General features: G+C 47.2%; 1 protein-coding gene across 1 annotated transcript; it reads left to right on the forward strand.

Moving 5' to 3' along the window:
* Positions 1-15,145: 15,145 nt before the first annotated feature.
* Positions 15,146-59,035, forward strand: cdon (cell adhesion associated, oncogene regulated). The gene is made up of 22 exons (XM_061216916.1): positions 15,146-15,480; positions 34,284-34,497; positions 34,836-34,982; positions 35,648-35,791; positions 36,438-36,728; positions 37,325-37,570; positions 39,177-39,316; positions 40,296-40,470; positions 41,684-41,859; positions 42,639-42,813; positions 43,609-43,892; positions 44,659-44,833; positions 45,318-45,434; positions 46,784-46,990; positions 48,041-48,222; positions 49,910-50,015; positions 51,235-51,357; positions 51,943-52,134; positions 52,592-52,875; positions 53,344-53,423; positions 56,304-56,575; positions 57,290-59,035. The coding sequence occupies exons 2-22, from the start codon at positions 34,356-34,358 to the stop codon at positions 57,445-57,447; spliced, it is 3,816 nt and encodes a 1,271-aa protein (XP_061072900.1). The 5' UTR covers positions 15,146-15,480; positions 34,284-34,355; the 3' UTR covers positions 57,448-59,035.
* The last annotated feature ends 13,054 nt before the right edge of the window (positions 59,036-72,089 follow it).

Here is a 72,089-nt window from a genome sequence, read left to right on the forward strand (position 1 = left end):
GGGTCACTGCCTCTCCATCACAAACTCTAATTAGGTAAATTGGAGCTGACATGTGACCAGGAGATGAAAGGGGGGAGAGATGGGAAATGGGTAATGCGGGGGGGGGGGGGGGGGGGATAACGGGCGGGACGGGGGATGGTTTCACACCCATTAAGCACCTGCTGTTAGCAAGGTAACCCCCCTCCGCCCCAAGGTGATGCCGATCGCCCGACACATCTGGCCCCTGCCAGGAGTCTGGGCTGGGGGGTGGGGGGCATCCCCGATCGCTCGCCTGACGATGATCCGGAAGGACGTGGGAACATGCTTCCCAGGCTTCCCAGGTCCTGGAGCTACACTGCCAGAACCAGAAAAGTCCATCTCAACAATTACTTTAGTCTTATGTTCACACTTAAAATCTTATTTATGTACCTTACTTATTTTGCTATATAAGTGAAAAATGTGGCAGCCTTGTAGCATACTGGCTAAGGTACATCGCTGGGACCCAGAAGGTTGGTGGTTGAAGCCCCAGTGTAGCCACGATAAGATCCGCACAGCCGTTGGGCCCTTCAGCGAGACCCTTAACCCCACATTGCTCCAGAGGGGGATTTTCCCCTGCTTCGTCTAATGAACTGTACGTTTCTTTGGATAAAAAGTTTTACCCCATTGGCAAATCTTGAAATGAGTAAAACTCACTCACTAAATTGGCAACCAGTTTGCTTTTTTAGCAATATTTCAGTTTTTGCAGTGCAAATCACCCAGGTAAGATGCCCAGCTGTGTAACAATGGGTCTGTTGGAACGTAATCAGTATGAGTCACCCCTGATATGGGCCTCTGTGAAATGAAATATATATTATTAATGAAACGTGATCTCACAATCTGGCTAATATGTAGCAACAGCAAGCTTGTCTTTCAGCAAGTTTTTTTCTCTCTCCATTTTTGACTCCAATGATTTTTTTATTTTAAACTCTAATCAAAAAAATAAAAATGAAAAATGAGAGAGTGGCAAATGCAAAAAAGGGGAAATTTTCTGAAGGCAAGAGAGCGTGTTGACATATTTCAGTGGTGCGTAATCCGCTCCTGGCCTGCTGTCTGTGTAACTCATCCCTGTGCGGGCTCTGAGTGTACCACTGGGCCCAGAGCCACTCTCCCTCTCTCCCTCTCTATTTCCCTTGCTCCCAACCTCCCTCTCTCTTCCTCTTTCTCCCTCTCTCTCCCTCTCTTTCTCTTTCCCTCCCTCTCTCCATCCAGATATTTCCTCTCGGATTGTGTTCATTGAGGCAGGGCTGTTGTGAGCTGTGAGACATGCTTTGAGAGCCGTGTTATTAGTTTATTGGACCTCGCAGACCAAAGTCCCTGTGTGTCTGTCTGCTAGCTTGTCTGTCAGTATATCTGCTTGTCTGTTTGTCTGAATATCTGTCTGTCTGCCAGCTTGTCTGTATGTCTGTCTTTCTGTATATCTGTCTGTCTGCCTGCTTGTCTGTCTGTCTGTATATCAGTCTGTCTGTCTGCACTTTCAGAAATACACAGGAAGTACAGGAATGTTCTCTTTGGGTACAAATTAGTTTGTTTTCCAAGCAAAAAAGGTAAACATTAATTAAATATATATTGCTGGCTAGGGATACTATTTTATGTACCTATAGGGTACCGCCCCAACGACAAGCATTTGTACCTTTTTAGGCACTTTCCCTACCTTTATTTCTGATAGTGTCTGCCTCCCCGTCTGTCTATCATTCTGTATAAATTATCTTCATCCTTGTGCTGAACTACTGCAAGTGTACTGATGGCTTTGGTGGGTCTCTCGCACCCCTCATAAAGACTGTAGGGAAGCCATCAGGTGTTGAAGGAAACAGGATTGTTGTTTTAAAAAAATCATTTGGCGGGGTGAGTGGGTTCAGAAAGGTTTAGTAAACATACATTTGTACATCCTCACAGAGGAACAGGCAGGTTAGGATACACTGCAAAATGTTCAGTGTGAACTCTGAGGGAGTTACTCTAAACTGTTCCAGATTAAGCGTGATCCCTAAGGGCTGACTCTTACCTCATGTCTGTTCGAGTAGATTTGACACAGAGAATTTTCTTGTATATTGAGACGGCCATTTTACTTTCATGGAATTATTTATAGTTTGGCTGGGTTTGGTGGGGCGGGGTGGGGTTGGGTTTTGGGGAACGGTTATTACCCCATGCGGGGGTCTAAGATATCAAAGACGGAAGGGTGTGTGTGTGAAGGGTGTGTGTGTGTGTGTGAGGGGGGGTTTGGGACGGGAGGGGGGAATGGAGAGGGGGGGGGGTTGAGCAGGCAGCCTTTGTTCACTGCCCATCCCAGAATTCCATGAAAAGATCACCAAGCAGTCTGATTTGTCATGCCTCTGGGTTCTCCTCTCTGATTGGTTCCGGCGAGCAGGCAGATGTTCCGGCTGCAGCAGGGGGTTTTACAGAGTCCACCACCTCCAGTCTCACACCACAGGATACTCTCACAGCCTATCTCTCCCTCTCTCTCTCTCTCTCTCTCTCTCTCTCTCTTTCTCTCTCTCCCTCTCTCTCTCTTTCTCTGTCTCACTTTCTTTCTGGTCACCTCTCTCTCACACTCTCTGTATCTCGCTCTGTTCCTCTCTCTCTATTGCCCTCTCTTTCTCTGTCTCTCTGACTATTTCCCTGTCTCTGTCACACACACACACACACACACACACACACACACACACACACATGAAAGCACAACAATTGTGTTTCATCTTTTCTTTTCTTGTTGCTATTACTGGCAAGAATTCTCAAAGACCCTCCCAGCGTTCTCTCACATGAGCCTTCAGTGTTCCCCAAAGTTTGGGAAAGCAACACTTCCATAGCCAGTGGGGTGAGGTTAAATGCTCTCCCTGCATGATTCAGTGCTTATTCTAAAGCAAGAGTCTGAAAATCCAGCGCAGGTCAGTCCATAGTAGTCCTGGAGAGCCACAGCATCTGCTGGATTTTGGTGTGTTTCAGCACTATACTGGTTATTAAGTCATTGAGTCCTCACACTTTCCCCAGCCCTGATCAATGGGAATTTTCACAGACACAGATGAAGCCCAGTCCTGGACTAAATCAATTTTGAGTGGAGATTCGCCATACAAAACTCTGTGAAATCCAGTACAGATTAATCTGTGTCTGTGTCTGTGAAACCGGCCTGGTGCTATGGTGACTGCACCATAGCACCAGGTGATAGGGTTCTTCTTCAGGTGATTTCCTACCTGGCTGTCTGTAAGGTTTGGTTCCTGATCCTCCGTGTTAATGGTGTTCCTGGGGCTTCAGTGTGTAGCTTAGCATGGTCTGCCATCCTCTGACACAAAGCCAACCAATAGGGATCTTTCCCTTCCCTATATTAAGTCATGTGACAGAATGCCCTCATCCTCCTTATGCAAAGTTATCCTTTGTAAAAAAATGTTGTTTCTGAAAAGTGCAGATACATTTATTGATTGTATATATCTCCTCTTACTCCAGTACTGTTGACTGTTGAAGCCTGTATTGATTTATTTTTTATATAATCACAGGTTTAAACCATGGGAAACCATTTTGCACAATCCCAGCTGTAGTTGAGGTTTCTCAGCATGTGCTGTTTCTTATGTGCACAAAATGGCTGCATTTTGTGGAACAGCATCGTAACATTGTCCTGGGACAAAAGGTCAAAGTGTGAGACGTCAGCAAGTTCAGGTCCTCTGTCTCCGAAGCAGTACCCCAAATTTTTAAAGATTAAAAACCTTTACAAAAATCTTCTCATTTCCTTTTGGGGTGGGGATGTTCCCTTGCATTCCTTAAAATAGGGGTTGGGGGGTGATGTTCAGAGTGGGAGAGAGAAAGGGAGAGAGATGAGAGAAGGTTTTTTTTTTGTTGGGATGGAAGATGTTTCTGGTTGTGTTTATCAGGCTCCGTCCTCTGGCGGACGCACACACAGAGGGGTGTGTGCGTTTGGGAGATAACAGCCCCCTCAGAGAAAAGTCAGGGGGGGGGGTTCACCTTGTCGTCATGGCGCCCGATCAGACCGGGGGTCACATACATTTGAAGTCTGCGCCAGGAGTGCGCATCTGGGACTTATTTTATCAGAGTTCAATTTTCAGCCGATCATGATCACAGGCTCTATCTATTCAAATTCCACCCCGAAACCCCATCTACTCCTCCTCCTCCCCCATGTGTGCAGGCACGATGTACAGAAGATGGAGAACACCAGAGCTTATGTGGGATGGAATTCTGGTCGAGGCCCCTGGGGCCAGGCGACAGGATTTATTTAAAATGGTGGAAAGAAATCAGGGGAGACTTACAGTCTGAGGAGGATATTAAAAAATATACTCGGGGGGGTTGGGAGGGCGGGGAGAGAAGTTTCCCTCTGGCAAATTGGCCTTTCTATATTGGCATAAGAGGAAGAATAAGACGAAAAAGCAGACAGGAACAATTCCATACCTTTTCTTTTTTGGAAGAGAGGAAGTGGATTGTGCTCTCGGGGAGAACAGGTCGTTCTCCATCACGAGAGGCTGCAGTCCTGCGTGGGTTGAGGTGCTAATGAGAACCACCTGCCAACCCGTCTACCACGATAAACGGACACACCTCCTCCCCCACCTGCCCCCATAAACCCTGCACCAATTCACCCCACTGTATTCCCTCCATCTCCCTCCCTTTGTTCTTCTTTTATTTGATTTATAAAAAAATTTGGGGGTGGGGGGAAGAAAATGCACTTCTACTATGTTACCCATTTTCAAAATTATTCTTACAATGATTCATAACTTTGAGAATGTTGTGTACCAGGCCTGGCTCCATTGCTCATATCAGTCAGGTGACGGTGTTTATGTTCTCATTCTGTAGAGTCACTCTAAAACATCTGCTGAATGAGTGTAATGCAATTATATATGTGTTCAGAGACGAGAGCACAGAGTGTATTCACGCACACCAGGTTGGGTTTGCTTAAGAGCCCAGAGAAAGAGTTTAAAAAAAAAAGTTAAAGGAAAGGTGAAGTGCCTGAGGAGGGTCTTGTAACCGAACGATAACGTGCAGCAGATGCTTAATTAACCTGCAGCTGAGACCCGGCCTTCCTCTCCACAGGAAGCTGTTGACCGGCTGATTGACAAACAGGAAATAGCATGCGCGCACGCGAGGCGGCGGATCACGCAGATGTGCGATATTGAACGCACGCTCTTCCACAGAACACTGACCTGATGAAGTGATTCAAATACAGTAAAATGTAAGTGTGCTCTTTGGGTTGCAGTGTGGAGCAATGGGGTAAGGAACTGGGCTTGTCGCCTACCGGTTGCAGGTTCATGTAGGACACTGCCATTGCTACCTTAAGCAAGGTCCTGAACCAGGGGCCTGTATCATGAAGCAGGATTATTGAGTTAGAGCCAGATACACTGCATAAAACCCGGCGCCCTCCCAAATCTGGAACATGGACTAAAAAGAGCTGTTCTGGGTTTTACTCATCACTGTTTTCCAGTGAACTCAGTAATCCTGCTTCGTGAAATGCACCCTTGAATTTCCTCGGTATGTATAGTATATCAAGTTGTACAAAAGGAAGCTGTGTAGAGCATGAAAAAAAAGTTGTGCAAGTTGCTGTGGACAAGAATATCTCCTAAAATTTCTGGTGTGTAATAATAATATTTACAGATTTATTGTTACAGGGACAGCGCACATGAATCAACATTACCGTAGATCAACTGCAGTCGCTGAAATATGAAAAAGCCATGGCAATATTCTTCGTAATGCACCTGTTAATCGTGTGTTTGAATCTTCACTTCCTTTCGGGGCCTCCGGGCCCAATCAGGCTCGATCTGCCCTAAAGTCCCGAGGCCTGTTTACTTTCTCTGCATGTTCCATATCCTCAGCTCGTCCTCTTCCCAAATATCAAGAGAGTTCAGTCGTGGAAACAAGGCCCCCCTCCATCCGCCCCCCCCATTACACGCAGCTCCATCTCCGCTCGTGTCCTGCCAAGACAAACACCATTACATCTACTTTTTGGGAGATTGTGTTTCATTTTCCGGCAGCACAAAGACTCAGGACTTGATGAGCCGCAGGGCTAGGGGTTGTGAATGAAGCTGGGAAGCCAGGCGCTCACCAGCTCTGCCGTTTTAACAGGGAAAGTACCGGTATCTCTACGGTCCGGTGCCAGAACAATCCAAGTCTTCTGAAAATTCATTCACTGCATCGCTATAGATGAGGATGCTCTCTACTAGTGGTTCCAAACCCTGTTCCTGGAGATTGATCGACCATACTGTAGGTTTTCACTCTAACCCTAACAAAGTGCGCCTCATTCAACAGCTGGAGGTCTTGTTCTGCTGCTAATTAGTAGAATCAGATGTACTGCATTACAGTTGAAATGAAAACCTACAGGATGGTATATATCCAGGAATAGGGTTGGGCAGCCCTGCTCTAGCTGTTGAATGAGATGTGCTTTGTTAGATTTGGAGTGAAAACCTACAGGACAGTAGATCTCCAGGAACAGGATTGGGCAGCCCTGCTCCAGCTGTGCTTTGTAAGGGATGGAGTGAAGTCTCCTCCACGGTGAATGTGGCTTTTCTGAGGAACAGGTCCGTACCCCGGGACCCCTCAAGTGGCTATGAGGAGATAAGGACCCTGAAGAAAGGGCTCTTTCACACTGCTGTGTGGGTCAGTAATCCCACCTCAGATCCAGCTCTCACAGAGCCAAACCCAATATTAGCATTCCTGCAGCCGGCTAATGAATGCCAATATGTGTGTGTGTGTGTGTGTGTGTGTGTGTGTGAGGTACTTTAGGGTTGTGTTCTTGTTTTCAAGGGAGTCCAACTCTCCAAAATGGAGTTCCTTTTTTTTCCACTGCAAAGTCTGTTACTGTTACTTTCGCCCTTTCTCTCTCCCTTAATAGTTCATCACCTCTTTATCTCTTCCACCAACTCTATCTCTCGCCTCTATCTCTGTCTCTTTGCATCACTCTCCGTTATCTCTCTTCCTCAAACTCCTCCTCCTTCTCCCTTTCACTGTCCATCACTCTTTTAACACCCACCAGATTCTTCAGACCTAGGCCTCTCTCTCATTAGAAGGCTTGGTCCGTACATCTCTGAGAACATGGTGCTTTCAGTCCCTGTTCTTTGTACTTCTTCAACAAGTGATTTACAGACCTGTGGTGGAGATCAGAGACTGAGGCCTCTGAAGCCTGGGGCTTTCCTGACTCCCCAGCCTGCCCCACAGGAGGCACAGCTGGGCTGAGGTGTGCAGCCCTGCCCTTAATGAGCTGCTGGAGCAGGTGGAGCCCAGCAGGGGCCAGAACAGTCGGGAACAGCGGCTGGTTTTAATATCCATCAGTGAGATTAAACGAAAGAAGATCAAATCATTCTTCTGGTAATGAAGCACAGATATCTTCTTTTATTCCAGACAACTTAAAGGAATCTCAATATGCTTGCTTTACAATGTTTTAATGATGTAAGCGTCCCGTTAGGAAAACTAATAAAATATCTGATGCGATTTCTGAATTGGAAATTGATGCCAAAATATGTCAGGCAAATCTTAACATCACATTTTGTGAAGTGTGTTTTATTTTTGCAAAATATAAGTAAAGAAAAATGAGATATTTGCTGATATGAGATATAGACTGGAGAGTATTTTTTTAAATTCTTTTTTGTGTTGCAGTGAGTTGACAGATATTATTAGGTGGGGTTAGGGTGGGGGCTGTTTTGGCATTTGGAGTGTGTGTGTGTGTGTATGTGAAAAAAATGGACTAACTTCCAGCTCCTCAGGGTCTGAGCAATAGGAGGCGGGGGGATTGTCGATGATCATGGTGCCTAACCTGGTGACTCAGAGGTCATGACAAGGTCAAATATCAAACGACTATCCCAGGAGCCAATCGGGATCATCAGTCTTGCTCCAAACTCCTCTGAAGCCCTTTCGCCTGTGCGTCACGCCCCTCTCTCCATCCCCGCGGGGGACCGGCCCGTCCAGGTCGCTCCCGAACCTGAGCCTCTCAACGTGTTCCCTCCTGCACCATCAGTCTGCCCCATGCCAGGACCCAGACTAGGGCAGGATTCATTTCACCTGCCTCTGACCCTCTTCTGTCACCGATTTGTCCCGGGTGCTCAATTTCACCCATAATCGTCCCATGATTTTCACATGGAGTCCCCCCAGTGTCTGAAACACTGAACCCTCACTCTCTCCTGTGTCTCTTTCTCTGGGTGATTCATGACTAATGGCCCACCTTTCGATTTTTACATGATGTCCCTCCCAGTGTCCAAAACCCTGAACCCTCGCTCTCTAATTCTGCTGTGTCTGTCTCCCTCTCAAGGATTCATCACTATCCTTCTGGGACCCAGTCAAGCAACTTAGCCACTCGGTTGGCAATTGGTTATTGCATTGCCTACACTCTCCCTTTTTAGTTCTTCATGGAACCCTCTGTCAGATGTGTGAAGTGGGAAAACTCCTAGACAGAAACCCATTCTGCCCGAGTCTATGAAATCACAGGGTTCACTTTTGGAACCACTCTCTGAGTGTAGGGTTCCGTTGGTTAGGGGGTCCATGTCTCATCGCTCTCTCGATGAGACATGGACATGGCCCTTTGCGAGCAGAACGGCAGCCAGTGGTGTGGTAGGAAGCAGCTGGCAACACCACGAGTTTCATGGAGGAGAACATGGCAGATGTCTGCGTGGGGTTCATTGTAGTGAATATGGATGTGTTTGCAGAGCGCTGGACATTCAGAATCAGGGTGGGAACTGGACAGCTTCAGTGCAATGGAGTTGTAGAGCCCTGACTGTAGAACAAAAAAAGCATTCCAAAAAACCTCTTCACACAATCAAGTGATTTTACATTGTTTTTTTATTTTTTTATTATTTTGTTCATGACCGGTATTTAAACAGACAAGAAGACTCTGAGCTTGTCCAGACTGGGATGGGACTGGAGGACAGACTGGAGGACAGGGTGGGGGGGATTTTGGGGGCAGGATGGCGGATCACGTTGTTGGGTGGGCTCAGTAACAGGGGGAACAGACCGTGAAAGACCCGTCGCTGCAGAGCGGTCATGTTCCAGTTTAACGAGCCCGTAAAACTACTGTTCAGCACCTTGATCAGAAAACGACCGCCTTCTGACATGTTTGGGTGACAGAGAGCACCTACGGTACCGTTTCACGATGTCATTAACACATAACTCACTGTGGATGATTCGCTGTAAGGTACTCAGGTAGTAACTGTAAAATGTAATGTTATCTGATAAAAAGAGCGATCCTTACGGAAATGGAATATATTGTAAATTATTTTTGGAAAATGTAGAGAAATATATATTCTCACAGCAGTGTAAATATTTACAAAAATATTTTTTTAAAGTTAAAAAAGTGTTTACATATTTTTTGTTAGGGGATGTGTCAAGACATGAATGAATGATGTAAATATATGGTATATTGTTTCCCTTGTAAAGTCTGGGATCTGCAGCTGGACGCTGGGAAGGTGGGGGTGGGTCGAGAACTTGTTTTTGAAGGAATTGTCCAGCAGATCTAATGTGAAACAGGAGGAGCTGCAGTCCTCCTCTCTCTGTGGGAGAGGGAGGGAGAGAGAGAGAGTGTAAGAAAGAGAGAGCGAGAGTGTCTGTGAGAGAGAGAAAGAGAGTGAGAGAGAGACAGAGTAAGTGTGTGTGAGAGAGAGAGAGAGAGAGAGATGGAGGCTGTTATTAAGTCATCATCTCCCTCGCATCTGTCCACGGCTCCTCTGGTTCCTCCTGCTCCAGAATCAGGCCTCTGTTCCTCTCTCCTGTCCCCTGGGAGAGCAGGTCTGAGCTCTGATTAGATACAGCAGAAACATGCTCTGTGTGTGTGTAGATACAGCATAGACACTCTGTGTGTGTATGTAGATGCAGCAGGGACACTGTGTGTGTGTGTGTGTGTGTGTGTGTGTGTGTGTGTGTGTGTGTGTGTGTGTGTGTGTGTGTAAACACAGCATGGACACTTTCTGCATCTCCAAGGCCCAACAGCACTATAGACTACCTACACAGCACGGACATGTGTATGTGAGAGAGCGAGTGAGTAGTGTAGTTAAGGTGCATGATTGGGACCCGCAAGGTCGGTGGTTCGATCCCCGGTGTGGCCAAAATAAGATCCACACAGCCGTTGGTCCCTTGAGCAAGGCCCTTAAAATCACTTTGGATAAAAGTGTCAGCAAAATGACTGTAATGTAATGTGTGTGTGTGTGCATTGTGCAGTGCTTTAGTAGATCAGGAACCAGGCTCATACAGTAGCTCAGATTCAGCAGCTTTAGCTCCCTGGTTGGACTGTCTCTGTACTCCTGACCTCAGCTGCCTCAGTCAAGACCAGCTGTATAAATGAACAACAAACAAAACAGCACATACAGTGTGCAGACTGTACAGTTGGGGCACTCTTGTGCATTCCAGAACATATATCTGTACACAAGCACACAAATACTACACTTAGTATACAGTATATTCTGTTTGTTCAACCACACCCAAACACACCCTCTCTTCAGCATGCATACACACACACTCACACATGCACATGCATAATTAAGTGAACACAAATGCACTCACCCAAATCAAGTTTGTACAGCTGAAATAATTGTTTCAACTACAATCTTAAGGTCAGCACAACACTCCCACAGGCTGTGGGAACTACAACTTTTTCAAGAGATGCGTGGCTTGCTTGATGTATTACCTGTACTGATTTAAATTCTGTATTATTTCATGAACAGAATGTATTATTGAGCAAAAATATATTGAAATGCATTGTTATTATATCTGGAGTACCACCACATTCAAGTCTATGATTCAATGTCATAGTATATTTTTAGTCAATGGCCATATATTTTCATTGAGTAAGGGTCTCTCTCTTTCTCTCTCTCTCACATACCCTCTTGTGTTTGCTTTTGCAGTGGGTATCGGTGTAGCCATGGAAACAGGAAGCGTGACACAAGCTTTCAAGATGGCCGCCGGTTTGTGAATGGATGCATTCCTCAACTGCGAGGGCCTCCCGTGGGAGGAGGGCGGGGGGTGGGGTGGGGGGGGGTGGGGGGGTGAGAAAAGGAGAGTTTATTCCGAACGGGGACTATATAAATAGTAATGGCTGCTGTTTTAAGGACTTCCTGTCATTAGCTATTCCATAAAGCGGCAGTTAAACAAACAATCAGTGCCCCACTGGGGGCGGCCCTGTCTGGGCCTGGTGAGGCCTACACGTGTACCCTCATCCTGGGGCTCGCCTTGCAGCCCAGCCAGCACTGGAGGTGCAGCTGCGGGTCACCTCCCTCCCCTTTACCCCCCTTCCTCCCTTTCCAGCCTTCCCCCCACATCACCTGCTATCAAATGTGCAGAAAAGCACCATGGTGACGTAAGCCTGACCCCTATACCCTATTATCTGGCTTCCTTTATGCCTGGGTGTGATTGCGTGATTAGTCTTAGCATGTGTGCCCGGTTCCTTCGCGTTCTTCGTGTTTAATGCGGTGTTATATTTTCCCTTCTCTCTTCCTGAGGCACAACGCAGCCCATAGGGGCAGAGACAGATGCATAGAGGCCTGGGGTGATGAATTGGGAGACACTCTCAGCGATCAGGAATGCACCCAGGATGGTCTTAGAGGAGAGAGGAGAGGGGGAGAAGAAGAGAAAGTGATCTCTCTCTCTCTCTCTCTCTCTCTCTCTCTCAAATGATGTCCGCTATCTATCACATACACACACACACACACACACACACTTGCTCTCACTCTTTGTCTCACAGGCACTCTCTCTCTGCCTCACCCACTAAACACATTATGTTTCACATTTACATTGAGACACACATACACACACTTTTGCTTCCACACTGGCACTGCTGCTCTCTGCTCTGTCTCTTTCTCTCTCTCTCTCTCTCTCTCTCTCTCTCTCTCTCTCTCTCTCTCACACAAACACACACACACACACACTCATGCTTACACACTGGCTCTGCCCTTTCTATTTCTCTCTCTCACACACACACACACACACACCTGAAAGGGAAAGGCAGAGAGAAACGGATAAAACCATAAAGCTGTCAGCTCTGCTGAATGCAGGCTTTTGTCCACAACTCTACCATTGCAGTTTTTTTTCAGCACAAGGAATGCCACCAAGACTGGTAAAGTACCACACTCCAAAACAGCTTCTTAAACTCGGTAGCTCCTTAAAATTGTGAGTCATCATGACCACAGACGGTTGTGTGTATGCACTGCTATCTGCCTTTCGACTGTAAACATTTGCTACCATTTTCCCTTTTACTTGATTTCCATACTTTTTTTAAACTCCAAGTCAGCAAACTGTTCGAAAGGATGACGTGAGTCTTCAAGACAGGAAGTGAGAGAGTGAGAGAGGAGACCAGAGGGTGATGAAAAAAGCTTTAACATTTCACAGGAGAGCATAGTCTGATGAAACAGATCCACATTAAAGCAAAAATAGCTATACTTGAGTTTATCTTTCATATTTATTTGTAAAGAAATAACAGAAAGTGATCGAGCTTACCGACTCTCTGATTTGAATCAGACATAGTAAGACTCTTATACACATTTTTCCACAAGGGCGGAGACAAAAACAAGGAAGACATGATGCTTACAACCTAGGATTATTATTATTATATTGTTTCCAGATAAACTCCAGCCTTGCCCTTGCTGTAAGACCAGAATGTGCTAGCAGACAGAGAGAGACAGAGAAAGAGAAAGGCTCCTAGTAAGCACTTCATTCAGAAAGTGGTCTAATAGTAATAAGGATTATAATAAAAGGTTATTTTTAATCATGTGATTGTCTTTATGTTAACACACATTGTCAATTAAGAATAAATTAAGAAAATTACCCTTACAAGCGCTAAATAAAAATGGAGTGAGAGGCTGATGAACACGAAATGAGAAAGTGCTAAACAGGAAATGAGGTGGTGATAAAGCAGGAGGAAGTGTAGTTTTGTTTGGAGTGTGTCACAGCGAACGATGTCTGCTTTTGTTTTCTTTATCAGCTGATTTCCTCATACAGGGTGGACGTTGAACCTGAGACACTCCTAAGACAGGCAGCCAGCAGTGTCAACAGGGACATGGGCGAATGCTGGTCATAAACCCGGAGAATGGTGGCTACTGCTTTCAAACAGTCTGCGTTCCCTAACTTCACAAACCCGTGATGCCTTTCTATGTAAAACAGAGGTCTCAAAAGCCAGTCTCTGCAGGAATTTCTGATTTCCTTTCAAGCGGCAAATAATTCAAGGTGCGCAGACTCTTTAGCCAAACAATGGCTTACATTAAGCACTTAGGAGACACAGTGGCCCTTCAGGATCGGAGCTTAGAGGATGCAGAGGGAATCCAAAAAGGACAACAGAGCCATTCTGAGGGAAACCGGTGGAAACGACTCCTCCAAAGATGATTAGAAAACAGGGTGGGGAACAGAAAAGAACAGCTTCGTATTAAACACAAACACACACACAACTCATACTAGCAGCTTGTGAAGAGCATTTAGGACCCTGTTACTTATGAAAGATATGGACACATGAATGATAAGATGCATTCCAGGATGTGGAGTAAGTGGTATAGTTATGTCCTGTCTTTGGGGAAACATGGCGACTTTTCAAACAGTAAAAATTGATTAAATGAAAACACAATCGTATATCTCCTTTTCAGGGGTGCCATGGGGGATCTTGGGCCCCATGACCTAATATTTTTGAGGGCCACAGTCAGTCAGTCCTACTCCTTCTCCCTCCATTAAAAGCCTGCTCCAATTGTCATTACATATAAAACCCACACAAGCCAAAAGAGAAATCACACCGCCCTGTAGAGTTAACATAATTGCTGTAGCCAACATTTGTTTGTTTTTTTATTGGTTCACACTGGGAGAGGAGTGGTTCTCCACCATGGCGACCTGCTTAAAATATTGCACCAAGTCAGCAATTCTTAATCCCCCATTGCTCAGGAGAGAAGACAAGTAACTGAACTGACAAGAGGTGTCTTGCGAATGCTAGCGACTCCACCCAGCGCTCCGTCCAAGTATTCTCCACCCGTCAGAATCTTGGAGTCATGGGACCGCAGTGATTGTACTAGTGGCCGTGGGACGGTATTCAATCGCACCTTTCGCGTACAGGCACTGGCTATCCGAACGGTAAACAGCACCTGCGGAGTGACTCAATGTAGAGCCCCCCCGCCTTGTCATCAGCGGCTGGAGCCAAATATTACAGACGGAAAGATAATTGCAGTGTTTGCACAACCCCCACGCCCCTGAACGAGACGCTTGTTTCACACACCCCCCCTCCTCCCCCGCCCCCCGCTGCCCGTCATCCATTCCTCCCAACGCAAGTCTCACCCGGTGTTATGGAAACAGCTGAAACCAGCCAACATTTTATTCTGGTGCCAAAACTAGCCACGGGTGTTAAATGTTAAAACGCCCCCTTAACACATTGTTTCGTTTCGGTTTAATGGGGCCAAAAGACAAATAAATAAATAAACAAATAAATAAATAGCTTACATATGCACACGTTTGAACAAGTGTGCAGAGGCTATTACTGAACAAGATTATGCTAAATGACAAGGTTGTCCTGTTATTCCATCTGAAAATATAGCCTTCAGCATTTTGACCCGATGTCGTGATTTAAATATAACTTAAACCCATTTCAACCAATAAGCGCAATAATGTAGTGAGGTAGTCTATATCATTGCATCTTATATCTAAATATATAACAACTCACGTATAAATACCTATAAATGCCCGCATATAACCGCAAGATACAGTAAATCGATTTTTGTGTAAAGAGCAGATAAACGAATCTAATTAATGATTAAGGGAATACGAAAGAACAGCTGTAAAACTATTACGGTATTAGATGTGATAATAATAAGAAGATATAAAGTCTGATACAAAAGCAAAAAGGTTTATGCACACGCGTGTCAACACCGTAAGGATTCCTGGCTTTTGGTTATAGTTGCACTATCTTGTTCCTAAGGCCAATTCAACAAACATCTGGCTGAATTCTACTTTGTCCGTTATTTTTCCATCCTAACGCGACAGAATGGCCAAGGACATTCGCAGTTGTTCGGTCTTTTGCTCCAGGGAGACTGGTTAACACACCGGCCCCAGACTCAGGGCTGCCCCTCCTCCCCCTTTTACGCTTTTAACGTATGGGGCTGCGGGGCAGGAACATTCCTGGTTTGACGATCGGGCTCGTGGCTGCTTCCATGATTTGCTGAGCAATTCGATACTTGCTCCAAGGATGTGTGTGTGTCGGCTAGTGAGTGAGTGAGTAAGCGAGCGAGAGAGGGAGTAAATTGGAGAGTGCGTTACTGTCTCTCTTGTTCGCACTCAATCGGAATATCAGATTTACTTTCGTATCCTGCGAGTTCGTATGCTACGTCTGCGACCGCCAGGGTTTATAAGTCCAACTTTAAAAGTTTTGATCTGCAAACAGACGGGTTAAAAAATTAGTTTCTTTGTTATTTCATGACAGTACTCTGCACTCTTTTACGCCCGAGTCTAATGGAGGGGCCCGTGCGGATTTGCAACTGTAAAAATGCGTTTTTCGTGTAGTTCATCCGGCTGACCGAAGCTCGTACCCTCCAGTGAGAGGTAAGGACGGGGACTGGGAATGGCAATGGGGGGATATGCGGCTTGCTTTGCAAAAAGTCGCGATGGAACACTATAGCCTACGTTGGTTTGGAGGAGCAGGAGTGAAGAGTGACTAGATGTTTTGAACACGGGAACGCAAATACACATTTACCAAGTGATCAGTGATGCTACTCTGTTAACGTTTAACAGAGCTGTTGTAAATTCCACCCCAAACCGTAATCGATAGAAACTAAACACCACGCACGAGGTTTGTGTGCTGCAGTTTTCCTTCGAGGAAGAAAGACCACACGCGCAACCACAGGACACTATATTTTTTTACACTACACAATATGACATTGTGACATTTCACTTGACACCCGAGACTGTCTAATCCAACGTAATTCAGAGCGAAAGAGTCATTTTTTTTGTTTTCCGTTAGGTGAACCGTAGGACTGTAACACTTCATTAGGTGTAAAGGAAAACTTTTGATTTCACTTGCTTTGACCCGCGGTGTTTAATAGCAGTTTAATCTGTGGCAAACAGGCTGAACAGTCATATTTTAGATAACACATAATATGGAATTAGAAAAAATGCAGTGAGACACAGGCTGATCATGTTTACTATTGTTTCAAAATGAAGAAATGTTTTACTTAGTACATTCTTGTGCATATGAATAACGCGAGTAACGTTTATCATAATCAATGAATGTGACCGTCAATATTCCTGAATTGTTGTGGCTATATCATCGGATAGTAAGATAACTTCTGCAGCACACAATTAGCCTGCATGATGCGGTTTCAATACGACCAGAAGCTATCCTGTCTCAGTTATCAAATTGTGTATCCCCACACTTGGTAATAGCCAATTGTTTTTTTCTGTTGTTGTGACAACTCGAAGTGTCTGTTATTATAAGAATGTGAGACAAAGGACTACTTCGAGGGAACACTAAATTACTTACAAAGCTTGCAGGAAAAAAATGTTTCTGGGAAAGATGTCTTTCCTCTGCTATGATGCGGGGATATTGAGGGGATGTTGTACGTGATAACAGATCTCCGATGACTTTGAGATTGGATTGCATCTGAGGAACTCCGGTTTCCAGATCTGTGGCACTGCCTAAACATATTTTGAAAGCTATCGCTTTTTATTGGCGCCTTTTTCTATGACATAGTTTGCAGATACACATAATTGTGGGACGTGTTTAACATTAAAAGTGTTTTCTGTGCATCAATATCACTTTCAATAATTCCTACCTTGTAGTGGCCAGGCTTATGTATTTCATTATTTATAATTTTTAACAAAAAGTTTATCATGTCAGTGTATGTATTTTTTTGGAAAAAGCCGTTTTGCCTGGTGAAGTGTTCATCAGTCAGAAATTACCAGGGATGGAGAGGTACAGGGCAGCTATGGCATTATGCACCAGCTCTCCCTCATAACTGTCCGCACATCCCCATTCATTTTCAGTCAGTCATCTCTCCTACCAAACACTTAATTATTATATTATGCATATCCTCCATTCCGAAATTTAGGCTTGTACAATTGGTTTGTCTTTGTGGCGTTTGTTACTAGTCTTGTCAGTTTTTAGTACTTGCATCAGCATTTTAAGCCTTTGAGTATACATTTTACACCGTCTCCTGGTCCATGTCCTTGAGTGGAGGTGGAAAAGATGTGCAGGGTGTATGAGCAGACTGTCTGCCCCAGACAGCAGACTAGCGCTGGAGACATGACCGGCTGTGGATGTCAGTGCAGCTCGTGTGACTGTGTGCTACTGTCTTTACAGAGCCTTGCCTCACTGTCGCATGGCAAGGACCGGAAAAGATCGCAGCTGAAGAGCAATAAAATGTGTTCTTAAAACATAAGGACACAGAATACTGTGAGAAGAAGTGCATGTGTTCTGTTTCAATGACATCAGCCAAATTTACAGCAAAGTTTTGCGAAAGGACAGGCTTGCCATAGAAGATACATTTATATTTAAAAATAAAAACTTCCTCTGAGCCCACAGTCTGAATTTTTGCCTTTTGAGTAGTCCGCTTCATTTGGACAGTGTCTATTTTTATTTTTCCCAGACGCCTTTAGGTGAGGAGCCTCAAAGCAGCTTTTGTTACGTAGGGGTTGCATTTGATATGTTGAGGACATAGGTCTCCACCTGTATTTAGAATTCTGTGCTTTTTTAGCTTCTATCCTCTTCACTGTCCTACCTGTAAATATATTTCTATTTTGGTTATTCAAGCAGGTTATTGTGTTGATAATTGCCAAGTTTATATTTGGCCCTCCAAAAATACAGTTTTGTTGTTGACTTTTGGAAGCCTTTATTAAGAGAGATGAGAGTAAGTACTGTTAAGTAAACATTCAGTGTGCTTATTCCTGAGACCGGCTATTAGTGTGCATCACAGCAACACATGAAACTGGCTGACCACAATCAGCTGTGGGTCACCCCCAAAACCCGATTCCAAAATGTTTGCACCCTGAGGTTGTCTCAGAGCAAAAAAGAAAACAAAGTTTGGATCCAAGAATATACAATGTCAAAGAAAGTCCAAATGCTTATGTCTTTTATTAGTCTGGCTTTCAGAGTTTATTTTCTTTTGGGAAACCGGCGTGAGTTAACATAAGAAATATAGTCTATTGCATGTTTGTGAGATTTTGAAGGATATGTATTGTTGTTTAGCATTGAAGAACACACACTCTGTTTAATCAGTGATATATTGTCTATTGCTGTAGTATATCTCAAAGATGTTTAATTGCAAACAGCACAGGTAAATATGCATAAAAGGCATGCCTTGTAAGTAATTTGTGTCTGAGTGTGTGTATATACGTGTGTGTGTATACGTTGTAGGTACCACAAGTCAAATGGCAGTCCCTGATGTTGGGACTATATCTCTATATTTTCACAATGTGTGTGTATATACGTGTGTGTATGCAACATGGGCATTTATGGGGACCAGGGTCTTGACGGCATGCCCATTTGACTGCATCCAGTTTCACTTTTGAGTCTTTGACTGAAGCCCTTGATCAAGACTACTCATTTACATTTGACTGACATTTTATTGAATGTTTTGAAAAAGAGAAGAAGAAGTTTGAACTGCCTTATGGTACAATGGAAAGACACAGCTGAGGTCCACCCCCCGCTTTAAGTATCTGCTTCTATCAGTTTCTATTTTTATTTTTCCGAGACGCCTTTAGGTGATGTAGCCCCCATCCCGAACGCAGCTTCAAAGCGGCTTTTGTTACCGAAGGGGTCGCGTTTCAAATACGGAAGACTTGGGTTATGGAGAACAAAGTGCTGAATGCCTGACATGGAGCCAGGGGGACACACATGAACGGGCTCAAATAAAACACTTTCAAGTTTGGGGCGGCTGGTGACCGAGGCGCAGTCAGGTCTGCGGAGGATGCCGGCGGGGTCGGGCGGGCGTTCCACGGCCCGGTCTGGAGGGTCCCAGCCATCCCCAGGCGTTGTTCAGGCCCAGGGCACTCTCCTTCTTTCAGGCCGCAGGTTCTGCGCAGCCCACCAGAGATGATGTGTACACACTTCTGCACAGGCAGTTTTTATTTAAAGGGGCGACATGGTAAGAGCAGTCGGAGGGTTACCGGTTTGATCCTGCCCTGGGTGTGTCAAGTGTCCCTGAGAAAGATAGCTAACCCCCAAATGCTCCTGACGAGCTGGTTGGTGCCTTGCATGGCAGCCAATCACCGGTGTGTGAGTGTGTGTATGAATAGGTGAATGAGAAGCATCAATTGTACAGCGGTTTGGATAAAGGCGCTATATAAATGCCTACCATTTACCATTTAATGTATTTTTTTATCATATCTATCTGTACCTATGTAACTGAGCTAGCTAGTTTGCTAATCTGTTGCTATTAAGTGTTCTAGTTCTAAAAGCTGCTGCCTTCCAGGCCTCACTGAGGGAGGGAGGGTCCCTTGGGCATTCTTCAGAGAGGGACCTCCTTACTTCCCAACATGCCTCTGTTTGAAGTTCTTCTGGGGGAAGAGCTGTGAATTTGAATTGGTGAAATCCAACTTTACACTGGAAAATAACACTGCTGACACATTGCAGAAGTGACCTGTGAGACCGAGGGTTTACAGTGCCAGAAATCTCACTGCAGTCAGGTTTAAAACTGCTCCTGGAAGTAAAATCTGGAACATTCCTCCGCAGAAAGAGCGATGCTCGTTTTAGGTGTGCTTTTCCCTCTTGTGATTGGAGATTTTTATGAATGAATAAATTGATAAGATGCCTGCACCATTAAATGTAGCATGCTCATGCCAATTTGCCTAATGAAGCTAATTGGAAACGTGACCGTTGTGGAGAAGCATGTTACACGTGCCACATGTACGTAAATGTGTGTAATGAGGCATGTAATGGTATATATGTCATCCATGCACCTCTATTACGTGTTTGCATTAATGTTGACAACGCTTAATTACGTAAGTAACAGAGGAATTGCTGTGTTAAAGTTCCTGCTCATATTTTAACATTTTGCATGCTTGATTGATTGATTAAGATTCACAGTCTGAATTTCTCAATGCGCAGGACAGCAGAAGATCTTTATAGAATGGGTGGTGGTGGGGTGGGCAGAATCTTTGCGCAAGTGGCTGTATTTTTGAACGTTTTAATTTCTCCCTGTGTGGGTTGGGTGTATGTACAGTAAGACCACAAGGCTCTACAGTGCTCCCATTTTAAGAGCAGTTGCTCATGGAAATTGATGTGTGCCAACTGGAAAAAAAATTTAGAAGCGCATCTACAAAAATTTTCAACTTAGGAGCACAGTAATGTATCCCAATTAGCAGATGTGCCGAGAGCACGTGTGGAGTCTTGTGTGTCGCTGTGTGTGTCGCTGAGTCTCAGAGAGAGAGTGTGATGCGTTTCGGGGGCCCTTTCTTTGGCCCGGATGTGGGGCGGTGTGATGAAAGTGTGTGTAGTGATTTGATCCCGGTGCGGTTTGTGGGTTGCAGCTTTGTTTGGGGTTGGGCCGTGGTCTGCAGTGTTACTGCTTTCACAGGGTCAGCTGCTACCCACAATGCAATGCACATACTTAAGCACAGACACACACTGCATTGTGTGCAGCATCCAAAAATGGAAAGTTTGTGTTGTTCTAAATTGTTTTTCACTGGGGTGACCTAGGTTTATCTACCAGGCCCCTTCAGAAGTAGAGCTAGTAGCTGTTCATTTATGGGCAGTTAGGAGTCAGTTAGAAGTGGGCATGTTTACTGCCCTCTTAGCCTAATCCACAGTCTCCCACTGCTGCTGCTCTGATTCAGATCAAACAGCAGTCCTGATGTTTACTGCAGAGACACAGACCAGGGGTCTCTCACTGGCTTCTCCTGCCCCTTGTAAGTTTTTATTACAGTTTTATGGGAAATTGGAGAGTCAGGTGAGGTGAGGGTGATGCACCTCTTCACCATAGGGGAAATGGTGGAGACCTTATATATGTTGGGTTTGTAAGGGTAATTTTCTTAACTGATTCTTAATTGACAATGTTTGTTAACATAAAAACAATCACGTGATTAAGAATAACCGTTTATCATTTTTATTATAATTAGACCACTTTCTGATTTAAGAGTCTTTCTCTGTCTCTCCCAGCAGACAGACAGCCTGTGAGATTAATGTCTCTGCTTCTCCTAGAAGGGGATTGCTAGCACATTCCGGTCTTAAAGCAAGGTCAACAGGGGGTAATCAGAAGACAACATACTGATAAATGTTTGTGGCCAGCTTCATGTCTTTCTGTTTTGGTAAAGCCCCCCCTTCTACATCAGAGTACTGAAAACTGTACATAAGTCTTACTATGTCTGATTCAAATCAGAGAGCCTCTCTCACTTTCTGTTATTTCTTTGCAAATAAATTTGAAAGTTAAACTCAAGTATAGCTATTGTTGTTTTATCTATTTCATCGGATGACTCTCACCTGTGATATGTAAAAGGGCAATTTTCCTAACAAGTCATATAGTACCTCCTCTGTCCTCTCAAAAACCATCACTGCTGTTATTTACTGTTTTACTCTGTTATTCACTGAGTGTGATTACCTGCTTTTTAATGGTGGGCGGGGGACAGATCGCCAGTCAGCCGAGGTGGCGTGTGCAAGTTTGGGCGACCTTTGACAGGAAAGGCTGCCTACTCGACTACTCTGTCTACTCCTAAGCATTAAACATTGACTGCCCTGTCTCTGCTAAAACTTTTTAATTTTTTTATCCAGGCATGGCTCTCTGTCTTAGTGCAGTGTTGCTGTTCCACACAGGGATTTGTGGGATTAGCTTGGTTTCCCTCTTTCCCAAACGGATATTTGTGACTAGAGGATTAGGGTTAGGCTCCGGAAACTCGATCAACAAATATGATGAAATGACCACGCGACCCTGTTATCAGGCTCAGGAGGGAACCAAAGAAAGGTTTTCTGAGAGCGCATTCACCCCACTGTTGTGAAATGCCCCCTGGCTTAATAAAAAATAAAAAAAACACTTTTAGAAGAAGCAGGTGTTTTTATCGGAAAGCGTTTCTCAGAAATGGTAGTTTATGTGAAGCCGTTAGTCAGCCTACGGACAGGCTATCCGAGAATGTTAACATTTAAAATATCTTCCCCGTGCCAACTGAAGCGTGTGCCAGGTCTGGCCCTCTCCCTCAGGGGTTGAACTGGGGGAGATGAGGACCACCTGAGTTCTCCTCTGTCTTTTCTGGAATCCTCCGTAGAGTGCGTCTGTGTAGCCGACAAATCTCGGCAACGTTTTTTTTTGCTTTTGTGTCTGTAAGGCTGGCAGCTGTTGGGTGATTTAATGCTTCATCTCCCTTAAAAACTTACATTACATTACATTACATTTTATCTAGCAGACGATTTTATCCAAAACATTGCATACCAAGGTCATAGAACAAACAATCGAACACGCTAGATAAGTGGTTGTTAGGCCATGGACATAAGTCCAGTACTCTCGGTAGGCTTGAGCGTACAGATACTCCCATCCTGCCGACCGCACTTGATAGAAAAGAAAGGGTTGCTTTTTGTGGTTCAGATGTGTGAGGTGCTACGCCTCCTCTCTGGCTGGTCTGCCAGTGATACAGTGAGGAGGAACCTGTGTGCTACATTTTTACAGTTATATCAATCATATATAATAAGTATTTGGCAAAGAATTCACATGTTAGTATTTGCTATTACTATTAGTATTTGGTAATTAGACAATGGAATTATACAATGTTTCTTTAAAAAAAAAAGATAAATTGAGAAAAGTGTTTTAAGCTGGGAGCTAAGGTGCAAGATTGGGAACCGGAAGGTTGGTGGTTCAAGCCCCAGTTTAGCCACAATAAGATCAGTGCAGCTTTTGGGCCCTTGAGCAAGACCCTCAACCCCACATTGCTCCAATGGGGATTGGCCCCTGCTTAGTCTAATCAACTGTAAGTCGCTTTTGTCAGCTAAATAACTGTAATGTAATGCTTGAGTATGAAGGAACTGTTATTTTTTATTCAAGAGCACCAAAATGTTCCATGAATGTTGTGAAATGGAAATGCTGCAGATGAATCTAGAATGAAACAACAGTGACCATTTTACTGCGGCCAATTACACGCTTTCATTTGTCACAGTATAATACTTTAATCCACCGCCGACCGAGTGGAGCCAACATTCTCTCCCCCAGAACGCGCCATGACATGTGGAGGAGCAAACTTGTTCAAAACATAACAGCTGAATGAACCTGTAGTGTGGTTCTTTGTCTTCAACTTTGTTTAACTTAAAGGAAGTAACTAATTTAAAGTAAATAATAAACAAAACGCAGTATTTCTTAATAATTTCGGCTAAACCTGTGAAGGCGTTGTTCCAATTTGAAACGGTTGCTTAAGTTCCTTAAGCAGAGTTGAGTACAAAGTGGCGTAATTGTTAGATTGAATAACATCACTCATAGTCGACCGCAGGAATTTGATTAAAATACACAGACATGAAAAGGCTATAAAGCAGGCTTGTTATAGCAAAATCCTCCAAAACCACAGACATGTATTCTCATTCTCTGTCCTTAAGCACTCCTGGAGCTACTATAAAAACCTGAGCTTGGTTTAGTTCACTGAAGACATGTAATATCTCTACCAAGGTGGGTGTGTAAGGGGGCATAAACAAACCACCTGTACCCTTTATTTCCAAAATTTTATTTTCCAAAATTTGTGACGGAAATGTAGGCCTGTTTTGGATGTGTGTTTTCAGGGATTTTTATTGAACAATAGAAAAAAAATATGTGTGCTTACACGTGCTGTATGTTCTCTGTAAAATATGTCAACACTGGAAACCCCATGTCGCAGGAAACAAACATTCAGAGGCAGAGAACAGAAGTCAGAGTTCGTTGTGGAGTCATTTCATAACCTTGGGGACCTGCCGTTTGATAATGCCTGCTAGAAGATTAAGAAGTGGAATGAAAAGCGCTGAGGGGAAATTGTTAAAACAAACAAACAGTTTGTAAGCAGTGGAAACAGATGTCTCTCTGTGTGCCACTGAGCGTGTGGGGAGGGGTGCGGGATTGAGCTGCCACTTTCAATACCCTCACATATGAGGCGAAGCTCGTGTCTTACAGAATACAAGAGCACGTTTCTGAAAGGTGTCTTTTCATTGCATTCATGTAAACACACAATCAGTGAAAGACACAGTGGAAAATACATTTTTAAGAAGAAAATGTGTCTACATTTTCTGTGAAATACTAAATATTGGTCATTTTTGAAGCTCAATAGCTCAAAACTACTCAAACACAGATAGGACCCTCTAATTCTGAGCTCACATTCTTGTAGAATGTATGTACACTGCATATGTATGGTCATGAACGCAGGAAACCGAAATTGCGTTGGTGGTTCTTGGCCTGCGTGTCTGTATTCATGTAAAGTGCTTAAACTCTGATGGATTGGGAACTTTACAGGAGAAACAGAACGTCCGTAAAACGCCTCAGGAAGTTGCGGCAGGGAGGCATTTTAAGTTATTTTCTTCTCTTTCCCATCTTGTCCCTCGTGTTGCCGAGCGGTTGTTACCGAGTTGTTTTCCCAGTCTGTCCTCGTTTGACCACAGCTTTGAGCAGCCAGTAAAGCTGGGCAGATTCCTGAGCCCATTTTGCTCTGAACTTGTCATATTTAGAAACGTACCCAGCACCCGAGACAAGTAAAGCTCTGAGAACGGGTGTCCGTACTTTGACTTCTTTCTCATCCTGTTTTTAAGATGAATTTATTTTTCTTTCTCTGGGGGTGGAGTTTCTGGGGGGGGTGAGAAAGTCTGTTCATTTCCTCAGTGCAGCTTAAAGGCCCCTGTATGGGAATGTGAAATGTATTTGTGAATATATTGAAATAAGCAGCCAGGCGGCCGTCGGATTCGCCGCGGGCAACACTGGCGGTATGGGAATGGGAACTACAGCAGCGGCTGAGCTATACTGGCTTCTCTCTATGGCTGACCCTCATGGGGAATACTGCGCTCTGGCTGTCTGCTAGTGGAGCTTTAGCCCCATGAGATGGGGGCGACATTAGCTCAGGAGGTAAGAGCGGTTGTCTGGCAGTTGGAGAGTTGCCCGTTCGATCCATGATTTCCAATTACTCCCGAGCTGGTTGGTGCCTTGCATGGCAGCCTATCGCTGTCTGTGTGAATGGGTGAATGAGAGGCATTCACTTTGGATAAAAGTACTATATAAATACAGTCCGTTTACCATTTGGACCAATGGCAGTCCAACAGTGGGCCGTTAAAAGGCCATCGATTGAGCTAGGTGTGAACCCCAACCCAGAGTGCTGTGATTGGATGTTCTGTATGTCTGTCATGTGTGGTCATAACTGTCATTGTGTGTACTGTACAGGGGTTCCCACAATGCATCTGTTCATGTAAAAAAAACCCCACGTATGGACAATTTCAAATCCTATTCCCAAGCCTTGGGAAGTATGGAAAATGTCAGTGTGTCAGTGGGAAAAGTTGTGGGGAAAGAAAGTGCATGAGAACGCAACGCGTTTCCCCAGAAGAAGGACAGAGGAATGCTCTCACATAGAGCTCACTGTTACAGGGCCAGTGGAAGATTAATGATCAGATGAGTCGTTTTTGCGAAGCCCATTATCGCCGTGCCGACTGGCCTGTTTGCTGAGACGCACAGGGAGGGGGGGGGGGGGGGGGGGGGGGGCGCGGAGGGGATCGTTTACCAGAAATCTGACGCTGTGCAAGTTCAGCGGTGTCCAGAAATCACGCTTTTGACCTGTAGTTAAAAGGAGCTGGAGAGAAACAAGGTCCCCTTCTGCAGCTGGGATAGCGATGCGTCACTGTAGCACGTTGCAGGGGGCACACTGGGGCTCAGGGGCCCGGGATGATGTCCTGCAGGGTCCCCAGGAAGCTTGGGGGAAAATATGAACCCTCTTTTAATTAAAGATATATGGTCATATATCTGCATTTTATTTATTACACATTTCTAAAGTACAACTGAAATTCCATTGTGATTTATTGCCTTTACCGTTATTTTGTAATTTGTTCCAAAAACAGTGCCTTACAAAAACACTCGTCCTATGACTCATGAAGATTTTTGATATGAATACGACATAGTCTCATTTCTGACAAGCTTTGCTGCCCTCATGGTAAACCGTTTCTGCTTTATAGTAATTTTCGAGGGCCTTGAATAAAAAAAATATTAAGGTTTGGGAACTGCTGCATCAGCCAATGGATAGTTAGAGTGATGAACATAAAGCCTGCCCTGCCCCGATGATGTGTTTATTTTAATTTCTCTCATTTATGTGTAATGCTGATGACCACTCGACCTTTGACCTCCAGTGTTTGTGTCTGATGAAGGAGCTAGTGAGAGAATGCTGGAGTGTGATTTGCTGTCAAGCTTGGAGCAGTAATTCAGACTGAAAATCTGTTGCACTCTGAACTCAGTTTGTTTGGAAAACTACACAGCAAGTGCTTCTGGTCGATACAGTGCGAGTTAGGCTTGCCAAATAAACATTTAGACAACCGCAAGATGGATGCACTTGTTGAGAGTCTCTGTTTTGGAGCAGTATATTTATGTTAATGTGTTTGTGAGTTTACACACAGGAGTTTAGTCACAGATCTTTAGTCACACTGGAATAAAACCACCCACGGGCTTGTGTAGCTTTGACAGTTTGTTTAGCCAAAGAAAAGCTTTCGCGTGTGTTTGTTATTGAGTGTCGTGGTGGAGCGTGTGTACGTGTGTCTGTGTGAGTGTGTGTCTGCGCGTGTGTGTGGGTGCGTGTGTGTGTGTCTGCACGCATGTGTGTGTGTATGTCCTGTGTGTATGTGCATCTGTCTGTGTCTGTCTGTCCTGTTTATGGCTGGTTCCATGCCAAGTACATAAGGGAGATGAATGTGGTCTCCGTTTGGTGGTGTTATGGGGTTCATCAGCAGATGGTCAGGATGTGGTGTTGTGGAAGATCCCTTGTGCTATCATAGCTGTGCATGTGTGCGCGCACGTGTGTCTTGTGTGTGTGTGTCTGAGTGTATATCTGAAGGGTCACACAGACAGTGTCCAAATGTGAGTGTGAATGCGTGTGTGTATCTTAGTTAGTGCGAGTGTGACTGTGTGTGTATCTGAATGGTCACACAGACAGTGTCCGAGTGTGAGTGTGAATGTGTGTGTGTGTATCTTTATGAATTAGAGTTAGGGGCGACATTGGATCAGGTGGTAAGAGCTGTCGTCTGACAGTCGGAGGGTTGTTGGTTCGATCCCCTGCCTGGGGTGTGTCCCTGGGCAAGACACCTAACCCCCAAATGCTCCTGACGAGCTGGTTGGTGCCTTGCATGCCAGCCAATCACTGTTGGTGTGTGAGTGTGGGTGAATGAGAAGCATCAGTTGTACAGTGCTTTGGATAAAGGCGCTATATAAATGCCAACCATTTACCATTTAGTGAGAGTGTGCACGTTGATGCATGTGAATAGACCCGGGCCTAAGTGTTACTCTGGCGTTTGAGTTCCTCATATGAGTGTTTGCAAGGGCGAGTGTCGGGCCTCTTGCAGTCTGTGTTCAGAACCTGCCCCCCTTTCTCACTCTCCATGTTCTTTCTCTCTAAATGTTGAAGACAGCATTATTAATCTATATGCACTCACTGGGATCTGAGCCAAGAGACTGTCTGAGGGAGTGCGGGAAAGAGGGAGAGAAAAAGCAGTTTGTTGTCTGTAGGTCCGGCGATGTTGCCGTGGTGACCTGGGTAGTGAGGGAGTCCAGGAGGCCTGGACTGGGGGAGATGAGGATACGGAGTTTGAGTGAAGGGTCAGCCCATGTTCAGTCTCCATGCTGTCTGATCTGCAGGGACATGGACACATCTTTCTGTTCCCGGGGCCCCCTTTTACACAAGGGCCGACTCCCCACCGCACGTTCATGTACCTGTCCTTTTTGTCACAGTTTTCCCGAACACGTTATAATGAAGGCTCCTATATAACTATATAACTCCTTCATAAGCACTACATATCACATATCACATTCATAAGCACTGCGTTCATAAATGCTCATGTCAATAACCGACATAAGGATCTTGTGTCAGTTCACTTGGTATGTCATGGTGATGTCAATATTGACATAACACGCCATAACACACCATCTAGTTACATTTTAGTCATTTGGCAATCTAGTTATTGACATAACTGCTTATGTAGAGCTTATGAATGTGCTATTCAGTGCTTATGACGGTGTTATATAGCTCTTATGTAAGAGCCTTCAAATAGCTTTACTTCTGGCTTGAGGTGTGGAGTGCTTGTCTCCAAAACTTCTGTTCTGCCTCTCTCTCTCTCTTTCTTTCTCTCTCTCCCTAATTGTCTGTCTGTCTCTCTGTCTGTCTGTATGCTGCCTATCACTAGCTCCTTGGCTGATGTCTCCAGGGCTGTGAATCAGATGCACACGGTTCACGATGCTGACGATGTCCTGACCCTTCCCTCCCCGGGCAAGCCGGTCCTCTTCTGGAAACCTCATTTGTGTGAGAATTACCTGGTGCCACACGCAAGCTCTATTTTCTGAGCCAAAATGGCCGTGAAATCGGCCGTGTAGGCGGAGGGAGGGCATCACCATGGAGACGAGGGCTGGCAATGTTTGGCAGCGAGTTTTAGTGGGAGAGGTGGTATTTTTTTGGGGGGGGGAGTGAGGGGGAGGGGGGGTTGACGATAACCAGGGAACGAACCCTCTCCTTTGGGGGCCCCCTGCCGCCCATGTCCAAGACTCCATTCAATCTCCCTCCTGTAGTTAATCCCGCCGGTCAATAAAAAAACCTTGGGAAACGTCCTCCCCTACACGCACACATGCATACACGTACAATACCCCCCCTCCCCCAAAACGCCTCCCTACACTCCCAGGAAAACAAGACATTACAAAAAAATTCCAATTAAGACAGGTTTTATTTGCTTTTCGCCCAGCCCCCTCCCCACTCCTCCCCCTCCTTCCCACCATCCCATGGACTTATAGAGGGCTAGGCCAATAAGCCTGGGGCTGGAGTTAGAGCTGTCTCCTAGGTCTGGGTTCTGTCACTGGGGAGAGTAGGGTGGATGGGGTGGGCTGTGGCGGATGATTTTCCTTGGGAAATGGTACTTTGTTGGATCTGATTGCCTTATCCACGAGACCTTTCCGTTGTCTGCATCCTCGACCCCTTTCCCACGATGCAACTCCCAGGGTGCGGGGTGGGGTGGGGGGGGGTCAATTCCATTTCAATTTGGTCCCTTCAAGGAAATTCATTTTAATTCAATTTGAGTCAACAAAAATGTCCCTAATGATACTCTAGATTGTATTTAATCTATTTTTTTTTTTCTTTCTTCCTTTGGTCGCAATTTCTTGAATTGGATTTGAGTTAATTTCCTTGAGTTTCACTCAGTGAAATTGATCCCCTTAAATTTGAAATGAATGACGCATAGCGACTGTGAATCAAGCCATTTTAAATACCAAACGACATTGAAGCTCATTGAGCAGATCTGGGGGGATTTTTCTGAATTTAAATGGAATTGACTCTGTGGCAGCAAATGTCACTTCTCTCACAAAAAAAACCTTGAAGAAGAAACCTCTATCGGCGTTATCTCTCTGAATCCTTTGATGTGTGTAACATGCTCTATTTAGAGAGAGATCGGGAGGGATGGGGGCAGGTTCTGCCATCAATGAAGATCAGGCCACACGGTGAAGCTGCTCTCAGGCAAACCTTCTCTTGCAATTATGCATTCCATCGTAATGTGTTATTAAAAGTCTCCCCCTCTCTGCTGTGACGATGTTCTCCTGTAACATCCCTCTCTTTCATTGGAGAGAAGGTGTAGTTCAGGTCTGGGTGCTTAAGGTGGGAAGTGAGTCTCTTTTTCATCCCTCTCACTCATTCTTTCTTCCTCTTCTTCCTCTTCTGTCCTTATCCCCATTTCTTGTTATTTCTCTCCATCTCTCTCTCTCATCTCTCTCTATTCCTCTGTCCCTCTCTGCCTCTCTCCCCTTTCTCTCTCTCTTTCTCCCTCCCTCTCTTTCTCCCCGTGTGTTAGAGAAGCTTCTGGAATGTCTCAGTGCTGCAGATGATCTGTCAGTGGGAGCCGGGGGCGAGTGCAGGCAGGTTGGGGTGTGTGTGTGGATCCGGGCTGGCTGACAGAGAGAGGGCGAGAGACAGAGAGAGAAAGAGGGGGAGAGAGACAGAGAGAGAGAGGGGGAGAGAGACAGAGAAAGAGAGGGGGGAGATAGACAGAGAGGAGAGAATGTCTTGTGCACGTGCGCATCTGTGTCTGTGTCTGTGCTTGTGTGCATTCGTGCGTGCATGCATTGAGTGTGTGTGTGTAGGTTGAGTACGTGTGCATGCGTTCATTAAGTGTATGTGTGTGTGTAGGTTGTTAGCGTGTAAAGGTGTACATAACTGTGTGCCTCTCCTCTGACTTTGGCTTGGACTCCTGGACTGGACTGGGGGAGATGAGGATACGGATTTTGAGTGAAAAGTCAGCTCATGTTCAGTCTCCATGCTGTCTGATCTGCAGGGACATGAACGCATCCTTTTGTTCCCAGGGCCCCCTTTTACACAAGGGCCGCCTCCCCACCGCACGTCCATTTACCTGTCCTTTTTGTCACGGTTTTCACTAACACGTTATAATGAAGGTTCCTACTTAAGAGCTATATAACTCCTTCAGAGGTCCACTCCTTAATGTCATTGTACAGCTGATGAGCTCAGAAACATCTGGAACTATCTACAATATCCTTAAACACAGAAATGGTATCAGCCAGTTCAAAACATATATTTAAACTGGAACAATACCCAACTATCCCTTTAAGGGCCAAAATCCTCACATTTTAATATGGGATTTTCCCAGTTAATTAATTCAGGAGTCTAATTAAACTAATCTGCTGAATTAACTGAGCTGAAAAGGGAATTGCCCCCCCCTCCCCTCCCCTCCCCTACCTCCCAGCCCTGGGGCGGTTTGTGTTGAAAATGCCCCTCTGTGGGGGGGTTTCGGGAAGCTGAATGCGCAGACCCCCTCTCTGCACCCAAGCCCAGAATTCCCACCCCTTCACTAAGGGTCCCGTCTCCGGTCTGCTTGTTTATCCATCCTGGTGCGTGTCCTTGGCAACATTTTTCTCTCTCTCTCCACCTGTTCGTCCATTTCTGTATTCCTCTGCGCTTTTTCCTCTCTTATCCCTTGCTTCATGTAAGATTGAGGTCCACACCGCATTTAGACCAGCGCTCACCAGCCTGGTGAGCTGGCTTTCGTGGTCACTCAGCATTTATCACTGAAAGCAGCCGATTACACCGTTAACTCACCTGGTTTCTTGGGTCTGAATCTCGGTTGCTGATTTTAAGGTGAAAAACGAAAGCCAGCACACCTCACGGCTCACCAGGACCATTGTTGCGGACCCCTTATTTTGACATGTAGATAGAGCCAAAATGGCTCCCCTTCCTGGTGCGTCCCTTACTGGTCCCCAGTGGGACCCAGGGAGTGGCAGTGACGAGACCCGGGGTGGGGGCTGTGTGAAGAAAGAGCCACAGATAGGGGCATGGGGACCCCCTCCTCTTCCTCTTGTCAGACACAGCCTTGAGTTTTCGAGACACATAACTGCCAAGTGAACATTGCCGTGGAGAAGATTTGCTTAATAGCTGTTCGTTATGCTCATGTGCTTTTCTGTGCTGTTGTCATTGTTGTAATTATATATTATTTTCTTTGAGAACAGGGGATAGTGATCTGAGACAGAGAGAGAGAGGGATGGAGACAAACCCTGAGAGTGAGAGAGCGAGAAATGGTGGAGACATAGACCGAGAGCCAAAGAGAGAGAGAGGGAGCATGAGTGGGAAAGAGTGAGCTTGAGATGAAGGGAGAGAGAGCATGAGAGAGAGAGTGCCTGCTATGACTCATAGGAAAATCGTAACTTTCTGCGGGTGTTTTTTGATTAGCCAGTCTCCAAGCTGAGCGTGGAGCCATTAGAGAATGCTGCTGGTAACAGGGGGATGAAACCCAATACAGAGACAGGGACTCACACACACACACACACACACACTCACACACACTAGCACTGCGTTGATAAGCACAACAGTTCACACACTCCGTTTCCATTAATGGCATTTGGCAGACACTCTTATCCAGAGCAATGTACAGTTGATTAGACTAAGCAGGAGACAATCCTTCCCTGGAGCAATGCAGGGTTAAGGGCCTTGCTCAAGATCCCAACGGCTGTGCGGATCTTATTGTGGCTACACCGGGATTAGAACCACTGACCTTGCGTGTCTCAGTCATTTACCTTAACCACTACGCTACAGGCCGGTCTACAGGGTAACATGCGGTCAGTTCGACATCAATTAACCACAAAAAGATGAAATGCGGTTACAGTCTCTTCTTAAATGAGCTCTGTAGTGTTTAAGTTCCCTGACTGCAGTACTCTGTAGGATGTGTGCGCACCTGTGCGTGTTTCTGTGTGGAGGGAGTGGGAGTTTTGACGTTCCTCCCCCGGGGGGCGCTGAGAGACGAGCCTGACCCTGGGGGTGTGTGGGGGGGTGTGTGTGTGTGGGGGGGGGCTGTCAGACACCCGCTGCCCGCTTGGGCCTCTTTGCTCCCCGGTGACCTTTGACCCCTGGGTGAGAGGGGGACCCGGGAGAGTTTATTATTTCCTGCGGTTCCTCCTCTGCCTTCCTCACGCCTGCCCTGGGGTTACCGAGGGGGTCGGAGGGGTCGGGGGGGCTGGGGGGCCGACGTGAGCGGAGTGACGTATTCGGAGCCTGGCTGCCACTCCACAGTGTTGAGCCACCACGTCGTCCTCTTCTCTTTTCACCAGAGAGCATTGTGGGAGAGAAAAACCTGGCCTCCATCCAGGGCCTGTCCTGCAGGCTGGGGGACTGTGTGTCAAGCGGCCTGGTCATGCTGAGAGATGGTGCTCACTAGCGCCACTGCGGTTGGCTCCAGTATAGGTCATTCAGACCCGTTTTCAGTGGAAAGTCAGTGATACAATTCTGCAGCTCTGCAGCAATTCTGCAGTGATTGTATGTGTGTGTGTGTGTGTGAGTGATGTGGGCAGGAGAGCGGATACGGAAGGCCACAGCGGATAGCGGACCGCAGGCAGAAACAGGCACATAAACAGGTTTAAAGGCGCTCCTCGGAGGCGTTCCTGCAACTCTGAGGCTTTCCACGCAGCCGGAGGGTTTGATTTCTGTACAGGGGCAGAGACGCAACAACAGGGGAGCTGGTCCGTTTGGGGCTGGGGGTTTGGAGAGGGTGTGTGTGTGTTTGAGGGGTGGGGGGGTACCGGCTCGTTCAGCTCTACTGAACCCCTCCCAGACACCATGGCTTTAATTTGAGCATCCCTCCCCCCAGGCTCGGTCCTCGGGTGACTTGGCCTGCCTGAATGTCCCAGCTGGACGGCCATTGTCCATCCACATCAAGCTCAAAACCACGGTTACCAACCAGGAGCCAGTGATCAAAGCCCCTTACCGGATTATTGATCAAAAAAGGGGAGGAGAGGGGAAAAAGGTGCTGGGAGAGAGGGAGGGAAAGAGGGAGGAGAGCGGGTGGCAGGATGGGGTTCGTTTGGGGGGGGGGGGGCGTCGGTTCTTCAAAAGGAGCAGAAGAATGCTCCTAATTAGGTTTTTCCACTTCCTCTCGGACCCCCTCTTGTCCTGGGACCTGGTCTCTGTGACCCTGTGGAGGGGCAGAACTGTGTGACGGGACAGTGACACACTCCCCCCCCACACGGCCGGGATGCTGTCAGACCTGGGGGGGTGCAATTCTCAATTCCGGGATGGGTTAGCGGACAGGCAGGCCGCCAGACAGGAGAGGGAACGCTCTTATCCAAGCGGCTGGAATTCTGGACTGGGCTCGGGTTTAGAGAGGGTGTGTGTCTCGGGTGTCGGGAGTGTGTGTGTGGTGTGTGTGGTGTGTGTGTGTGGGAGGGTTGAGTTTCACTGCTTGCATGGAAAGTTGAGGGTCCGGTTTCTTTCACCTGGTTTGTATTTGAATGGACAGTAAAAAATGAAAAATAGAGTAAGGAAGAGTTGGATATAAATCTTACATTTTCCTGAGGTGCGATGCAGGTGTTTTATAAACAAGAAGTGAATTCCTCTGGACCTGCTCTGCGCTCAGATCTGTGTTTTTCCTTTTTGCATCTCTGCATGAATTGTGATTCTTTTGATGTAGCGCACTGTGCTTTTGAGAGCCTGACTCGATGAGCTCTGCTAGCTGTGTTGGAGATTTTTACGGCATTATGAATGTGTTATGACTGTGTTATTACTGCATTCCGACTGTTATGACTGCATTATGAATGCGCTTTGACTGCGTTATGACTGTTGTGACTGCAGTTATTCCCCTCAGTGTGTGCAGTGGATTTTCAGGTCCTGTTCCTGGCGGTATCGTGTAGTTCTGGATTGGGTCACACTGGGGCGTGCTGCAGTTTTAGGACCCGTTTGACCAGGCTCCTCTCCTCTTCTTGCAGGTGTCGGGGCAGAGGGGCAGACCTTGAGGCTCTGGGACGGCTCTGGGGGTCCGGAGGGGGTGAGGGTGCACCATGGATGCCCGCCCTGGGGTCCTCTCCACCCTCCTGTATCTGTGCCAGGCCTGCCTCGTCAGCTGCTCTCACATGTCTATGCACATCACTGACATCCACGTGTACATATGCATGATTCATGTGTACTTATTTCTACATGTTGGTAAGTTAAGATGGTGGACTCATGCATGTTTACAGAACATGCATGTGTTTATGCATATATTATGGATTATATTGTTACCCTGGACAGTGAAGGAAAATTTCAGAATGCAGTCATTCCAGATCTTTACAAAATTGGCTTAAATGGTCTAGCCATACAGAAATTGGTTGATTGATTGGTTTGTAGATTTGTTGTTTCATTGGTCGATTGATTGTTTGGTTCATTCATTCCTGATTTGATTGGTTGATTGACCATAAATGATTGATGATTGGCATAAATGGAGGGGAGATAAGGAGATGTTGTTGTTGCGGTTGACTGATTGACCGTCCCGTTCCCTGCAGACGTTGCTGATTCGGGGAGGGCGCCCCAGCGCTCTCTGAGTGTGGAGGAGGGCAGCACCGCGCTCATCCAGTGCCCCCTGCCCCTCAGCCACCCCCCAGCCCTGCCCCGCGTCCGGGTACGGGGGGAGTGGCTGGACAAGTCTACAGGTAACTATGGCTGCTCCACACACATGTGCACATACACACACACACACATACACATGTGTACACACACATACGCAGGCACACACACATGCAAATGCTTGTCGCTGGGGCGGTACCCTATAGGTGCATAGAATTGTACTCCTAGTCAGCAATATATAATTCATTCGCACCTCATTTCTAGCCAAAGAGAACAGGAATGTACTTTCAGGGTGCATTTGGGAAATTTGATCCTTTAACACAAATGTACCTTTATTTATGATAAAGGTACATTTACATTACACCGTTCCAATTTCATTCTGAATATTGGTGAAAATAAATATTTATTTTATGACAGTATTCTGCTGGAATTTGACTGATGACTAAACTGTAGAGGAATTTCACACATGGTCTGGTCATAGCACTGAGTGCCAGTGAGGTTGTGGGCTCGATTCTCTGGTGTGGCACTGCCATTGCACCTCTGAGTATGATGGTTAGCCTGAATTTCTCCTGTATACTCACAGCTGTAGAAATGGATTGAATATGTCAGGCTAAATGCCCAACACAGGGGTGTCAAACTCCAGTCCTGGATGTCCGCAGTGTCTGCAGGTTTAACGTCAGTCCTGGAGGGCTTGCTTTCTTGATAGTTTGAGAAGTTCAGAACTGATCTGGTTGTCTTTTGTCCTCCCCAGGCGAATATTTAATTCTCCCGTCTGGGAACCTTCAGATTGTGTCCGTGTCCCCCCAGCACCAGGGGATGTATAAATGTGGAGCGTACAACCCAGTCACCCAGGAAACCAATGTGGAGGCCCGTGGAACAATGCTTATCGTCAAACGTGAGTCAGGACACCTTTGACTGTGACACACTAGAACCTCTTCTCTCCTTCAAAGCAGGACACCTTTGACTGTGACACACTAGAACCTCTTCTCTCCTTCATAGCAGGACACCTTTGACTGTGACACACTAGAACTTCCTTCTGTAATACTGGGAGCCGCCGTGGGAAGGGCTGTGACAGGCCGCAGTTTTATAGTTTTCCCATCCGTATTTTACACACAATGGGGCAGCAGTGTAGTGAAATGGGAACTAGGCTTAGATTCCTGGCTGGGGTGCTGTATCTCTACAATTGAGCAAAGTGTCTGTGTTGAACAGAACCTTGTATTTATTGAAACAAAAGCCAGACATGGGTGAAATACATAACTGTCATGTAAGTAAATACTTTTTGAAGCTGTGCTTGGCTTGTCTGGTGCATTGGAAGCTATGATATTCACAAAAAAAAGTGCTAACTGCACCTTGGTTGGCTCAAGAGCACCAGGCAAGATTAGTCAAGCTCAAAAAAGTATCTGAATTCAAAACAATGATGTATTTGACACAGGTGTTGCACACACATTAGCCCATTAGGAATGCAGTTGCACACCCCTAAGTGTACTCTAGGGCTGCTGTCTGACTGCTGCTGTCTGACTGCCCCCCCTCATCCCCCGCAGGCTCCGACACCCCCTCCCCAGTGCGGATGGTGTACCCAACCACCCCTCAGACCGTCGTTGTGGCGATTTCCCAGTCCGCCACCTTGGAGTGCGTCTTGGGGGGAAGCCCCACGCCCATCGCTCGCTGGACCAAAGACGGGCAGGAGGTGGCGGTGGGATCCAATCACAGACTGTTACACAACAACCTGGTGCTCACCGCCGCCCGGGAGAGTGATGGCGGTGACTACCAGTGTTCCGCTCCGTCGGAGACTGGGGGCTGGGTCCATGCAAACTACACCGTCAGCGTCCTCGGTGAGAGAAATCAGTTTTATTCTCCTGGAGTGTAATCAGGATCATGTTCCTGTTTCTTTAGCTCTTCCGGAAATCCCTCATCAAGCAGTGTGTGCTTTTGTGTATCTTTCAATCACCCTGTTTGTTTCTGTCTTTTTATGTACAGCGCATTGAGTTGCACCCGCTGTAGGAAATGTGCTTAATGAATAAAGTTTGATTGTTTGATAGTTTTTAAAATGTGCAGTACTGAAATAGTGACTGGTTGTTCAATAGTTCTTTCTCTGTCTACTATAACATTTAGCTGTGGTGTTCGTGTACCTTTTCGGCCTTGCTGCAGCTGTAACATGGTGCATTTTGCTGCTTTTTCCAGTTTCCTAACCAGTGCAGTGGTTAGAGAGCTGGGCGTGTAGTTCAGAAGCTGCAGGTTTGATTCCCAGGTGGGGTTGTTCTGTTCTGTTCTGTTCTGTTGTATCTGTCAGTGTGGAGCTGGTAGTGGTAATTGTTATTATATTCACAGTGTTTGGGAGGACTGTGTCTGGACTCTCTTACTCTGGAGAAGTTTGGCCTGTGAATGTGTAAGTGAGACTGTATTTCTCTCTGTAAAATGTGTGATCTAGCTGTATCGGAGCAGGCATCTCCAGGCTCCTCCGTCACCTTCACCTGCACCGTCACGGGAAACCCCGCCCCCAACATCACCTGGCTGTTCAACTCCGCCCCCCTCACCCCTTCACCCCGCCTCGAGATATCTGGCTCCTCCCTTCAGATCGCTGCGGTAACGCAACAGGAGGAGGGCGTTTACCAGTGCTTGGCGGACAACGGGATTGGATCTGCTCAGTCAGCTGGTGCTCTCACTGTCCAATCAGGTACTCCTAATGAAATCTGGAGGGGTCTGCATGCTAAATCCATGGCTTCTCAAAATCTCAACACATGACACCAGCAACTACAGAATCTCATATATCTCAATACCCATGCTAGCATTCTTCAGTGTTAAAACATCATCCAGTTTCCAGAAGAACAGATTTTTCCAGGGTGTATATATTCTCTGGTCATGAAATCTGTTCTTTTTTTGAGCTGTCAAGTTGGTCAAATAAAGGGTTAAAATAGTAGGTGGGGGGGTAATGTCTGTTAGCCAGCACTCTAAACTTTACATTACCTTACATTACATTTCATTTATTTAGCTCATGTTTTTATCAAAAGCAACTTACAGTTGATTAGACTAAGCAGGGGCCTTAACCTTAATCTTAACCACTACACTATTGATATAGCGATAGCCTGAAAGAGCGGTTTTTTGGAAGGGCTCCTCTGGGGAAGTGTGAGCGCGCTCCATGGGCGCCGTGGGGAACGAGCTGCCGGACGGCGGAATACTGGGAGCCGCCGCGGGAAAGGCTGCGCCGGGACGCGGGCCACGAGCCTGTCAGCGACGCACGCCAGCGCCTCTCGTTTTACGACCGCGCAATCTGGCACAGCGGTAGCCTTGGCGCTAACGGCTAACGGCCGACGGCTGCCTCCGCCGCCAGCTTCCCCCGCGCGCTCTGGCGCCGAGTCGCTAGCGGTGGGACGCCGGTGTCAAACACTCCCCGCGTTCATTTCACACTTCCCAGAAAAAGGCTCCTCCGACCGCGGGAGATGAAACCGATATCGACGAAAAGACGGCCATTGTTCTTTAACGCTATAAAGTAATGCGTGTTTTAAGGAATACTTTGGGAATGAGAAACGTTATTGTGATATCGCTTGCACCTGGTGACCACCCAGTTATGGCTGTATACATAAAGTTAATACATTTATTTATACAGATCTTTTCATACAGTGGACTCAAAGTACTTTCTAAAAAAAGAAAAAAAACAGGACACTGGAATGTACTGAGACATTGATAGACGGATAAAATACACAGTGCGAGGCAGTAGACAACATGAGATGATAATGTAGGGTGTTTGGCACCCTACACTTGGTGTAGAAATAGGGAGAGATGGATAGCGAGAGAGAACGAGAGAGAGAGAGAGAGTGTGTGTGGAGGGTGGAGGGTGTTCTGTGTGGTATTTTAATGGCCACTGGGAGGAATGTTTGGCAACGGGCTGTGGTCCTGGGGCTCGGTGTTGTATTTCCATCTTCGGGGCTGTGTGCTTTGTAGAGTGAAGCGGGTGGCACACCGAAAACGGCACAAACACTGGCCCCTGCGCCCGCCCTCGACACGCAGCCCTCTATATGCTTAACCCCCCCCCCCAGACACACACACACACACACACACACACTGTGTTCTGGATGTCTTTGGGCGCAAGCAAGAGAGAGAGGGACAAGAAATTCCATTTCTCCATTGCCAAGCCCGTGTCAGATGCAGAATGGTTCCCAGCTTTAAGGCTGTCCCAGGTGGACTGTTCTGGCCTGAACCTCTCTCTTAATGGAAAACACAAACAGAGCGTTATTATGCTCTGCTCTGGGTATCCAGGATTTCCCCGTTTTTTCTGTTAACAGAACGGCTGGTAAAGGCTCCCGAGGCACCAATCATAACGAGCCCCCCGCAGACCCAAAAACCGCACGTGTACGACCTGGAGTGGAGGGCGGGGCGGGACTGGGGCAGCCCAATCAACGCCTACTTTGTCAGGTACCGCAAGGTGAGCACCACGCCCACAAACCCTCACAACCACAACCAGATGTGGTTCACAGCCTACTCTGACCCTGCTGGGTACTACCACACTCTCAGGAACACAGGTACAAAAAGTGCCTAAAAATGTATGAATGCTTGTCGCTGGGGTGGTACCCTATACAGTATAATATGTAACTCATTTGCTTGGAAAGCATACTCATTTGTACCAAAAGAGAACATGATTATGAACATTAAACCCAGTGATGTCTCAAGTAGCCAAAGGTGTTAAAATGGAGGACTCACAGTGTGATTTCTGTGAGGAGTGAGGAGGTCCACTTGGGTCATTATTGCGGTTTGTGACGAGGCTGTGCTATGGAGAGTTGGCAGTTGCTCACTTGCACATAAAACACAGTGCTTTGTCCAACAGGACAATTACTCGAACAAAAGCCCTGTCATTTTCATTGGCAGACGGGCCTGTTGTTCTGTGGACTGTGGAAAATGTGACTTTGACATTCTGTGTTTGGGCTCTGGCAAAATGGTTTGAGACTGGCAGAAAGCTTGGAGATACGACTGACGGCCATGTTTGTTTTCTTTCTTTCCCTGTTTGGTGTCTGTCTGTGGGACGTTTGCGTTGTGTGGTTATGCGTCTGTCTTACTGTCTGTTTGCATCCGTTCATTCATTGTGTGTGTGTGTGCTATATATACTGTGTGTGTGTGCGCTATATATACTGTGTGTGTCCATATATGCGTGTGTGTGTGTTGTATATACTGTATGTGCATGTGTGTGCGTATGTGTGTGTGCTATATATGCTATGTTTGTGTGTGTGTTTGTGTGTGTGTGTGCTATATATACTGTGTTTGTGTGTGTGTGTGTGTGCTATATATACTGTGTGTGTGTGTGTGTGTGTGTGTGTGTGTGCTATATATACTGTGTGCGTGTGTGTGTGTGTGTGTGCTATATATACTGTGTGCGTGTGTGTGTGTGTGTACGTGCGTTCTCTCTGCAGCTGGATGACGTGGGGAATGTGGCGGGCAGTTGGCACACGGTGCGGGTCCCTGGCAGTGAGAAGGCTCTGCAGCTGGCTGACCTGGAGCCCTCCAGCCTGTACGAGGTGCTGATGGTGGCGCGCACCGCCGCGGGGGAGGGCCAGCCCGCCATGCTCACCTTCCGCACCGCCAAGGGTCAGTACCACACCTCAGAGCCCCAGAGCCCCAAACCCTGCTCCTGTCCCACACTCCAGCACCCCAAACCCTGCTCCTGTCCTGCACCCAAAACCCTGCTCCTGTCCTGCACCCCAAACCCTGCTCCTGTACCACACCCCAAGCCCTGCTCCTGTCCCACACTCCAGTGCCCCAAACCCTGCTTCTGTCCAGCACCCCAAACCCTGCTCCTGTCCTGCACCCCACACCCTGCTCCTCTACCACACCCCAAACCCTGCTCCTGTCCCACACTCCAGCGCCCCAAACCCTGCTTCTGTACCGCACCCCAATCCCTGCTCCTGTCCTGCACCCCGCACCCCAAACCTTGCTCCTGTCCTGCACCCCAAACCCTGCTCCTGTCCTGCACCCCAAACCCTGCTCCTGTCCTGCACCCCAAACCGTGCTCCTGTCTCACACCCCAAACCCTGCTCCTGTCCTGCACCCCACACCCCAAACCCAGCTCCTGTCCTGCACCCCAAACCCTGCTCCTGTCCTGCACCCCGCACCCCAAACCCAGCTCCTGTCCTCCCCCCCACACCTTAAGCCCAGCTCCTGTCCTGCACCCCACACCCCAAACCCTGCTCCTGTCCTGCACCCCAAACCCTGCTCCTGTCCTGCACCCCTGAGCCCCAAAGCCTGCTCCTGTCCCACACCCCAAACCCTGCTCCTGTCCCACACCCCAAACCCTGCTCCTGTCTCACACCTCACATCCCAAAAACCTGCTCCTGTCCCACACTCCTGAGCCCCAAAGCCTGCTCCTGTCCCTTCCCCCAAACCTGCTCCTGTCCTGCACCACAGCGCCCCAACAGCGTGTTATTATGCTCTGCTCTTTGTCTCCAGTATTTCCCCTGTTTTTTATGTGAGCAGAAAGGCTGGAAATGAATATGAAAGTCTCTAGGCCTCTCCGGCTTCTGCGGTACAGCACCATCGATACACTTCTGCTCTACAGCACCATAGACACACTTCTGCTCCACAGCACCATAGACACACTTCTGCTCCACAGCACCATAGACACACTTATACTGTATAGCACCATAGACACACTTCTGCACTACAGCACCATAGCAACACTTCTGCTCTACAGCCCCATTGACAGACTTCTGCTCTACAGCACCATAGACACACTTATGCTGTATAGCACCATAGACACACTTCTGCTCTACAGCCCCATTGACAGACTTCTGTTAAACTGCAGGAGTACAGGACAGCCAGGACACGCCCGTCGAGGGGAAAAGTGACACGCCCACTCCCGAGGCACCAATCATAACGAGCCCCCCGCAGACCCCAAAACCGCACGTGTACGACCTGGAGTGGAGGGCGGGGCGGGACTGGGGCAGCCCAATCAACGCCTACTTCGTCAGGTACCGCAAGGTGAGCACCACGCCCACAAACCCTCACAACCACAACCGGATGTGGTTCACATCCTTCAGTCCATCTACTCTGACCCTGCTGGGTACTACCACACTCTCACAAACACAGGTACGAAAAGTACCTAAAAAGGTATGAATGCTTGTCGCTGGGGTGGTACCATATACAGTATAATATGTAACTAATTTGCACCTTTTTTGCTTGGAAAGCATACTCATTTGTACCCAAAGAGAACCTTATGAGCATTAAACCAAGTGATGTCTCAAGTAGCCAAAGGTGTTAAAATGGCAGATTCTCAGTGTGATTTCAGTGTTAAAATGGCAGATTCACAGTGTGATTTCAGTGTTAAAACGGCAGATTCACAGTGTGATTTCTGCGAGGAGTGAGGAGTTCAGGAGGAATATCTGTCAGTTCATTTATTGTTTGTGTGTGTGTGTGTGTGTGTGTGTGTGTGTGTGTTTGTGTCTGTGTCTGTGTCTGTGTATGTGCTGTATATACTGTGCGCGTGCGTGCGCGTGTGTGTGTGCGCTATATATACTGTGTGTGTCCATATATGTGTGTGTGTGTTGTATATACTGTATGTGCGTGTGTGTGTGTATGTGTGTGTGCTATATATGCTGTGTGTGTATGTGTGTGTGTGTGTGTGTGCTGTCTATACTGTGTGTGTGTGTGTGTTATATATACTGTGTGTGTGTGTGTGTGTGCTATATATACTGTGTGTGTGTGTGTGTGTGTGTGTGTGTGTGTGTGTGTGTGTGTGTGTACGTGCGTTCTCTCTGCAGCTGGATGACGTGGGGAACGTGGCGGGCAGTTGGCACACGGTGCGGGTCCCTGGCAGTGAGAAGGCTCTGCAGCTGGCAGACCTGGAGCCCTCCAGCCTGTACGAGGTGCTGATGGTGGCGCGCACCGCCGCGGGGGAGGGCCAGCCCGCCATGCTCACCTTCCGCACCGCCAAGGGTCAGTACCACACCTCAGAGCCCCAGAGCCCCAAACCCAGCTCCTGTCCTGCACCCAAAACCCTGCTCCTGTCCTGCACCCCAAACCCTGCTCCTGTCCTGCACCCCAAACCCTGCTCCTGTCCTGCACCCCAAACCCTGCTCCTGTCCAGCGCCCCAAACCCTGCTCCTGTCCCGCACCCCACACCCTGCTCCTGTCCTGCACCCCAAACCCTGCTCCTGTCCTGCACCCCACACCCCAAAACCTGCTCCTGTCCCACACTCCAGCGCCCCAAACCCTGCTCCTGTCCCATACCACAGCGCCCCAAAACAGGATTATTATTCTCTGCTCTGGGTCTCCAGGATTTCCCTTGTTTTTTCTTTTAGCAGAAAGGTAATGAATGTGAAAGTCTCCAGGCCTCTCTGGCTTCTGCTCTACAGCACCATAGACACACTTCTGTAAACTGCGGGAGTAAAACCCCTCTCACTGCTCTAACTTTTCCAGTAATTGGAAGATTTTCTGCAGTCTGTCCAGGGTGTGTGTGTGTGTGGCATGTGCAAAACCGGGTCTGCTTTCATTCACTATAAGTGGTTTTCTGGAAGAAGAGGCAATGAAAGTATAATTAGACCGTGAATTTATGTAAAATGGACTTGTATTTTGTGTTGTAGCAACAGTACTGTCATAAAAAATTTATTTTAAGCAGTCATGACTTGGGAATCCAATTATTTCTCTTATGGATGACACAATCAGGACTTTGGAGCCCCACAGACTGTTTCTGGCAGCCAATGAATAGTCTCCATTGTGTTTGATTGACAGTGCCCGTGGTCAGTGCTACATTGACTATGACTGTGAAGGCTCCTCCTCCTCCTTCGGTTAACCCAATCCAGAGGGACGAGGGGGAGGGGCTGTTCTCAGAGGAGGACGAGCTGGGGTTCAGCCAGGACACGCCTGTCGAGGGGAAAAGTGACACGCCCACTCCCGAGGCACCAATCATAACAAGCCCCCCGCAGACCCAAAAACCGCACGTGTACGACCTGGAGTGGAGGGCGGGGCGGGACTGGGGCAGCCCAATCAACGCCTACTTCGTCAGGTACCGCAAGGTGAGCACCGCGCCCACAAACCCTCACAACCACAACCGGATGTGGTTCACATCCTACTCTGACCATGCAGGGTACTACCACTCTCTCAGAAACACAGGTACAAAAAGTGCCTAAAAATGTATGAATGCTTGTCGCTGGGGTGGTACCCTATACAGTATAATATGTAACTAATTTGTTTGGAAAGCATACTCATTTGTACCCAAAGAGAACATGATTATGAACATTAAACCCAGTGATGTCTCAAGTAGCCAAAGGTGTTAAAATGGAGGACTCACAGTGTGATTTCTGTGAGGAGTGAGGAGGTCCACTTGGGTCATTATTGCGGTTTGTGCCGAGGCTGTGCTATGGAGAGTTGGCAGTTGCTCACTTGCACATAAAACACAGTGCTTTGTCCAACAGCACAATTACTCAAACAAAAGCCCTGTCATTTTCATTGGCAGACGGGCCTGTTGTTCTGTGGACTGTGGAAAATGTGACTTTGACGTTCTGTGTTTCGGGCTCTGGCAAAATGGTTTGAGACTGGCAGAAAGCTCGGAGATACGACTGACGGCCATGTTTGTTTTCTTTCTTTCCCTGTTTGGTGTCTGTCTGTGGGACGTTTGCGTTGTGTGGTTATGCGTCTGCCTTACTGTCTGTTTGCATTGGTTCATTCATTGTGTGTGTGTCTGCTGTCTATACTGTGTGTGTGTGTGTGTGTGTGTGTGTGTGTGCTGTCTATACTGTGTGTGTGCGTGTGTGTGTGTGTGTACGTGCGTTCTCTCTGCAGCTGGATGACGTGGGGAATGTGGCGGGCAGTTGGCACACGGTGCGGGTCCCTGGCAGTGAGAAGGCTCTGCAGCTGGCAGACCTGGAGCCCTCCAGCCTGTACGAGGTGCTGATGGTGGCGCGCACCGCCGCGGGGGAGGGCCAGCCCGCCATGCTCACCTTCCGCACCGCCAAGGGTCAGTACCGCACCTCAGAGCCCCAGAGCCCCAAACCCTGCTCCGGTCCCAAACCCCATGCCCCAAATCCTGCCAGCGCCCAAAATCCACACCTGGCATGGGCGCCATTTTAATAAACCTGCAGAGCCTGTCAAATAACAACATGATTAGTTCTCTGAATGCTTGTGACATTCAGCAGAAGGGTGGCTGCTAATGAGCCATAGAAATGTGTATGTGCGTGTGTGTGTGCGTATGTGTGCGTATGTGTGTGTTTGCACGTGTGTGTGTATGTGTGTGTGTATGTGTGTGTGTGCGTGTGCGTGTGCATGTGTGTACTGTGCAGTTGTATTTAGCATTTGGCTAAGGTACTGTAAAAGTGACGCCGTTAAAGGAAAGCAGCTTCTCTTCTTCTGTACTTCAGAGTCCATGTCTCCTCTGCACTCTTCCATCCTTCCTGACAGATCTCCCCTCTCTCTCTCCCTCTCTCCCTCCCTCTGGTTTTCAGAAAAGAGCACGTCCTCCGGCAAGAACGACTCCAAGGCCCCCTTTCTGTTCCAGCCTGAGAAGGTTCCAGAGAACGAGAACACCAACACGCACTTCGGGGTGGTCATTCCTGACCGCGGTAAGGACTGTGGGGGAGGACCGTCTGGACTGTGCTTATGATTTATATTTCAGAGTCATAATTACAGTACATAACCCATGCTAGTGCCCTATTACGGGATATTGCTGCGCGTATTAGCGTTCATTCACAGCAGTTATTGTGCAGAACAACATTGGTTTATTGGCAGGGGCCGAGGGTTTTTTGATGTTGACGTCTTGCTTTGTACTGAAGTGCTATTCATGCAAATATGAGCAAGACTAGTTCCCATGACATCACTTCCCCGCCTTAATTAGGGAAGAAACGACTGTAATCATGTGCGTTTACAGTTATGATGTAACTCTAAGGACATACATGCGTCTGTATGTCATGCAACTGTGTCTTATTATTATATTTTATTATTTTTATATTGTTCCATAGCCTTGTGGTTAAGTGCTAACGTTGGAAAATTCCATTGTAATATCCATTATGTTGTTGTATGGTATAACCACATATCAAAATAATCAAAATCAGTCATTGGGATTGGTGCCAACCAGTGAACATCAGCCTATGTAAATGAAACAGATAAGGAGTTGGTGAATCATGAAAAGAGACACCTGTTGGGCAGCGATAAGTCTGTTTGGAAACTGAATGAAGCCTATCTGTAACTGTACGGATTTGGGTCACTCTACAGAGACACCACGGCTTTATGATCGCTGTTAGAGAATCAAGTCTGATATTCTGAAGATTCTGCCTCATCCTCTTTATTGAAAATCTTAAACACAAATAAATCTTTTCAATTGAAAACCATGACACTAACTCCAGTAGGTCGTTGGTTCGATCCCCCTACATGTCTCCCAGTCTCACTTGTTCCTTTTTGCCTATTCACTAACCGCTGTTCTCTCATGCTCTCTCTCTCTATTACTCTCTCTCTGTCTCTCTCTATGTCTCTCTCTGAGGAGCTGGGACAGTAAGTACACTGATTCCTCTCTGATAGGATGCTAAGTGTGTGTGTGCTGTGTGTGTGCTGTGTGTATTACGTGTGTGTTCTGTTCTGTCCTCCCAGAATGACGATTAAAGGGAAGTACTCCTTGGGGGATACAGTTTCCTCTCCTCTTAAACAGCTCTACAATGAAATGTTTCCTAAGTCTGAGGTCACAGCAGATCCCTGTTTCCTTTATGAGAGATGCTGGTTTAAGGCCAGGTCTACAGTGTAATGCATCTCAATCCAGCCTTAGTACCCCTATCCATTCCTGCTTCAGTAAGATCAGCTGTTTACATGGGCAGTGCTGAGAAAGTAAATATCTGTGCTCTGAGCTTTGTGCTTCACTGTGAACGGGAGCTTCTTAGGCCGTCCACATAAATGTGATGATGTCATGTGTCCCGCCCCCTAGTTCCAGAGGCCCCGGACCGGCCGACCATTTCCATGGCGACCGAGAGCTCGGTTTACGTGACTTGGATCCCGCGGGCCAACGGCGGCTCTCCGATAACGGCGTTCCGCGTGGAATACCGCCGCCAGACTCGGAACGCTGACTGGGCCGTCGCCGCGGACAACATCTCCCCCCTCAAACTGTCGGTGGAGGTGCGCACTCTGGAGCCAGGTGAGACCGAGTGCATGTGCTGCCATGGCAACCAGCCTAGGGCTTCTGCTGAGCGGTAGGGCTGTGAATCTCTGACATCACAACGAGTCGATTACAAGTCTTTAGGAGACAATTCAGTGCATCTTGAAATCTCTCATTTCAGTCGGTTCAATTATTTTGAGATGTGCATTATTTACAGTAGGTTTTTCATTAAAATAGTTATTTTAATCAAATATAATAAATTCTTACTTTCAGAATCGATGCAGTTGAATGTCCACACTTATATCGATGCATCACGATTCATCTATGCCTTTTTTCACCCATAATTATTGGTTAATTATTTGTAGTTGATTTACCTTCCTAAGGCCACGTCATAGCAGAAATATTCATGCATGCCATGAAGAATAAATATTTGTTCTCTAGCTACAAGCACAAAGATTGTCCCATTGTAACAAGATATTTACACAGCTTTATTCATTCTTGCAACACCATTGCAGGGTGTGGAGGTGAGGCAGTGACCCTTCACCTGGGGTTGGGTTCTCTCTGCAGACGGGCGAAGTGAAGCTCCAGTCCTAGTGGGCTGTAGGGTCGGTTGGTTTTTCATGTGTTTCACTGACTGGCTAAAAAACCTCACACCTGGTTTCCAAGGCCTAGGTTTGAAGCAAAGCCATAAAGACCTGCGGATACTGCAGCAGTACTGGACTGGGGCTTGACACTCTTGTTCAAGACTGTAGGTAAACAGTGAGCCTTGATAACTGAATGGCCTGTTCTCAGTACTGATGTTCTGTGTGCTTTAAAGTGAAACATATCCCCTGACAACCACCCCACCCCCCACTCCTCATTCTGAGTTTAAACTGAAACTCGGCTGCGGACCAGGAAGGAATTTTGAGTGTGCAGCCTCTGTAATGATTAAAGTCCTGTAGCCCTGCTGACCCCTGACCCCATCCTGCCCTTTCTGTGCAGTCTCAGCGGGGCCCGCTCATGGTAAACCCGCGTATTTAATCTTTTCGACATGTTCCCCTCTCCCCTGTCCCACCCCCCTCCCCCGTCCCGCCCCTGTTTGTCACCCAGGCTCTGCCTATCGGTTTCGTGTGGTGGCACTGAACGCATACGGAGAGAGCCCCCACAGCGCCCCCTCCAGGCCGTACGGGGTCTCTCCCGCTGGCCCGCCCTTCTCTAGCCGCCCGGTGGCCGGACCCCACATCACCTCCACCGACGCCGTCAGCGACTCGCAGATCATGCTGCGCTGGACCGTGAGTGCCCCGCTGACGCCGCCCTCTAGGGGGCGATCTTCACCCAACCCTCAGCCTACGCGCCAATACCTTAGAACAAGGATGGGCAGCTCCAGTCCTGGAGGGCCGGTGTGTATGCAGGATTAACTTCAGTCCTGGAGGGCTGGTGTGTATACAGGGTTTTGCTGCCACCAGTGACCCTGGCTCAATCAACTAATTAGCCATATGCACCACAAACTTACAAATTGGACCACAATAAAATGCTACAAGACAAGAACATTTATCACTTTCTGTTTCTATAACGGTATCTGGCTAAAAATGACTGCCCTGCATTTCAGTTTTGCTGTGTTAGGATGTGAGAGCCTTGAAGCTCAATATCACAAAACTACTCAGAATGCAGATAGAACCATATAATTTCAAGGTCACAACGTATATAACTCCGGCGTAATACCGGTCTCCATACAGCCCTGGTTCTGGAGAGCTTGCAGGGACAGTTGTTTTTTTGTTGTTACTCGGTACTTATTTGGTCAATACACATATACCTCTTGCGGTTACTTCTGTCTGAATCAGGTTCTAATTTTAAGGTGAAAACAGAAACCAGCAGACGTTCAGGGCCTCCGGGGAGCCTGTGTTTTTTTGTTGTTCTTTGAAAAATAACATCTTATCCGAGTATTTAAGTAAAAGAGGAACTAATGTTTTCCCCTTCAGCTGCACGCCACTGTAACATCTTTATTCAGTCGGGTGAAGGTCTTTGTTCTTGATCCTCCCTGTGATTACACCCCGCCATTTCAGAGATTGCTGTTGTACTTGTGGCAAACGGCGTCCAGTCAGGCCTGTAATCGGCCCGGCTCGGTGTGATTAGGGCTGCGTATCAGGAGGGGAACGAGAGGCCCCGCTGAGATTGCTACAGGGATATTTTTAGGCTTCAGATAAGGCTGGGAAACGGCTAGATGAAGGGACGTTGGAGGTACATTGTTTGCCCAAATCTGTTTCCCCTTTTCCTGTACTTTTCTTTCTTGCCTCCATTCACCAATCACAACATGTGAGGTCACAAAATATGTGGTTAGACTGTTGTTAACTGTGGAGGTCAGAACAGCAGACACTCTGACCACCTTCAAGCGCAGACTGAAGACTCACCTCTTCAGGCTGCACCTTTCTCCTCCCCTCCCTACCTCCCTGTAATTAGTAATTTTGTATGCTGTCTCTGTAATTACCGCACTTATATGCACTTACTTTACCATTCATAGTGTTATAGTTGCTAAAACTGCTTCATTGCTCCTTCTTTGTCAGTTTGTTATCCAATTAATCTACAAGTTTTTATCTATGTGGTCACTTCCAGCACTTGGAACTGTACTTCCCTCTTGGGCTCTCAGCGCACTTATGGTTTTGTACTTTATGGTACATCTCTCTGGATGTACCATAAAGTGGATGTGCCAAATGCCTGTAATGTAACATTGTGCAATGCAACTGAACATTCTAACACTGATGTAATCATCACTTCTGGTTATTGAAACCAAGCGAATTCTAGAACACTGACAAAAAAATTCCTACTCTCCTATGGGCAAAAATTGTATTTATACTTCTGCCAATGTTTGCTTTTGGACTTTTTTCTCCATTGCTGTCATCAATGTTTGGTCCTGTTTTTTTTGTTGTTGTTATAACTGATGATGATGATGATAAATGTCTCTTCCTCTCTTTTGTGCCCCAGTACACTCCTTCCAGCAACAACAACACTCCCATTCAGGGATTCTACATCTACTACCGTCCCACAGACAGCGACAACGACAGCGACTACAAGAGGGACGTGGTGGAAGGTGAGTGCCGGGTTCCATCCAGGCTGGTTACTGAGAGCCTTTGTACCCTTAAGCCAGGTGCGTAATCTGGCTTGCCTACGTAGAATGGCGCAAAATGGCTGCTGTGCATCAGAGCATTGGTGGTTCCCACTTTGGGTGTGAGAAAAGACAAAGGCAAGGAATAATCATAATTTTTTATAAAAGCTGTTTAATTGGATTATATGCAATCTCTTAGATGTTAGCCATTTGTTTTGATGTCATTTTGTTAGCGGTTAGCAGTTTGTTTGCGGTTAGCGGTTAGCAGTTTGTTTGCGGTTTGTGCAGCAGTTTATTGGTGGCTGTACACAGAACAGTGGACAGCAGCTACACTCAGGGGGCAGGAGGGGGGTAAAAGATATCTGCTGAGAGAGCGAGTGGAGGTGAGGAGTGAATGAGGTGGTCGTCGTCTTGACGAGGGAAGCGCGGTGAGTGGTGCTGGCAGGGTGAAATGTGTCTTTAATAAATGGCTACCTCGTTAATGACCCAGAACTGTAACCCTAAACCTGGCTGCTTGAAGGGGCTCAGATTGCCATCAGGAATTTCAGCAGGGAGGGCTAGCCTGGGGGGCCAGCTCCCATCCTGTCATAGAGGGGCTAATTCAACCCCCCCTCCCCCTTTCATTTCAGCCCTCACTCTCTGTCAGTGAATCACATGCCTGTTTGAGCCAGATACCAGAGATAAGGTGGCCACGACCTTTGGGCATCTCATGGGATTGTTTGCAATGTGAAGTGTGTGTGTGTGTGTGTGTGTGTGCAGTAATTCTGTCGGGTGTCTTTGTGAAGGGCCACATGGTGTATGTGTGTGTGCACATGTGAGAGAGTGTGTGTGTGTGTGTGTGTTATGTGGCATAGTAGTATTGCACAATGTTTTTCTGGTGTGTCTTTGTGCAGGACCACAATGTTTTTGTATGTGTGTGTTTGTGTTTTGTGGAACAGTCGTGCTGTGTGATGTTTCTGTGGTGTATCTGTGTGCAGGGCCGCACAGTGCGGTGTGTGTGTGTGTGTGTGAGTGCACATGCAGAGGGAACATTGGAGGATGTCCAGGACAAATACTCAGCTACCATTAAGCAGTGTAGTGTAACACAGCTGTCAGTGATAGAGACAGGGAGAGAGAAAGAGAGAGGCAATCAGGGAAGAGAGAGGGTTACAGGAAACTACTCCTTGACATCACTGGTACATGCCCCGCCTCCTTCCTCTTATAGGCAGCAAGCACTGGCACCTGATTGGCCAGCTCCAGCCCGAGACTTCCTATGACATCAAGATGCAGTGCTTCAACGACGGAGGAGAGAGCGAGTACAGCAACGTCATGATCTGTGAGACCAAAGGTGAGTCCCGATGAGAGAGAATTATGGGTAATTGAGTTTTTGCATGGGTAATCTTTCTTGGAACCAAAGGTATGTGGAAATAAACAGCAGTGAGTATGTGGCTGTTATGAAAAGGGCGCCCGTTTGCACACACTTTAAATGGTCTTAATGCGTGTTTAATTACACTGATCACAGAGAATGTGCCTACTGTAAATACACACTGTGAAGTGGTAATTATGGTTGTAATATTGATGTTTCAATATTGCTTGTTTAAATTTGAAAGTCCCTACAGTCATTCTGGGTAATCCAGGAGAAGTCTTTGCTTGTTCTTCTTATAACTGTAGCAATTTGTTGGTTTTAATGGAGCCAAATTAGGGAATAAATGACACTTGCTACAAACAGGTGGTGGTTGTGTTGGTTTGTAGTAGGTTCCTGGTCCCCGTTTCTGCAGCTACAGTCCAGCTATGGGTGTTATGACACTTTAAAGTAGGATCATTACAGCAAATATCTGTGTGATGTATTATTGTAGGCAGGAAAGCCTGGCCCAGTTGTTTGGGATGTTTCTGCTGTGATGTCACTTCCTGACTGTGGTGTGTTTCGGGGCAGTCCGCCAGGCCCCGGGAGTCCCGCGGGAGCACCCGATCACGCCGCCCGGCCCCTACCCCCCGGACCCCCCGGCCCAGGCTGGGGGGCTGCTGTACCTGATCGTGGGCAGCGTGCTGGGGGTGATGATGCTCATCCTGCTGGTCTTCATTGGCATGTGTCTGTGGAGGAACCGCCAGCAGAGCGGCCCGCACAGTGAGTATCGCCCGTCAGCCAATCACAGCCTGTACAGTGAGTACTGCCTATCAGCCAATCACAGCCTGTACAGTGAGTACTGCCTATCAGCCAATCACAGCCTGCACACTGAGTACCGCCCATCAGATCAGTCTATCAATCGGCCAATCACAGCCTGCACAGTGAGTACCGCCCATCAGATCAGTCTATCAATCAGCCAATCACAGCCCATACAGTGAGTATCACCCATCAGCCAATCACAGCCTGCACAGTGAGTACCGCCACTCAGATCACTCTATCAATCAGCCAGTCACAGCCTGCGCAGTGAGTACTCTAGCCTGCAAACGCTGGGAACAGCCAATCAGTTACATGCCTTAGCAATGCTGTCTACATGCAAGATGAAAACATCAAAAAATACTTTGTTGTGTAGGAAAAAAACAGAAAGAGTTTTTGACTCCCCTCGTCCCTCCTGCGCCAGAGTACGACACCCCCGGATACCTGTACCAGCCTGCGGAGATGAACGGGCACGTGCTGGAGTACAGCACCCTGCCCGGGACCGCCCGAATCAACGGCTACAGCCACACCGGCTCCCCGCCCCCCTCCAGCTGCCCCCACCTCCACCACAAACTGCCCAACGGCACGATGCTGCCCAACGGGACGGGGTCTACCCACTACCCGCACGGGCACACCCACACCCACTCCCACTCCCACAGCCACGACGGTCCCCTGGAGTACGAGCACCTCCCACACCACCCCCACAACGTGAGCGGCCCACCTCCCACTGTCCGTCACAGCCCGCCATCCAATCACCATTCCCTGATTAGATTGTACGCTGAAATGTCGGAGACAGACATTGTTTGTCATAATAATATTTGTACAGTATATTAGGACATGCCTCAGAGTCACGGACGGTCATCTGAACACGGTATGACCTTATTGGTCTCTTTATTCTCACTAGTGGTGTTTGCATCCAGCTGGTTTTGTGTAAGTTTCAAATTTCAAAGTATAAGTGAAATGATAAACAAGGGCCAGAAGCCAATCAGTTTAGGGTGAGACACAGGCACACACAGACACACACATTACATTACATTGCATTACATTAATGGCATTTGGCTGAGAGCGACGTACAACAGACACACACGCAGAAATCGGATCTTTGCTCATTTCAAACCACAAGCAGAATGGTCCAGGGGGCGTGTCTTAAGGCTAAATCTCTTTTGTCATTGGCAGGGAGGTGGAATGTACACAGCGTTGCCCCAATCAGATTCCTCTGACTGCATGAGCTGCCAGAACTTCTGTAACAATAATAGGTAAGATACAGGAGAGGGATGGGGCATGAGAGGCTTGGGTTGGTTTTATGTAGATTATCCGTGTGTGTGTCAGTGTGTGTTGTCTGTGTGTAGTCTGTGTGTGTCTGTGAGCCTGTATGAGTCTGTGCATGCGTATGAGTCTGTGTGTGGCTGTGTCTGTGTGTTCTGGCGGAAAATGGCTGCCATGCATCACTCACGCATTCCCCCTTTCACTGTAAAACCCTTCATGAGCCGAAGATGGAAACCACTTCACGGAGCGCTCCATTTTTCTTCTTACTTTATTATTATTACTGCTGGGTATTTTATTTGTATAATTCAGACTGTGGCAGAGCCAGAGCAGTAAGATGAATTGGTGTGCGGTTAATCATTATTTTTTGGCGTGTAAGCCACTCGTTGCTGCGCTACTGGGCGTCTCACCAGCTGACTGAAGGGGGGGGGGGGGGGGGGGGGGTCTGCACTGGTGAGCCTGGGTCGTGGCTCCAGGACTGTGCCCCCCCCCCTCCCCAAACCCCCAGCCCCCGCCTCGCTTGTTTCCCCACTGCCCGCCAGGCTTGTTTATGTACTTTAGAGGCTGCAGAGCTAACAGTTTATTCTGCACACACCCGGTCAGCTGGGGTAATGATCCTTGTGTTTATTTACCTCTGTGTGTGTGTGTGTGTGTGTAGGGGGGGGGGTGTGTGTGTGTAAATGTTTGAATAGAGAAGGGGGAGCGTGGCGGGGGGTGTGGCTGCCACCCCCATGATAGCCTCCTGAGATTTCACTGGTTTCTTTTTTATGAATGGAAACATTTCAAAGGCTTTCTCCGTTTTGTTCCCCCCCTCTTCCTGTGTATGTGTGTGCCTGTGTTTGTTTGCTTTTTTGTGCGCATGCACATGTCTGTATGTGAGTGTATGTGTCTGCGTGTTTGCAAATGTGTGTGTTTGAGTGTGTCTGTTTGTGTTTGTGTATCTGTGCGTGCGTGTGTGCGTCGGTGTGTGTGTGTCTGTATGCATGCATGTGTGTGTGTGTGTCTGTGTGTGTATGCGTGTGTGCGTGCATGTGTCTGTCTGCGTGTGTGTGCATTTGTGAGTGTGTGTGTGGATGTGTGTGTGTATGTGAGAGAGTGAAATGGCTGCTCTGTGCAGTGGTTGTGGAATGTAACACACCCAGTTGAAGCCCTGTGTGATCTGGTGCTTCAGTGTGTGTGTGTGTGTGTGTGTGTGTGTGTGTGTGTGTGTGTGTGTGTGTGTGTCTGTGCGTGTGCGTGTGCATGTGCATGTGCATGTGCATGTGTGACTGTGTGTGTGTGTGTGTGTGTGTGTCTGTGTGTGTGAGAGAGAGAGAGAGAGAGAGACAACACACCCAGTTGAAGCCCTGTGTGATCTGGTGCTTCAGTGTGTGTGTGTCTGTGTCTGTGTCTGTGTCTGTGTGTGTGTGTGTGTGCGTGTGCATGTGCATGTGCATGTGCATGTGTGACTGTATGTGCGTGTGTGTGTGTGTGTCTGTGCGTGAGAGAGAGAGAGAGAGAGAGACAACACACCCAGTTGAAGCCCTGTGAGATCTGGTGCTTCAGTGTGGATCAGAGAGCTGTGCAGCTGGGATTAACTCACGTAGCCTGAGCAGCTGAAGCAACAAAAACCCTATTAATACAGATACGTGTCTCGCCCTTCATCTGAGATTACTGCTCAGATCCACTGCTCTTATACATTAAACAACACTTCTCTTTCACAGTCTCTTTTATCCAGCCGCGAATGTCTTCTTTTCTTTGTTCTGTGATTAAATTATTTCCATCGCATTAATTTGTCTGGCTTCTATCTGACAGTGCTGTACATGTCTACAGAGGCTAATAATGCTGAACATGATCAACGCTTTGTATCCAGATAAAGGCTCCCAGTTCTGTCAGTTTCACAGCGGTAAATTTAATTGGCTTGATCCCACTCAAAGTGCTTTTGTCTGAAAATCTTTATTTAAAGATGATCCAACACATAAAGAAGAACTGCCTCTTCACACTTCACCTGCCAATTAATTAACCTGCAGCTTTGGCAGTGCCATTTATGTTATTATGGTCTGGTTTCACAGACACAGATGAAGCTTAGTCCTGGACTAAATTTGAGTTTTGTATGATGAATATAAGTAGGGGCGGCACGGATGGTGCAGTGGGTAGCACTGCCGCCTCACAGCAAGGAGGTCCTGGGTTTGAATCCCCGTCGGCCGGGGCCTCTCTGTGCGGAGTTTGCATGTTCTCCCCCGTGTCTGCGTGGGTTTCATCCGGGTACTCCGGTTTCCTCCCACAGTCCAAAGACATGCAGGTTAGGCTGATTGGAGAGTCTAAATTGTCCGTAGGTATGAGTGTGTGAGTGAATGGTGTGAGTGAATGGTGTGTGTGCCCTGCGATGGACTGGCGACCTGTCCAGGGTGTATTCCTTCCTTTCGCCCAATGTATGCTGGGATAGGCTCCAGCCCCCTGCGACCCTGTTCAGGATAAGCGGGTTAGGATAATGAATGAATGAATGAATGAATGAATTTAAGTAGGTTTAATCTGCATCTGTCCCTAAACACTTTTATGATGATTATGTCTTGGTATGATAACCTGGCGTTAGCTCTTTAGTGATGTTGTACATATGTCTGAGTGGTTTTGGCCTGGTCTGTGTCACAGTCACTTGTAAGTTCTGTGCGTGTGTATGTATATGTGTGTCCGTGTGTGTATATGTGTGTGCGAGAGTGTGTGTATGTGTGTGTGTGTGTGTGTGTGTGTGTCAGTCATATAACTTCTGTTCTCTAGCAGTGCATATCCCCCTGACGGTGAGCAGCTGCTAAGTGACAGTGATGTAAACGCTGTTGATCTGAGAGGGGCCTGGAGGTCAGGATGACTCTGACCTTGCCTTTCTCACTGCCGCCCAGGTGCTACGCCAAAGCCAACGGAACCTTCTCCAGCGGGTCCCTTCCCATGATGCACCGGGCGGCGCCGTGCCAGCAGGACGCGCTGGAGATGGTGCCGCTGGGTCATGTGACCTCCCAATCCCAGGGTTCCGAGGGTCACCCGCTCGGTGGGGATGAAGGAGGCGGGAAGGCTGGCGAGGAGGAGGAGGAGCCAGGAAGCAAGACCCCGCCCCATTCCCAGCACTCCTGCTGTCAGTCAGGGGACCACCAGTGCTGCTCATTGGAGGAAAGAGGTGGGCGGAGCCAGAGGGACAGAGTTTAGACCAGACTGTGTGTGGGGATGTGTTTGTCACTAAGCGTACTTCAGTTAGTTCAGAGTGTTGCAGGTGATTCCACTCGCCCAGTTGCAGGTGGCGAGTTTTATAACATTAAATAGTGTGGCCAGTTCCAGCTCATCGCGGCATGAATATTCAGGTCTCAACTGGGCTCCTTGGGCTGGTTTTCACTTACACAGCAGTTAACCGATCACATAAAGTGATGAGTTAACTCATCTCGTCCTTGGTTTCCTGGTTCTGAGTTGGCCACAGATTTAATGCTGAAAGGCAGAAACTGGCCACACCCTGCGGCTCTCCAGCGGCAAGGCTGAACAGCGTGATCTGAAACACACTTTCTCACTCACTGACACAGCATCTGATATTGTGCGAAGCATTCTGGGCCTGTGGCCTGAAATGTGTTCTACAAATAAATCATCCTCTTATCCTCCTCATTTCTCTCCTTCTCCCCCTCTCCTCCTCTTCCTCTCCTTCCTCCGCTTCCTCCTCCATATTCTTTATTACTGCAGTAATTTTTTTTAATGTGGAGCTTGGGAAAAGGAAGTAAAGATGGGGAAAGATTAGGCAGATGGAATGATTGACAGGTGTCTCTGTCCCTGTGTGATGATGCAGATGGGGAGGAGCTCCAGTGAGTGATTGACAGGTCTCTCTCTCTGTCCCTGTATGATGATGCAGACGGGGAGGAGCTGCTGTTTGAGGAGGACCCAGACGGACTGGGTGTGTGCTGGGAGACTCTGGTGCTGCCGGAGCTGGACTGTAAGGAGAAAACAGCCTGGATCTCCAACGGCAGTATGACTGGAGGCCTTATACAGCCACAGCTGCAGGAGATCTGAACCTATACTGTACACACACACACACCCACACCCACACACTCTCTCTCTCACACACACACATGCTGTCATACACACACACACATACACACACTCTCTCTCTCACACACACACATACTGTCATACACACACACACATACACACACTCAGTCTTACTCTCCCACACACACACACACCCACACCCACACACTCTCTCTCTCACACACACACATGCTGTCATACACACACACACACATACACACACTCTCTCTCTCACACACACACATACTGTCATACACACACACACATACACACACTCAGTCTTACTCTCCCACACACACACACACCCACACCCACACACTCTCTCTCTCACACACACACATACTGTACACACACACCCACACACTCTCTCTCTCACACACACACATACTGTACACACACACACACCCACACCCACACACTCTCTCTCTCACACACACACATACTGTACACACACACACCCACACCCACACACTCTCTCTCTCACACACACACACACACATACTGTCATACACACACACACATACACACACTCAGTCTTACTCTCCCACACACACCCACACCCACACACACTCTCTCTCTCTCACACACACACACACATACTGTCATACACACAAACACCCACACTGTCATACACACACACACACACACACACACAGGAGATTTGAACCTATACATGTACACACACACTCATACACACACACTCACACACACACACTCAGCCTTACTCTCCCACACACACACACACACACACACACACTGTCATACGCACACAGGAGATCTGAACCTATACATGTACACCAACACAAAGTCTCTCTCTCACACACACTGTCATACATGTACACACACACACACGTGCACACACACCCACCCTCACACAGTCTCTCTCTCGCACTCACACAGAGTCATACACACACACCCTCCTACACACACGCATCAGAGAGTGAACGAGGGAAAAGGGAAATGGATGAGGGAGATGGAGGACAGAGAGACGGGACGACCAGCTTCTTCTGATGGTCAGAGACAATGAGAGACACCGCTGATCTCAGACCAGTCTGGGAGACGCACGTCTGCATGATCAGAGACAATGAGAGACAACGCTGATCTCAGACCAGTCTGGGAGACGCACGCCTGCATGATCAGAGACAATGAGAGACACCGCTGATCTCAGACCAGTCTGGGAGACGCACGTCTGCATGATCAGAGACAATGAGAGACATGGACTCTGTTGACCTCAGATCAGGCTGGGAGACATGGGGGGAGGGGGGAGCAGGACACGATCAGACTACAGCCCACAAATGGAGAAAAAAAAAAGATTTTTTTTTTTTAAAGATCAAAAACTCTTTAGATGACTTATTTATTTTTTGTAGTAGTAAAATATTATTTCATATGAATGTATCTGTTTTAAGAAAAAAAAGTTTCTTTTATATTATTTATGCTTTCTTTTGTTTTTGGTTGTTGAAATTTTTTTATTTTTTATTTTATTTTCGTTTGGCTCGTTGCGGTTGGGGTGGAGTTTAACCTGTTTTTGTGTAAAGTTTTGTGATATTATAAAGAGAACCTATGGAAGAGACTCCCTGTTCTTATCTCCTTTGTTCTTCCACCATGTGCTGAAGGAGGATCTGTCCCCTGATTAACTGGAAACAGCCCTGAAAAGTATTTTGGAGACTTTTATCGTCTTGGCCCCAGATGCTCTCTCCCTCTCCGGAGCCTGGAGCATCTGGAAAGACGGGAGTTTGTGAAATTACTTTCCCTGCAGGGCCGTTAGCATTCTGCTGCAGGCCCATGATTCACTTGGCCTGAATCATCACCTCCCATCGCATTCCCAGCTCCAGAGCGTCTTCAGAAGGCCAGACCCACCGCTGATTTACTGTCGGAGGACTTCGCTGGAAGCTAGCCAGACTCCCGTCGCAGCAGAATGAAAACCTGGGGCCTGGGGCATGGAACGGGATTACTGAGTTAGCCGGATAACTGCTCTGAGTGAAACCTGGAACAGCTCTTTTTACTTCAGTCCACATTCCAGTGAGGGTTCCAGGTTTTGCTCGTATCCTGAAACAGGATTACTGAGTTATCCAACTAACTCGGTAATCTCAACAAATATTTTAGTCTTAGACTTAACATCATATTTTTATTATTTATTTTGCTAAATAAGACAAAAATATTGCCACTGAGGTGACAGTTTTAATTATTTCATCATTCGCAAGGGGGTAAGAAAACTTGGAACTTTAGAGGACCTAAAAAATTATTGGAGAAGAAAAAAAGATTTTAAGTCTCATTGAAATGCTTGTTAAGAAAGAATAAGGACAGCCTCTGGCAGTCAGAGGGTTGCCGGTTTGATCCCACCCTGGGTCTGTTGAAGTGTCCCTGAGCATGACACCTAACCCCCAATTGCTCCTGATGAGCTGGTTGGTGCCTTGCATGGCAGCCAATAGCCGTGTGAGTGTGACTGTGTGTGGATGGGTGAATGAGAAGCATCAATTGGATAAAGGCGCTGTATAAATGCAGACATGTACCATTTAATTGGCTGTTGATGTTAATGAGTCCTGTGAGAGAGAACGTTCATCTGCCTTGTTCTTCAGCTGTTCTTGTTCCACCATTTCCCAACATTCCCATGGGTATTAAGCACATTTATCTGGAGCATTTGAGTGACTTGTTAGCTAATTCACCTAATTGGGAACAGGTTGTGGCCTGATGCGTCATCGCCCCTTGCTTGCCGGATGACGCACTTTTGGGGTAATGCGTTGGACGCTGTCCCGTGCCGCTTCTAACAAGTTTATGTTTGGCTCCCTTTTCTCTTTGGGAGGACGTTTGGTCTGCCTAAATTTTGCCAACTGAGCGTAGATGACCTGATTCTCTCAAAATAACTTTTACAGCCGTAGTGGTGTTCCAGAGCTGGGTATTTAAGGTTGCCATTAGCACACAGTACCACTTCTATTTTAAATATTTGTAATATATTTGAATCATCTGTACTGTTTTACTGTGGATCACAAACGTTGAGCAAGGGTGATTTATGAGCACGGTCTAAACCCTCATTTTGAGTGAGAATCGTGCTCAAATAGTGGCACCTTCCATAGCTCTGCTGTGCTTTCACAGGTTGTGTACAGACCATCAGGGTCCTTTACTGCAATTCTAATTTCAGTTAGTCCCGCAAGTCAGAGCATGAAGCGAAGATGGGCTGGATGATTTGTTTTCTGTTCATAAAGCTTTTGTTCCGGGCCGTTCGCTCGATTAAATGCACATTATAGACAATAGATCTTAGAAAGATATGGGAAAGTGTAGTCTCTGTGTTCCCTATGAACCATAAATGTTCATACTGGCAGACCTGGCCAAATATAGTGCGGTGCATAAGTATTTGGACAGTGACACAGTTCCTGTTGTATTGCCTCTTTCTTTAAATAAAAAAAGGCCTAACAATAGGATTATCAAAATAAAATTTGGAACATCATGGATATATATGCCCTCAAAGCTCATATTCACGATTACATTATAAATCCAATACAAAGCCAACAAAATAAAAATATATACATTTCTGTAAAACCCTACTAGATTGCACAGTGCGATCTTTATGTGTGAATTCAGCATGTATAGACAGTTTATTTTGGCTTGTGCGGTTTTGGATTTCCGGTCTTGCGGTTAATAACTGAGAGATGGCGAGTGTCAGCGAATGAGAAGGGGTGTAAATATCATATATGCTGACAGAGCTTCTGATGATGCGGTTGAGCAGACAGGGCGATGACCGTTTCTGAGAGGGGCTTTATTTCTTCCTCTCGTCCGTCTGTCGATGGCTGCTGTCCCTCGCCGGCGCTCACTCACTGTACCCCCCCACCTTCATTAAAGCGCAGGAAGACACCAGCGGCCATTGTCCGTCCCAGAATTCCTTCCCCACCGCGGCTGAGTGGAACTGTTAACACAATGACCACTTCTCCCCTCGCACGCACCTGCTATTCTCTCTCGCTCTCTCGCTCACTCGTTCTGGCTCTCATGCGCAGAGAATGGATTACTTCTCATGAATTGAGCTTGTCACTTCACTGGCCTCTTCAAAATGGGTTTTCTTGTGCAGCCTGTCATACAGGAAAGGTCATGAAGGGTCAGAAAGGGGCCTGATTTCTAACCTCAAAGGGGTCATCAGCAGTCATTATTACCATCTTTCACTACGCCTCGCTGGAATGACCCGGTCAGGTGATCGACAGGTAGAGATCTTTCGCTTCATATCTTATGAGATAATATGACATTTAGCTGTGTCGTCATCCATCCGTCAGCTTTACTTAATTCCACTGATGATGGCTATCATAGTATAATGAAGTGGTACAGCTTATGAAAAGTGCTCTGTGAATATCCCCTGTTGTTGACTTACCATTTGCTGGACCTGCCAATCATTTTCATGTGCCAGATGGTTCCTAATGTCTCAAAATTTTGATCCATATTGCTCGACTGCGTTTGTGAAAGTGTGACTGTTGACAGATGGAGAGATCAAAATATTCAGTTGGAATGTAAAAAATAAATATCATTAGAGCCTTCTTGTCTTCTTGGCCAATCCCACTGCTGTATAATTTAAACTTTTAAATATTTACAGCCTGTACATTTCATTTTTCTTTTATTTAAAAGTGTATTTTAAGTGTCGATGAGATAAATGAAAAGCTGGAATGGTGAGGTAAGATCTGGACAGGATCACATGAGGAAGATCCTTGGTGTTACAGTAAAGTGGTTTCACATTTTAATGGATTTGTGAAACACCAGGACAGTAATGCAGAATCACAGGTGTTGGCCCTGTGCATTTTCACAAACACAAACAAACTATGTCAGGGTATGAAAGATTTCAGAAATTATAGAACAAACAATAGTTACAAATGTCCCTGAATCCAAAGAATGAATGCCTACAGCCGTGTCATAGCAACAGTACCGTCTGCATCCCCCAGTTGTAATGTATGCCATTTATTTTTCTTCCTTGTGTTTTCTTCTGCATTTCAGTCTCAAGCTGCATCCAGCTTTCTCTGGCACAAACATGCTCCAGTTTCAGAACAGGGAAAGGAGCGTTGCTGGAATCTGAGTGAATCTTTGTGCCAGAGAAAGCTTGATGATTGGCCGGCCCTTCGCTCTAATCAGAACGCAGCGCTGGGGGTCAGACAGGAGCACTTCCTGGTTCCCAGTCCTCCAGGACCTCCAGCTGGGTGTCGTAGAAGGCCACCCTGGGGCCCTCGGGCGAGTCGTACAGGGCCTGGCAGGTGTACAGCCCCCCGGCGCTGGGCTGGAGGCGCTCGATGACCAGGGACGAGGTGTTGAGGGGCACCCGGATGTGCCCCAGGCTGTCGGTGAGGCGCTGGACCTTCGGGCCGTGGCCATAGTTGTAGGCCAGGGCTCGGTTGCCGCGGCTTCCCGGGTGGGTGTAGCCCCAGATGTAGAGGCTAGGCAGGGTGGAGCCGCAGCCCAGGGTCACCGACTCTCCGGCCACGCCCGTGACCTGAGCCCGGATGTATTCCACCTCCCTGGGGTCTGGGATCTCCAGGCCTTCAGAAACACACAGGGAGGATATAATAATAACAGTTTGTTATTTAGCTGATGCTTTCATCCAAAGCAGCTTCTACTTGATTAGACTAAGCAGGGGACAATGCGAGGTTAAGGGCCTTACTCAAGGGTCCAACAGCTGTGCAGATCTTATCGTGGCTACACCGGGGCTTGAACCACCAACCTTCCAGTCATGTAGCTTAGCCAATAAGCTATAGGCTGCCCCTAAATGAGGAATTATCAGCTAAATAACAAATTATAAGGATGTAACCAATGTCAATAGCACTGCTGCAGATATTGGCGTTTCAAATGCTAGATGAGGGATGTTTGGATCTCCCTACTGAGAGCAATAGTGCTGTTGATTTTCTAGTCAGCCTGAGGGATAATGGATGTTTGCCTTATTGCTCCATTCACCTGGGCCCTGTTTCACAAAGCAGGATTTTCTGAGTTAGCTGGATGGCTACACTAATTAAACCTGGAAGAGCTCTTTTTAGCTTGTTCCAGATTTTGGAGGGTTCCGGGGTTTTACAACTTGCAGTTATCCAGATAACTCAGTAATCCTGCTTTGTGGGTTTTACTCAGTACACTTATCCAGCTAACTCAGTAATCCTACTTTGAAGGTTTTACTCAGTGAAATTACCCAGCTAAGTCAGAAATCCTGCTTTGTGAAACAGGGCCCAGATGTCCCTGGTCTAAATTAGTCAGAACAGCAGAACAACCAACCTCCTGGGCCAGATTTGAGTGTCCCTGCTTTTTGAAGCTGTTAAAATTGGAAAACACTGGTGCAGATCCCAGAGGGACTTTCAAGGAAAAATGCTCCAAGTCCACCTGGATATTCAGCCTCCAGCCTTGAGTTACGAGTTACGTGCCCAGCTTTCAAGCAGCTATTTCCCACTGTCACCCCCCTGAACCTTCCCACTTACCCCCCCTAACCTCTCCTCTTATTCCCCCCCAACCTTTCATCTTACCCCCCCTAACCTTCCCTCATACCCCTCCTAACCTCCCCTCTTATCCCCCCCCTAACCTCCCCTCTTACCTTGTAGGAGACCTGGGAGCAGATAGGCAGCCAGGCAGAAGTTAAGAGCTCTTTCTAATCCAGTCCCCATGGTGTCGTAACCCAGAGGAAACTCCCTGCAAGCCTTGAACTTTCAGGGAGTGGGACAGGCTGTTCCTGAGGCTCTCCAAACCCTGTTTACAGCCGTAGGAGTCTGCAGCTGCCACACACACAGGTACTGTCTGCGGCTGGAGCCCCACAAACCAGCGTCTGATCGGGCCTGAATTATTCACAGGCAGTCCTACCGCCGCCCCTCTGCTGATGGCCAGGTAACAGGTATACGCAGGACGACAGGTGTAGTGTGTCACTGACTCTGCCACCTCGTCATTTATTATTGAGGGATTCTGGGGCTGGTAGCTCTGTTGAGCCTTCTGTGATCAGCATCTGCCTGTGGGTGGGAGGATGGGTTATTCCAGTGTTGGGAAGCACCCATGGTGTGGAAACCCACGACTGGGCCGTTCAGCATGCAACGGGTACGTGGGTAACATCGCCCGGGGAGAGTTAAAGCAGAGAATAGTGTGTGTGTGTGTGTGTGTGGTGGGGGGGTTCTTTTGACAAACACAGCCATTACCACTGCCACCACTGACCCAAATACCCCCTGGCAAAATCGCCCCACCCCGGCCCCCCCGCCCCCCAAGCAGCTCTGCCCTCCAAACCGCTGGTCCACCTCCCCACCCTCCTCTGAGTACGCCCCAAAAGAAAGCTCTAATTAGCAGAGACTCCATTTTTACTCTTTTTATTTTCTGGAGGCCAGCTTTTTATAGAAGACGGCCAGAGGGCTGACAGATGCAGATGCAGAAGTGGTCAGTAAAAACAGCCTGGCTTCAGGCTTCAGGCTTCAGGGAGGGGTCCGGGTGGGTGCGACGGGAGGAGTGGGACCGGAGGTCCAGAAATACGACAGGGGAAAACCGCCCAAACGGAGCCACCCTTCTCCCCCGCCAAATTCCATCAGAATTCCTTCTCGGAATTTACTGTCATCAGTTCGGCCGGGATCGCTCGTTCGTTAGCTCGTGTCCCCGAGGTTTTCAGACTGCACCAGAGTCGGCTCATAATGCCTGCCTTCTTATTTGATTTGTGTTGTAAATGTTGCAATTCACAGGAGAATAATACTTTAATTTGTACATTCAAAAAACTTTATTAAAACCAAATGCATTTAGTTTTTCTGTCTGTCTGTCTGTCTGCCTGCAACTATGAGGTTCCCATCTCCCTCCATATTACTTCTCTCTCCCTCTCTTTCCCGCTCTCCCTCTCCTCTCTCTCTCCTTCCCCACTCCAGCTGGGGAGGTCCCCGCTGCGGCCCCAGGACAGAGGCTGCTCCTGGGTCGCTAGAGAGTCCCTTTGCCCCTGTGCGCTGTGGAAGAGAGGGATCCAAGCTCCAAGCCTGGAGTCTGTGTGTGTGTGTGTGTGTGTGTGTGTGAGTGAGTGTGTGCGAGCGAGTCTAGATCCTAAGGCCCAGGCCCGCTCCCCGCTTTCTGAACTCCAGAGTAAATTAAAACCCTAAAAGTGTTAAGTGTGAGATGCTGTGATGTGATAGAGGGGGGTGTGGGTTTAGGTTTAAGTGTGAGATGCTGGGATGGGATGGGGGGTGGGCTGAGGGCTTGGTTTAAGTGAGGTTTTAGTGTGAGATGCTGGGATGGGATGGGGGGTGTGGGTTTAGGTTTAAGTGTGAGATGCTGGGATGGGGCGGGGGGCGGGGGGGGGTTTAAGTGTGAGATGCTGTGATGTGATAGAGGTGGTGTGGGTTTAGGTTTTAGTGTGAGATGCTGGGATGGGATGGGGGTGGGCTGAGGGCTTGGTTTATGTGTCGCAGAGGGGCATCAGTGTAAGGGCTTTGGGCTCTAATGTAGCGTGTGGAGTTTATGTACTGCGTGCTGCAAGGCTGTGGCTCGTTGTCCGTTGGGGCTGTGGGGGGGTTCCGGGGGCTACTGCTCACGCTCACACAGCTGTGTCTGAAGCCCCCCCAACCCCCTCACTCATTCCGGCAGCTTCCGCCCTACACCCTGCCACCCACCGCACGGCTCAGGTCCTGCTGTAACGGGCACCCACGCACATCCCCGCCATCTTCTTGAAGCAGACAGACAGACAGACAGAAATACAGACCGACAGATGGGCAGAAAAACACTGGACTCTGGCTACTGCTCTTTCCTTTGACACCACTCAGGACAGCTCTCCATTTGCTAATTCTTAAAAAAAAAAAAAATCCTTTTGTTTTTAATACCCCCCCTCCCCAAATTCCCCACTAAAAAGGGTCCAGGAGTGCTCCAGCTCTTGGACAGATTTCTCTCTTATCTCCCGTACAGCTGTGTACCTCTGGCTCTGTGATGTCCCAGTCCAGGTCTGGCTGTAATGAAATGCACTTACCCCCACACCCCACAGATTTGGCCTAGGCTCCGGTTGAATTGATGGAGAAACAGTATTGGGAGGATGGAGGAAGGGTCCCTCTAGGGTCTCTTAGCGCACTTATCCCTGGTTATGGGTATTGCACTTTGTTGTATGTCGCTCTGGATAAGAGTAGTAGTAATGAGTAGGAGCTCTGTAGGAGACCCGCATCCTGATGGGGTAGGGGTGGGGCCCCTCCATGCCTGCACTAGGGGCTCACTGGGGCCCCTACCTTCTCCAGGATGTATCGGAACCTGCACCATGTGTGGATGAGGGTGTGAATGTACTGTTTATACATAATGAGTGTGTGTGATTGACTATGTGCATGTGTGTACGTGTGGGACAGTGTATGTCTGTACTGTATGCATGTGTGCGTGTGTGTGCATGTGAGTGTGTGTGTGTGCAGGAGTACTTGTATGTGTGCTTGTGCATGTGCATGTGTGAGTATGTGTGTGTGTACATGTGTGTCTGTGTGTATGTGCATGTGTGTATGCGTGTATGTACTGTTCAGCTGGGGCATGATCTACACCTCAGCGCTCGGTCCCACTCCGAACGTAAATCAGTAAACAAGAACGCAGAAAACACACCGTCTCCACGATAGCACACATCGTCTCCACAATGATACACACCGTGTCCATGATAACACACACCATCTCCACGATAACACATGTCGTGTCCAACGATAACACAGTAAAATCTCATACAGCCAACATGTTTTATAAAAAAAAACACAAACCTGTATTTACTCTCTCACTTTATTGTTCATGAGCCAATAACAAGATATTGCAATATTAAATAGATATAAAACAGAGATATTGATATGCGCGATGAATGTGTGCTGGAAGCTGGTGTGTGTATGGTAGCATGGCAGGCTGAGTGCTCCTCTTTTCAACAGTGGAGAGGAAGATAAACAAACACACACATAAACAAACAGACGGGTCAAAAATGATTCACAAGCATGTGTAAAGACACAGACACACACACACACACACACACACTCACTTCCCCTGCAGTGCCCGGAGTATGGAGAATTGTCTCCTGGGTGTAGTGCTTCATCCAGCTGGGGGTTCCTTCGGAGGACTTTACAGTATTACATTCTTCTGAAAAACAAACTTGAACCCCAAAGTGCTTCTCCCATCTGGAAACAGTAGAAAGCTTGTCTGAAAGATAAAAATGATATGAATCGCCCCTGGCAACTCTGAATATTCAATCTGGGATCAATTACAGAAATGGGATTCTGTGAGTGAGGCCAGGATGGGGGAGTGAGGAGGGGGGGGTTGCGGTTGTCTGAACACACACACACACATACACACACACACAGTGTGCACACATACACACTACACACACACACAGTGTGCACATACACGTACGCAAACACACACACAGTGTGCAGTTCTCTGCTGTTTTCTGTATCTATGGGCTGTGGTCATGTGACCACACGCTGGCCCCGCCCTTCTGGGACTCTTGATGTCATGTGACGGGCGTGTAATGGAGGATCCCCACTCCTCTGTCATGTGGTCACAGACAAGTGCGTCTGGCAGGGGTCAATGAAGCAGGCAGTCTGAGTTTCACCACCCTATTTCCTCTCTCTGTCTCTCTCTGTCTGTGGGGGTTTTTTGTTGTTGGTTCCGTTTTGTTTTTATGGTATATTTAAATCTCGAATCTCTCTATCACTTTCGCTCTCTCTCTCACTCACTCACAGACACACACTCACACACAAACTGCTGCAAAAACACACAAGAAAATGACACAGCAGGGTGCTAAGTTTAGGTATAGCTCCCATAATATTCATTATCATCCCCAAAAGGATGGGTTTGTCACTCCCACATGGTCATGTATGCACACGCCCCTGACATCAGAACATCTGCAGAACAGCCTGGAGAGGTGCATTCTGGGACAGGACAGTTTGTCAGAGGACAGAGTGGAGGACAGGGCAGAGTGGAGTCGGAGGGGTTTGTGGGTAGGCACCTGAATGCATATGAATTCCTGAGCAGAAAACGGTTAAAAAAAGAAGAAAAACACTAAAAGGGCGAAAGAGTTTGGGGCTGATGCTGAAAATGACATGTAGAGATAGAGGTGGAGATCACTTGTTAACTTTAAGAGCTCATTAATTTAACCAATAATGTACTGCTTATCCACCAGAGCTACCATGTAACACAAAGGCCACAGTTTCAGACCTCCAGTAACAGCAGGCTAACAAACTATCATTAAAGCACAAAGAAGGTAAATGGTACTTTCTTCCACAAAATCAAATTCCTTTTGTTTAATTTTCTGATTTCCGATTTCCCCTTTGAGTCATGAGGTTAAAAAAGTGAATTGGGAGAACCATGTGAGATCTACCATCTTGTAGGTTTTCACTCCAACTCTGATTTGACACACACGACTCCATACTAATTAGTAGCTCAACAAGATCTCTAGCTGTTGAATGAGGTGTGTTTTGTTAGGGCTGGAGAAAAAAACGATTCAAGATTAGATCTCCAGGAACAGAGTTGGTGACCACTGCTGTAAAAAAAAGGAACTCTGGTGCCCCCTAGTGGACTAGCATGTGCTGCCGCCAGCTCACCCTGAGGCCCACTAAAAAAAGGAAACTTTGAAACGGCTGATGGTATCCATATTTCTGCTGCCTCACCACCAGCAAGCTTGAAGTCTCTTCTGAAGGGCCAGATTCTTTATATCTCAGTGTTCAGGCTGTGTGGAACAGTTGCAGGGCGTAATTACAGCTCATTGGCTGGAACAGTCCAGGCTCAGAGTATAGCTGCGGCTCATTGGCCAGAGAAGTCCAGTCTCAGGGTATAGCTGCAGCTCATTGGCCAGAGAAGTTGCTCACATGTGATGAGACAGGGACAGCCCAGTGGAATTAAACCGTCCCATCCTGCAGGGGGCAGTAGTGCCAATTAGGAACTGTTCACACTGGGAAACTTATCAGGAGTATTGTTCACATGAACAAATTCAATATTGTATTTCATTTTTTAACTGAAACCTTATGCAAATGCAAATGCTGCTGCTGTTTTGGATTGTACCTCTTTGGCCTGGTGGTCAAACAAAAGACAAATAAATAAAAAACACCCTGCATAACACAACCCCTGAATATTACACCCTGCATAACACAAACACAACATATTTACACTCAGTGGGCACTTTATTAGGTATTTATTAGACTTATTTTTTAGACTTCTAATGCTGTAGCCTGTCCACTTAGAGTCATGATGCATTGTGAGTTCAGAGATTCAGCTTTGACCAGTCTGGCCATTCTCCTCTGACATCTTTCATTAACAAGGCGTTTCTTTATGCAGAACTGATGCTCACTGGATTTTTTTGTTTTGTTTTGTTGCACCATTCTTTGCAAACTCAAAATCCCAGATCAGCAGTTTCTGAGATACTAAAACCACTCTGTCTGCCACCAACAATGGTCAAAGTCACTTGAATCACATTTTTTCCCCATTCTGATGGTTGATATGAACATTAACTGAAGCTCCTAACCCCTATCTACATGACTGTATGCATTACACTGCTGCCACACAATTGGCTGATTAGATAATCGCATGAATAAGTAGGTGTAATAAAGTAAAACTTTTCCTAATAAAGTGCTCAGTGAGTGTATAACCCGCTTACTATCAGTAATCTTGTGAAGAGACTACCGAGGATTCTGATTGGCCAGCCTGTTCCTAAGGTTCGCTGGTGAGCGTGGGTATTGATTGCGGTGGTTGTAAACACATGTAGCAGGAAGTTGTGGTCCACAGAATTAGCGTCTTATCGCTGCGCTTGGAGTAAGTGATGCAAATTAAGAGAGCCATTATCAAGTGCTTAGAAGTTCATTACCGTTGAACGTTAATTTACGTAATGTTCTAATTAGCACTCAGCGTCGGCTAGCTGCAAGGTATTGTAATAGAAACAAATCATTAACAAATGTTTTATTATGAAGGAGTGGGTAAATATGACGGTGGCTCTGCAAACAGAATGTCAGCAAATGTCAACGCCTGGGTGTTTGCGGGACCGTTCCCGTCCGTCTGTCTCTATGGTGATTGGCATGTTACGCGCCCGGCGTTAGTGTGACCGTGTCAGCGCGGGTGTGTTTGTGCGTCTCCGTGACAGCGCGTGTCTGTGTTTTCATGCGATCCGCTACGCCGAGAGTCTGTGCCTGCGGTGCCAGCATATGGGGAGGCGGGGCTGCTGGAGCTGTCCAATGGAAGGGCACCGCCGTCACCACGGAAACCATTAGTTGCCAGGCAACCAGCCCATCATCTCTGGCACAGTCTGAAGAGTCGCACCTAATTATGGGAATCCAACTGCTTTTTAGTGCGGCTAATGTCTTAGGCCAGAGGGGGGGGGGGGGTTCATAAATATGAAGGGAAAATAATGAACAGAGAGATAGAGAGGGAAGACAGCCGGAGGGAGGGGGGGGGGGGGGGGGTGGGGCGTACCATCAGTGGGATTATATCACTGTTAAAGCAGTAGAGCATCTTATTTTCCCTCATTCACGTGCATGCACGCACACACGCACACACACACACACACACACACACGTGAACTGTACAATAGCTGTCCAGTACAAATCTCCTGCTGTGTCTGTTCCCATGCTACTCACTCCTGTAATGAACAAAAGCAATGCTGCAGAGCAGAACTTGTGTGTTAGACAGTGAGCACACACTTTAGGCACAACTGGCCCTGTGTCTGTGTACTACCGACTTTACTGCAGACAATGCACTGCAATGAGCTGTGATGTTTCATGTAAATTATCGCAACTGAATGCTTTTAAATCATTATAAAAAAGGTATTATGTGTGCTATTTTCATATTTACTGATGCATCATTAAAATACTAGGTTGGTCTGAGGTCAAAGCCCGTTACCCTGTGAACCAGACCCAGACCTGGGTCAAATACGTAAGTTTTTGGGATTCAAATACTTTTCGGTGCTCGATTGAGCCAAACAACTTGAGCAGAAGGCAGGGTCTTTCATAGTTTCCAATACACCAGATAAGCTCAGTAAAGCATGGTAAAAGTATTTGAATCTGAAACCATTATGTATTTGACCCAGGTCTAATATGAATTCATGGACATAATGAGAACCGAAGGAGGAATCAAGAACTACATTAGCCTCTGAACTCTGCACAAAAAGGCAGTTTGAAGCCTTGTTAACTGACAAAGAAAATAATTAATAACTAATATATCAGTGCATGTATGATATGATGGGTGTCCACTCCAGTTAACAATAACGACAGAGAAAAAAACGTGAAATGCTGAAAGGACTTCATCCACGTTTAGAACATTGTACTGCTTTTAAAAAATGATCATCTGTGATTGCAAATTCAAATATGAATTTTTCATCCTGTCCTCTCTCTTCTACCTTTTGAATCTCCTGCTTTCTGTTGCACTCCCTCTCTCTTTATTTCCCCTCTGTCAGATTTTGGCACTCATGGGAATTTTCTTCATTTATATGGGTGGGTGGGCGGATGGGGGGGGGGGGTAAAAAGCTTAATTAAACTTGCGAAAGACAAACAAGACAACATACATGCCCCAACCCCCCCAGCTCTACCCCGCCTCTACTCCTCCCTTTCTAATTACCCTCCACGCTTAATTACTGAAGTCGCGGCTTCCACTGGCTAATTAGATCCTCTTTCTTTAGACCACCTCTACTTGCTGTTTACCTCTCTGAAGTAGCCCCAGGTGTGACCCGGTATGTACCCGGTGCTCAT

The sequence above is a fragment of the Conger conger genome, chromosome 13, assembly GCF_963514075.1.
Source record: "Conger conger chromosome 13, fConCon1.1, whole genome shotgun sequence".
NCBI lineage: Eukaryota > Metazoa > Chordata > Actinopteri > Anguilliformes > Congridae > Conger > Conger conger.

Excerpts from the sequence above, each read along its gene's own strand:
- cdon (XM_061216916.1), top strand. The coding sequence starts at position 34,356 with ATGGATGCCCGCCCTGGGGTCCTCTCCACCCTCCTGTATCTGTGCCAG. Across the intron at positions 34,983-35,647 it reads GTGGCTGGACAAGTCTACAG|GCGAATATTTAATTCTCCCG; the intron begins GTAACTATGGCT and ends TGTCCTCCCCAG. Across the intron at positions 36,729-37,324 it reads CTACACCGTCAGCGTCCTCG|CTGTATCGGAGCAGGCATCT; the intron begins GTGAGAGAAATC and ends TGTGTGATCTAG.